Genomic DNA, 72,089 nt, shown 5'->3' with positions numbered 1-72,089 from the left:
CGGCGGCCATGACGTCGTGCGAACGGCACAACATGGACTGCCAAGATGTTGTCCTGGTAGTACTGGCCTGTAACACGCCCTGCAACAACATGTAAAGCCGTTCTTCCAGCAACAGTGATGCCTCCCCACACCATAACAGAACCACCCCCAAATCGATCATGTCTGATGACGTTAACGTCTTGGAAGCGCTCGTTTCGACGACGCCACACCCTCCTACGTCTGTCCAAAAAATCAACAGTGAACCTTGACTCATCTGAAAACATCACATTGCTCCAGCGTCGATTATCCCAGTGTTGACGATCCCTACACCAACGACGTCTTGCCTGAATGTGATGATCTCTCAAACAAGGGATCACGCGAGGACGTCGGGCGCGAAGGTGACCCCTATGCAGTCGATTCCGAATCGTCTGGCCACTCACTCTCACACCAGTGTCTGTTTGAAGACGAGCGCTGATCTGATTTGCTGTGATGACACGATTTCTCAAGGCCAAGGTACGGATAAATCGATCCTGGGCTTGAGTTGTCGCCCTTGGTCGACCTGAGCGTGGTCTGTCCTGTACAGATTGTGTATCACGGTATCTGGACCATAGCCTGCTTATGACAGACTGAGAAACATTCATCGTCCGCGCCACAACCGCCTGTGTTGTTCCGATCTGTAGCATGCCAAGGGCACGTAACCTTTCATTTTGGGTAAGCCGACGCATATCAAAATTTGTTTTCTGGTCACTAAAACAATTAAACTGATGTTTCCACCCTGGAATTCAATGCCACAATGACTGTAACATTCAAAGTCAGAGTCGTGCAAATCTTGGGTTGGACCCCCATGATGATCCGAAGCATCACCTGCATTCCATGCGGTAGCTATTGGTGCGTTTGGGCGTCACATGTAACTGGAAATGTTTCTTCTGTTAGGTTCTATAGTGACTTTTTTCGTAGTCATTTGCATATTTTAGTATTATGCCCCCAAAATCAAATATCCCCTACTTTTTTTGAATAGTATATAACGCCCTGCATCGCTTTAAGAAACTGCAGCATTTTATTACGTGAAGTTGATACATAACAGAAAGGCTTTCTTCCCCCACAGAAAACATCAAAGTTTGTCTTCAAAAGACTTCCAGTGATCATCTCAAAGCAGCGCAGAAAAAAGGGCGGAGACCTCAGCATCTAAAAAAGAACTTAAATGGTTTTTAATTAAATTCATTCCAGCTTTTGGCGCGAAAATCGCCAGATTCCCGCGTTTATTGCCTTTTGTCTTTTGAAGCGAGATGACCTTGACTGGGAGCACGCGAAGAGGTCAAAATGAAATAGTTATGCATAATTATTGTCAGATGGCGGCATGATATCTGTCTAGGTGAAGTTAGTTCAGTAATCTGTTAGACAGGTGGCACAAGACACTAGCTATGGAACTGATTACCACACAGTTATCTGCGGTGTAAATTTCATGTAAACGCCTTTCCTTTGATTCCGCTGTAAGAATTAGTTCGGTGTGTGAATTGTGTGCATGTATCAAAATTAAAACCGGTGCCATACATGTCTGTTAGAAATATATGAGAAATGTATCTTCTGGTACGCGGTTTAATGTTCTACTGCTGTCTAAACTGATTTAACAATACAAACCTGGAAATATTCACCAATACATAGGAGACAATGTAAGGGATAGAATTTGGTAAAAGAAAAACCGCAGATGCGGATTCGTTTCAGTTTTTTTATAATTCAGTAATTTTTGTAACGACAGTGGAGTTCAGTGCAAATGAAAGTTTGATCTGTATTTTAAATGGATTGGGGGTGTTTTAATTAAACGCATGTTATTAAACTAAATATTCCACGTTTCCTAAATTATGCGAGTAATTGCATGACTCTTTTTCATTTCATTATACTATACTATTTACCGAACTTAGTTAATGTATAGATTTAATGAACCAATAAACCATGTTTCACCACACTCGCTTAGTTATAATCAAAGTCATTGTATCGCAAAATATCGACATAGCAAATTGCCAGATAAACACCAAGTCTGAATACCCCAGTTGAACAGGTATGACAGACGGACCGACGGAGGAAACAATTTTAATAGTCCACTGGTTTCTTCGAAAGGCGGGAGACAAAAAAAAAACCAAACAAACAAACGAAGTTTTGTATTTTTAATAGATCGTGGAGATTCTAATTGATTTCATATTATAAGGAATAGTCTATGTTTCCTAAATTATGTGAATGATTTGTTGACTGGGTACTTATAAAGAAAAGATAACTCAGGTTATTGATACAGATCAATAATTATTGGAGGGGGCATTAAGGTAACAGCAGCAGATCCATCGGATGTTTTTCTATGGAAGATTCTGAGGTCCTTAACAACTTCTCGACGTTAGATACAGCCTAAAAATGACCATTTTATTTATATAATTATGAGATAAAAAGAAGTTGGGCAATATATGCAGATAAGTTGCATCAGGATACTGAAAAAATTATAATCCAGTTAAAATCATTCTCTAGAAATCATAACGGGTTGATATCGCGATAACCAATGGTGGACGCGCTTTTAAATAAGATATCTGTTTCATAAAACACACACACACACACACGTCTAATAATCACGACGCCTTTATCTTCTCCATATTGTAGAAATAATATTCCAAATGACCGGAGGGCTTATGTCGTCGAGATCTCTCAATAGTTGACCTGTAACTTCGGGGTAATCTCGCCAATTCTCGGGGGGTAAACGTACTGCTTCCCACTTCCTCTACACCGGGCATGACCGGCGGCCGCTATCCTAACGCATGCGCACAGTATGACTCATATGATGTGGAAAGCGGTATGTGAAAGAAAACGCCTGGTGGGCATTTAACATGTACTATAATTAGCGAAGAAAAGCGAGTTCTTTCCACTGATGCAGTCAGGTCAGTTGAATAGCCGGAGTCTTATGAATACAAGAAATTAACACCACGAACTGTTCCCGTATTTCATATAATAGAGTGCTGGTGGTTCAACACATGAGACCGATATAGCAATCGACGTAGTCAAGGTACTACACGTGCTGACATTGTCACAAAATAGTACTTGATATTGACGAATATATTAGTACGCAAACACTTCAAACAAGATGTCTGTCCTAGAAAACCAAAGAAAACTTAATCATAATGATATTTCAAGACTAATTCTTGAAATATAAAAAAATAACATTCGTTCCAATGTTATTTTTGGTTCCATTACAATAAAATCACAAACTTGTAAGAACTGAGAAATATTTACTTTTTAAAATATTGCAACCCTGTTACTATTTGGGAGGTAACCTGGAATTGTTAATGAACACTGGAGTGGAAACTTGAATTTTTAAGGTGTGGAGTGGACTGAATCCCTTGAAAGGGGCTGCCAAGCTGGCAGACACTTTCAATCAATCAGAAAATATTTACAGACACGCGTCTTGCAAGATATTGAATCTTGAAAGATCTTTTCAAATAAAACCACATTTTTAAACTGATAGGAAAAATAATATGAACTGTTGACAAAGACATTAGTTCAACATTTAGGTTTTCATTTGTTTTACCTGGGTCAATATGATGCCCTAGAAGAAACAACATATGACTAATAAGTGGACAGGATAGAAAAAGATTACAATAAAAGAACGAATAACAAGACGTAATTTGTATAAATTGATTTAGTATAAGAGTTATAGATATTCAATGAAGAGGTTCTATTGTATAGTCAATATCAATAATTGTACAATCTTAAAGGAGAAGTCCCAGCTTTTACCGGGTTTCTAAAAAACACTCCTTGTAGTACCCATAACAAAACACGGAAATGAAAAGAATAGTCGCTTTGCAGTGTCGGGAAATTCTAGCTTTAAATATTGTGCTGTTTGGAAATGATCGCCAAAAAGGTTTTTAGAGTGCTTTGCTCCAATATTTCATTGGGTGGCATGATAAACGCAGCAGTTGTTTTATCCAGGCACAAAATGGGGGATATTGAATAAGCTCTTTTATCCTACTCTGCCGAACAACTGGGCGTTGGCATTTCTGAGAACCTCACACCACCACATATATAATAAATCAGTTTTATTCACATAGATATTTCTGGGATTTATCCTTTAAAAACTCAAGCAAAAATTGATTGTGACAAAAAATGTTGTAAATGTACCACGGTGGATGCACTCAAGTGGGAAAGAAAAAAAACGATGCATTTGAAGATATCACCTGGGTACATTAATAAGTGGCAATCATTACGAGGAAACCGTGATAGAAGTCAGAAGTCATTTAGGTTTTCTTTATTAAATACGTGATGGAACGCAACTCTGTGTTGGGATTCAGTGATCAAATTGACCGACTGGATCAAAAATATAACTGTAGATTAGACTGCTTTTGGATCTATATTTTAGTTCAAATTGACTATCCGGAAAATTTGCAAGTGTTGTTCACTGCATCATGAAGAACCATTTCGAAATAAGTAATTTTCTATCGAAAATCGCTGTGTTACTCTCCTTTTATGGTCAAATTCGTCTTTGTTTGGTCCTCAAACTTAATTTTTAAATGCCAACTTCCGTTGTTCATAGTATCTGAACTATTTATATAGTTGTATAGCTGCTGTTATGTTTTAAATAGTTATTATTCCGTTTGGTACAGTTGTTGTTATTACATTTTATATATGTTGTTATTACCTTTTATATAGTTGTTATTGCTCGATCTCTGCATTGCGGTTTAACGTCCTACTGTTCTGCTCCGAACTGGGCTAATGAAGACGGGCATACGCCATACAGAGTGCTATGAGGGAAATTTTGCCCGGACAGCGGGACTAGGGCCTACTCTTATATCGAATTCCAACTGTCAAGGGATCTTTTACGTGCACGCCAATGTGTACACGGGACTTCGGTATTTCGTCCCATCCGAACGACTAGACAGCTGTCCTTGCCAGGCCCTCCTCCCTGCATCACTGACAAGGGGGAAACCACGCCGGAAAATCTGGATTTAAACCAATAAAGAAAGTGATTATAAGTAATATATATACATGTAGATGACTCGAGTCGTTTATTTCGTTTTACAACTATATAGTAATCTTTCAATTTTTAAAAATTAAATTAAACGCCATATTTTCCTGAGCGGAATCAAAACAACGAGCCCTGTAGTACAAACTACAATAATCTATGTATAATACGACAGTGCTTGGATTTTTGATTAATATGTTAGTCTTATGTTATTTTGAATATGATACATTTCGTTTCATATGGTCATAATGCCGCTTTAAATTTGGGATTCTCTTTATTTAAATGAAATTATAGAATCTGAATAAGAAAATGTTATCAGTAGAATATACCATTTAAATATAAGTTTTTCATTTATTAAACATCAAACAGGGGAATAATTAAAACCGGCGTAATGTAATAACGGAAAACTAACAATGAAATTAAAGTAAATGTTTGTTTTTTTAGCGGTTCGTATGGATTTAATGGTCAGATCTGATGATGAATAAAAAAGATATTGGAAAATGTGCTTATCAATTAGAGCTGTCAGGAACGACAGACGAGAAGTGCGTGGCTGCTCTGGGAATAAAAGAATAAAACAAAGGAAGTTTGCTGTCTCTGTGCTCGCTGGTCTCATCTGGCATCATAGCGGATTCTTGTGATGGCTATATTCACAAGTTACACTCCAGATTCTTGTTCTATTGTTTTCTCTAGCTTCAATTATCGATAGTGAGTTGATAGTTATAGCAGGGGACATTATCCTAATATACAGCACCTGTAGTAGAGTTGACCATCAACCAACTTCAAAGACACGCCGCTTATTGATTTATAACGTAACTAGAAAGATCAGCAATGATGACCTTTTGTGGCATTACAATAAGTGTGACATGCGACAATAATATATTATTATCTATATCACCATCTTACATATTATAATTGATTATCTATATGTCGGATTTAGGTTAAAATAAATAATTAAATTGGGTTGATTGGGTGTGTTGTTTCGATCATATTATTTAATATCTGTTTATACACATTACACAGAAATCGCCGTGTTTACTTATTTTTGACTGATTATGTCGACAATAATACCTCAACAATGGCTTTAACAGGGAGAGTAGACGGAAGTACCACTGTGCATTATTTCAGATGATGGTTGGATAGGAGGCAAATCTGAATTTTGGAATTTATGTATGGTGGATTACCATTACACTCCTTATATTCTCCTTGATTTTCAAAGATTTGTGAATCGGGCGGGGTTAGTTAGCTGTTCAATATTCGAAGAAGTAACATTTCTTAGCTTATGAAAAGTTGATCTGAGCCGGGCAGTAATATATACGTAAGCGTAAGAACCTTTAAGTCGTGTTATAAACCTGACATGTTTTTAATGTACAGCTTGTATTACAGTTGTTTCACGTTTGTTAACTGATATATACATCAAACTGTCGTCAAGCTTTACTTTTCTCACAAAACCTGTCAAGTGTCGAAATCTCGTCAAGTTTGTTCAGTGTTGAATTTGTCACTCACAGATGAAAATGTATAAACCAGGCATGGCTATAGAAGACTTCGCCAACGTTATTATCAAAAGAAACATCCAGATTTAGATTTGGAAGCTAAAACGCCTGTTGCAGAGAGTGTCGAAGGAAAATTTTCGCCTAACATTTTAACTTTGTCTTCTTAAACTGTCGCCCCTTGTATCTTGCTACACATCGGGTTAAACTCAAATAAAATAAATCATTTAAGCAGTCGGCATAAAAAATAAGTTTATGCAAGAGAATGACTGAATAAAATGGGACTTTGCGTTTCCGACCACTCTTCATTGACTTCCTATTGCCAAGGGTTCTTTTACGTGTGCACGGAGGGACCCCTGTTTTCGTCCTATCTGAAGGACTAGAAGTTTTTTGTCCTTTCCACACCTTCCATCCAACACTACTGACGAGTAAGTAGAAACCAGCTAGAAAATCCCGAGGTACTTTCTCGGCTAATATCGGGATCGAACCCGGGCCTTTTGTAAGCGAGTCAGTGCCTAACACACTGAGCCAACCTGACTCTCATAATGGCTAAGTGATACGTCCTTCCATACAATATTTTGTCGTCAGAATTCAAATCAAACCCTGAATGTATGCGTTCTAGTATCTGATATAGAGTGTTAAAGCTTGGGAAGAAAGAACATAAAATTGAGAAGAAATTGCCAATATTCTTATTCATTCGTTTAATCTTCACTTGTAACAGCACGTGAAATAACTTATAGAGTTTATACTGTAAACTGCATACAAAACATCTACAATCAAGATGTAGTTTTAGTTTAGAATATTAGCTCTATGACGTCATTGATGTTATTCTTCAGTTACACCAAACATGTTTCTGATACTATCACTAACATTACTTACAATATCAGAAATTATTTCTACGGGACTATAGGATGGAGATACCGTGTCTTTTACTGTTCGTGTGATCTGGTTCATACAAAAAGTCTTTTGTCAATTTCAGCTTCATTTCGAAAATAAACAGAAAATAATATATAGCTACATTTCAAAATTTTGAGGTGGATCAGGAGCGGGTTGTTGATCCATTACAACTTACAGAACTGGGGCCTGTTTCACGAAATCTTAACTAAGATACAATCCAAATTTTAGTAATTTGATTGGATAATATTAGGTTGATTTTAGTGCCTAGCCAATCAAAATTGAAGTATCTACTAAAATTTGGATTTTATCTTTAGTTAAGATTTCGAGAAACAGGGCCCAGGATTCTTCGCTACAATGTCACATAAAAGAACCTCTGACATTTAGAATTCGAAGAAGGGTAAACGGAATTGCATTCCGGGCCTATGTCATTATTACTACCGCTTCGACTACAACAAATATAGTTTTGGCAAAAAAGTGCCTTTTTCTACACGCTGTAAGGGTCATAATGAGATCTTGGTATGTAATGCGATTGGTTCAGACGAACAATGACCTTCACCTTGTATATGAGATATGGAGATTCCATTGTACACTGGTGGATCAAGACTACATTTCCCATAAGTGGGTGAATTTCATACGCGAATAATCAGAGAGGTTGCTATTTTGACTTCGTTGTGGTTGAAGCGGTGGCAATATAGACTGCATAAGTGAATTTACTATATGCAACCAAAAATATTAGCTATATGAATAGTGACATGTGAAATTTCAAAACTCTTAATATGAAGAGGGTGTTTTCAAAAAACTTTCTTTGATTACATAAGAAGGCATATTGTTTAAATCATTCGTCATGGCATTGCCATATACACGAAACTGACAGTTAGAAAGATGGAAGAAAATAATATCGTGGTGGAGAATTTGAGAGAAAGGAAGAAAACTGAAGAAGTGTCTAGAATGACAGATGACGAGTGGGTTTTCAGCGAGGAACAGGTTAACGTCTCACTGGGCGGTAACAAATCTTCACCGCCATTTCTCCACGCCAGCTGAGCCGTTTAGAATGGCTTGTGATGAGAAATGAATACGCGCACGTGCATTCTCGCAGACTTAAAAGCAGGAATTGGAGAAATAAAACATAAATAGTAGTAAAAAATATCACATTAGCTATGTCTGATTGTCTTTGTGTTATTTGATTATAATGATGATGATGATGAGATCACAGTTATCAAATGTCTTTTGCCGTGTCTCTTAATCAGAGTCTTATTCACCAGGTTGATTACCAAATAATAAATTCTGTTCAAACCAGCGACAATCTTTCAAAAATGTTCATCGTTCTAATTGTTCATCACTGAAATGAAAGTTTTGTTAAAAATTCCGAAGAGATAATTTTCAAAAATGATAGAAGTAAATCTAAAATTATGATATAAATATATTCTATATGCTGGTAAACAAAATTGTTTACTCTTCTTTGAATTCCATCTACGAGAATTACTTATTGTTACACCGGACCTCGTTTTTCGTACCATCCGAATAAATAGAAACATTTTCGTGTTAGCCCAGTTAGCACCACCCTGGTTTCGAAACCGGGACAGTGCCCTTAGCACACAACCACGGCAGCCCCCGATATTTTTGTATAAACACCCTGGTATTATGAGTGGCTGGAGAAGCTGTTGTAGAAACACGTTTATTAAATAATTATAACATCTCTCACTCGAAACAAAATTAATTATACACTTTGTCGATAAGAAACACAATAGAATTGTGTCGTTTTACTTATAAAGCAGCACTATTATTAAAAAACTGAAATAATAAATCCGATATTTCATGTATCTTCCATTCATAATAAGTATCGTTTATCTTTTAAAACAACTAAGTTGAATATATCTAACAGTAGCAATTAAAACTCGAGATAAACATACTAAAATATACAAAGAATCAAATATAGATCTATATTGTATTATAGTTAAGATCTTTCACACAATCAATTGAACTAATTAATAAATTATATTCACTGACAAAACATTAAGAATATAACAATACCGTATTGATCTAATTCATCAATAATATTCTAAAGTAAAATAATTACGGAAACCAGTACAATAAGGCCACCCTTTCCATTGATAATATTATGAAACTAATAACAGAGTGATTGGGTGGTTGGAATTCAGGTCGGCATGGAGTGGAATTTCGGTTACAAAACCGTTAGAGAACTTTAGGGTTGCTTAACTCAGGGGCGAGAGAAGCAGGTAAACGCATTTGCGGAAGTTAAATTTTCAAAACAATTTCCGGGAGAGCGAGGCCCCCATACCCCGAAACGATTGATTGGTTGTTGGGGATTCAGGTCAGCCACCAAAGTTTGTCTGTATCGGACCACATTGAAGTCGCTGTATTCACAGACTGAAACAGTAGGAAAACGCGTTTGCAGCAGTTAAATTTTCAAAATTGCCTCCCGACGGTCCCGTCACCGTGGACTGTAAACGATTGATTATTTGATTGGAATTCGAGTCAGCCATCTTAATTAGGCTATATTAGACCCTTAGACCATTTTGAAGGTGAAAATGCGTTTGCGGCCGTCAAATTTTCTTGGGGGGGGGGGGGGCCTACGGTAAAGATCCGCTTCTCCGCTCTCGCGGAAGACCGGCGCCGCCGTCTGTAACCCGAAATTTTTTCTGACATTTCGGATTCTGCCCCCCCCCCCCAACTGTCATCGAGCCCGTACGCCTATGCCCATCAGATTTATATATATTAGCTGCACTTAGAAGTGTTACCAGTTGTTTTAGAGGGATAAACATACACTGTCTTCTACCCGGCGCCAAACATTAATAGTTATAGCTAAAAGGGAGTGTATATTATATCTGATATAAAAGTTAAGTAGTTGATATAGTTAGAGGGTGGGTGGGTGGGTATCTGTTCATGTCATTACAGAGGTTACACCAGACATCAACCTGTTATTGTATTAAGTTCGGCAGGTTCACCATTTTGCATTTCTCATTCACGTTTCTCAAGTTTTGGGGAGTATTAAGTATGATATGTTGGGGGTCGATCGAATTTTGACCTGTTAACAAAAGTTTGTCCTTACATGCCCTGTCAAAAGTATATCCTAAGAGTTCGATTGGCGGTTGCACGTGCTGTGATGCGCGAGAAGTGGGCTCGGTTGGATGAAAATTCGCCAGTTGGTATCCAGGCATGTCGCCATTTTTGTTAATGGATGATTTCAGCTCATAAATTGAACTTGTTAGAAATTACTTTTGAAATCCGTTTTAATGGTATCATGATGGAGCATAAGGATTAGAACATTTGATAAGCATTTATATTACTTGTTCTTCTGTGTGCGTCAGTTCACTTTTTCCTAAAATATCATGCTTCACCCACGCTTAAATGTACTTAGATCGGTCTGTTGCATTGTAAATAGCTAAAACATATTGGCAGGAGCTTTTCTTAAAAGTGATTGTAAGTCTTGTACTTCAATTTTAAATCACTTAAATTCTCAATTAATAAGCACACAAGCATGCCATATCCAATTATCGCTGTGATAATCTTGGTCAATTAACAATGTTATATTCGACAGTGTCCATCTTTTTAAAGAGAATTGGGGTTTAACGTCCACTCGACAAAACTGGGTCATTTTGGCACTTACACATGGTTCAATCCTATTTTAATAATTCGCTTACGCGTAGGGGTCTTTAGCAGTGGGAGGAAACCGGAGGACCCGGAGAAAATCCACGAGGTTGGACAGGCGACCCTACTCCTTGTCACGTAGAACCGGAGAATCGAAACCACGCGAGGTGACTCAATGACCGACCTTACGATACAACGTACACGCGCTAATCATTCGGCGATTCCCCCCACCCTGCCAATAAAGAACGCGAGTATAAGTAATATACGTAGATGATACATACAATCCCCAACCCGAGTCGCCTATATCTGTATAACCAGTAATCTTTCAAATATTAGAAATGAAATTTAACGCCATATTTTCCTGAGCGGAATCACGGCATTTTATTTCAAAATAACTAGACCTGGTTCTTGATGGTTCAACTTGGGCTTATCACCCAGCGACTAATTACCAGAAATTTGACTCAACTCGGCTGCACCTAAAGTCAGAAAGCGTCTGTGTGAAGGCAGAAATTTTATCAGTTAGAACGGTTAGGCGGGGCTATCCTGCCAATGTCATAAATACCCTCTTGTTTTTCTTATACACGGGAAACATGCCAATCAAGAAGGGGTTGAATTGTTAAAAAATTGGTCTTTCGATCTCAAGGATATTTTTGTTTTGATGACATGGATACGTCAGAGTTATCTATAAAACATACATACATAACGTCGTCTTTTATTTGAAGGTAAAGAAACGGGTGGTCATATCTTTAACTGTTTTTAAGTGATGTGTTATAGCTAATATTGAGAGACAGATATAACTATTGATACGACTCATGGAATGTGGCCATTTATATACTTTGTATATTGATAGTTTCTATACTATTAAAGTTAATACAGAACTATCTATTACAAGTTTTTTGTTTCTTTCTAAATCTTTTATCTCACGGCAAGTCTATACTGGGCGATGTTTTAGTTTTGTTTTGAAGGAACTGTTTTGATTTCTTTTTTAAAATTTCATGTTTTCCATATTCGAAAACAATGCAGCACTATATTCGCAAATCCTTTGAAGGCTTGTAATGCTATTGTGTAATATGCTCAATGAATGTGTCAATGCATTGTAGTGCATAACATTCAAAGGTTGCTTTACTGGGACACGTTTCAATCTCTTTTTTTTTATCCCCATTGCTTTAAGTAGTAACGGTATGCTTGCGTTAGGTCCATGCAAAGGGGCCTCAGCGTTATCCCGAGGTAACCGCAGGCGCCTGTGCCGTGGAAAATATTTCAAAAATAAAATTAAGTATAATGTCTAAATTCTGATACGTCAATGTTCATAAGCGAGATTATTGAATAACTGGTTTAATTCCGATTTCTAACTCAGGGGGATATAACTCGTCTGAAACGGTTTCTCTTAAATCAGGTGGACAATTTTAAAAAGTCATCGTAGATTCGTTTGTCTACCTAGCGAAATTTAGTATTGCCAATGGTTGACGGAATCTAGAGTAGTGAACTTTGATCCCAATTATTTAATCCTAATCCGTTTCTCACTTTGGTATTATTGTATCTACTGAAAGAGAATCGGTTTCAGACGATAATCTCGCTTACGAACATGTACGTTTCTCACCTTGGTATTATTATATCTACTGAAAGAGAATCGGTTTCAGGCGAGTTATTTGTCCCTCAGTTATTTGATAATATCGCTTACGAACATTGACGTAACAGACTCTAGACATATACTTAGTCATAGTTTGGTGTTATTTTTGAAATATTTTCTACTTTACAGGCGCCTGTGGAGGTAACTGTCTTTGGCGAACAGCTTTGACTTATAAAAGAAAACTCTCAAAAACTCTGAGCGTGATAATAAGGTTTCGATGACAAGGACACTAACTCCCAAAAATATTAAATAGTTGACTCCCAATTTCGAAAATGTCCAATACAAATCTCCCAAACGAATTAAGTGGGAAAGTCCAGTCTTCAGGATAACATAGCCTGGAGCAGAGTGATGTTCCATGTGAATAAAAAGGATACAAATATCAACATATCGTGACTTTTAACAAGGTTATTGTTTTATCATTAGGGTCGGAGGTTATCACCATAGGTCGCGACCCTACTGTTTTATTATCCTCCTGGTATCATGTCATGAAATAACGAATGTCAGTGGTTCTACACTTACCATTTCAAAAACAATATAAAACAAGCTCTTATATCTTGTATTTGTAAAGAGATGAAAAGTAGACCTACCCTCCCAGGAGTCAGACGCGGGATGGGGCCTCCGAAGGGAGGTAAGCGGACCAAACTTGGGGTGGGGGTGCGGCTCGGGGAAATTTTTGATTCTATGACACATGCTAGAATAGATTTGACGTATCTGACTTGCATAGACGAGTCAGGGCGACAGGGGTAGGGGTGGGGGTGGGTAGTGGGGCTAATTTTCGGGCAATCTGACTTTTCGGGTAGCCGGGTAAAATGAGGCCCCCATACACCACGACGATTGATTGGTTGTTTGGGATTCAGGTCAGTCACCTGTAAGGTAGACCACACTAAAGTTGCTGGAATAGCAGTAAAACACGTTGGCGGCAGTTACATTTTCAAAATTTTCTCCCGACGACACCGTCTCCGTGGAGTGTAAACGATTGATCTATGAGTGAGGTGCAGGAATAGTGAATCAAACCATAGCTTCGTTTCCTCGTCATGTCACGTATTCTTCACAGTGATGGGGGTCCAACTAAACCAGTTGGTCTGAGGGCCCAGAGCTACCCAGAATTGTGATTATAAATAGTATCAAACTGTGAAATGTTTAAAATCGAAAAAGAAATCTCAGAAAATTTGATACTAGCCACAATCTTTCGATCACCAGCAGCGTTAACTGATTTCCTGCCCTACTGCGGTTGTGATTGATCAAGGGTACATGTACGTGCATAGGTTAGTTTTTAGTATCACCGTATCTGTTTGGAACAGGGGAAGGGTAGCGGGGAAAAGGACACTGGCAATATGATGACATTGACGCAGGCATTTCCGTAAGTACTTGAGGTAACCCTTTCGAAATTTGAGGACACTTTTTCAGTAATGATGGAACTTTCTCAGAAGAGAATGCACTTTTTCGGAAGGGAAGGCACACAGCTCGCAACGTCAACTAATATCTGGCAATATCCCTTTAATTCACCATTGTTGCAATACATTCTAGTTGTCTTTCACCTAGCATTGTCTCATTAAACGCTATATAGGTAGGTTGTAAAGACCATCGTGCACGAGGATGTGTGTGCTTACTGTTTCTGATACACATCTGATGCCTATTCCATCTGTTAAGATAGTGCCTTGTGTTAAGTTCACAAATCGAGCTATATACGGTTGAAATACTACAACGAACTTTCCATTCTCTAAATGTAAATTGCGATAATCTAACTTTGAGGTGGGCTAATTCAGAAACATTCTCACAAACTACTAAATGAAGATACGTTTATTTTGACATCATTAAACATTTGGTTTGTGTTTAGCCTCAATTATTACTTTACTTATTTAATCGTACTGAAAATGGATATTCTGATGACAAACTGACGTATTTTGGGGGCGAATTTATAAAGTATATTAATAAGTAATCTTTATGTAACACTTAATGAAATACCGAGACTGTTCGTTTGATATCGTACAGACCCTGTAATCACAAAGTAAAACTTTTGACCTCCCCAATTTACTTAATTTCAGAGATCATTATTTATTAACGTCGTTATTCTTTCACTCACTGTTTATTCTTTCATTTAATCGATCATTTATCCTTCTTTCTATCACCGCTATGTTTATTTATTTGTTTAGTAACAGACTTAGAGGGGGTGGATACGTGGATATAATTAGAGCCGAGTGCTGTGGTCGAATTCTTCCTGATTGTGTAAAATGTTTAGAACCGATAGACTGTACTAACTGGCCCGAGTTTATCAGACTATAAGAAAGTGAGAGTCGATAAGAAGGAGATCGGATGAAAACTGTAAACTTGTTAAACCTGAGATATACGACCAACCTTTAACATAGATTACAATAAACATATCAAACTGTCATCATAAAACCCCGCCCACTGATAATATATACACAAAGCAGTCCCATCTAACCCCGCCCACCATCTCTCTACAGATTGGGAGTGAATTAGATTTATATAAACAAACTAACTTGACCAAGTAGAAACAAAAATAAACTACATAGAAAGAATTCAACAAGTCAAATCAACATCGATATTATCTTTTATGTACATTTCATATCGTATTTGGATTATAGACACGTCAATCAACATACATTCTAACATGATCTTAACATTATTCTGTTCATTTGTAAACATTCTTTTTTCTGGGAATGGAATGAAATGAAATTCAAAGTCTATTCTACACAAGGGTTAGTCTTTTTTCGGCATATTTTCTATGATAACAACCATGTGTAAGGTAAAAGAGGTTTGGGTACGGGATTGTTTTATCCTGCTCAGCTCGGCGCTAAGTAAAGTAAATGTGCCTTTTCGGAGAGAAAAAGAGAGAAATAATTTGATATCTGTTTTTTTTTCTGACACTATTTATTTAATAAATATTATATAATATAATGATACACGGTGTTTAACGTCTATTCAACACAAATTTTGGTATTTCGGGACTAACATAATGGTTTAATTTTATGTAGATAACTTGCTTGTGCATATGTGTCTTTAGTAGTTTGGGCGGGGGGGGGGGGGGCGCAGGACCATGAGAAAACCAACCAGGTATGCGTTAGACCAATAAAATCTAGCTGAAATGAGCACATTAATAGGAACATATACAGTATCTAGCTTTACAAGTTAATAATAATAGGTCTGATTTATTTGAAATGATTGCCTTGAACTTTGAACAGTGAAAACAACTACATGTATATTTGAACAGGGACGCCAATATACCAATTTACCTTCCAGCTTGGACCAAGTTTATAGAAGAATGAACGATACTCAGTTTAATGTGGATTCTGTTACACGTTTGGATAAACCAGGTGTCACGTTCAGTTAGTTAAATTTCATGTGCCGCCAATTAACAATATTATCAAATATCTTTTGATGATTAATTTCTATTTCGAGCTTACTGTGAAAGCAAATTTGGGACCGTTAAGGTTTCGGTTACAGAGATTGAAACGCAGCATGTTATGTCGTAAATGTTGCGACCTTTCAACTCATTTCGTTTCATTTTATGGCAATAGTAGATTAGAAACAGTGTGAATCTTGAAGATGTTAATGATGAAATCTTTATGTGTTTCTATGTGGCAGGATAACAGCTATAATTTATTAACGTGGGGTCGAGCTTGAAATAACACTTCTCACTTCTTGGTATTTAAAAATCTTGCAAGAAATTTTATACACCCACATATTTCGCCGTTTGGGAACGAATGGACATCACTCAAGCCCGTCGTATGTTAAGTAAAGGAAATGAAATGGGGTTTAAGTTCCAACTGTTCGGCTGATTCGTTTGTTGACACTCTGTAACAATTAATTTATTAGACAATTAACTGATGAGTCCATATTTGTTTTTCGTGACTACTACAAATGGATACTGAAAGACAATGAGATCCAGGTATGTCAACGTGTAGGCCTACATTAGAAATGGTTCCACTACTGATGTCTTCCGTCTTGCTCCAGCCACAGTAGTGGACCGTCCTATAGGTTCGTTTGAGCAAGTTTTGTAGTCATTTGACTACAAAAAAGTTACTGGCCTATAACTCCCTTAATTTCCAATTACACTGACCCAAACTGTACTGTACATAGCTTAACATATAACAAACCAATTCCCATTGAAATAAAAGTGAAACCTTACCGTATAATTATATGATTTGATTAAACCCAACTGCTATGCGAAATCTCTGTTTGTTTTATAATGCCCGCGAACCAGGGTCATGTGATGTCATGTTACTCGAAAATGCAGAAAAAAACTGTTCGGTAAGACAAGATTATGATTTCAGTGGTCCACTCTTTACTATTTGTAACATCGTTACTTATTTCCATGCAAACTGTGATGGTATGTGTTGAAAATTTTGCAATTGAACCTAATTTCACTTGCTCAAAGCCTCGAATTGTGCATCAATTGCAGCTGTAGATAAGAATTATCACGGCTATAAATTGCAGCTACGTGTACATGAGATCCAGGTTTTTCGTCCCACCCTAACAACCAAACGCTGTTCCTTGTATGACCTTCCATCCTGCGCCAATGAAATGGTTGGAAAATCACGATGAACTTTTTCGGACAACACGGAGATCGAACGCGGGACCTCTCGGTTAGTGAGTCAGCGCCTTGCGCATTGTGCCACCGTGATGACCTAATCAAAAGAACATATCTTGGAAAGTATTTGTTAGACTTGCAGCTGTTCTTGCTATAGTTATTTTGTAACTAATCATACTTCGTTAGACTGTTTTGTTAGTAGAAAATATCGTTTTGTAACATTGCCTCCATTAAAATTTTCTCGATTAAATTTATATTTGAATTATAACCAACTTAAATGGGGAACGTTTTTCGTAACGGTTATTATAACATAAAATTTGAACACAGAAATTTGTTAAATCAAAATATTTTAAACCGAGTTCGTAATAACAGCATTTTACTATAGAACATTTTCAACATAATTATTCTGAATGGCAGCATTTTATAACGTATGCTTTAAGCTATATTGATCATTGTATTGAACAGGATCTCGTATAGTGGATATATAGTCAAGTATAGCAATTGAAGTTGAATGGATGATTTTATAACGTAAATTGTGTAGTACTACTATTACACTTGGAACATAAGAATAAATTGAATCTGGAAGTATAAAACCCCGAAGGCTAAACGTAACAGTTATATAGCATAAATATGAATCAGCTGTTTCTAATTGAATATTTTTGTAAAATATACAATGCAGTCACGTTGAATAGCGAGAACGTTCTGGGGTGTGTAGATCCAACAGTCTCTGCAATCTACATGAAATGAAATGAAATGAAATGGGGTTTAACGCCCTACTGTTCTGCTCCTATGCTGGGCTAATGAAGACGGGCATACGCCATACAGTGTGCTATGAGGGAAATTTTGCCCGGGCAGCAGCACTATCGCCTACTCTTATATCGAATTCCAACTGCCAAGGGATCTTTTACGTGCATTCCAATGTATACACGAGACCTTGGTTTTTCGTCTCATCCGAAGGGCCCTCCGTCCTGCATCACTGACAAGGGGGAACCACGTCGGAAAATCTGGATGAACTTTCTCGGCCAATGCAGGGATCGAACACCCGACCTCCAGGCTAACGAGCCAGCGTCTTACCCACTTAACCATGTGATCCCCTGCAATCTACATAACGTTACGTTTTCACAAACTACAGGCGACGTCAAACGGAAATATATTTGATTTATTGATTTATGACAGATATTACCTACATTATGTTATTGTGTTTATTAAGTCAAAAATATACTACCTAGGATTATTGTTATTATGTGATGAAGAATAGTCTGGCATGTACGTAAAACGAATCAACCAATGTTATCATTTCGATCTAATCTGGGTGGTAACCTACTACTACGCAAACGGTACAGTTCAATCTCTGTCATGCTTACTTACTAGGCGACCTTCGGTTATCGTGATTTCTTGACTATGGTCGAACTAACTGAATCCGAATTTCATTTAGTCCGGACCATAGTCCGAAAATACTGAACCATGCTATTGTGGCATGGTCGGAGTAGTTCCAAGATGGCGGTGTCGATGAAACGAAAGAGTAAAATATGTAGAAGTATATGATTTCAAGAAAGCGTGAAGAATTTTAAATGGTTGCTACTTCTATGAGCAGATATTTTTTGTCTCGTATGCTATGTCTGAATCTATGTAAGTCTAAAAATTACACATTATTTCAATATTTGCGCTATGCAAAAAGTAAAGTCAAGTTACAAGGAATTTTGTCGTCTCTAAAATTAATTTGAGTCGCGCAAATTTAACTTCATGAAAGTATTATTTGTTTATTAAACTATATAACACAGCGATCCATTATCCTCCATGGAGAGATGTATAGACCTTCCTTGGGGTTAAGGTTTTTTTTCAGGGTTATGGTCAAGGTCTAAAGCAGAGTAAAATGACATCACCATGTCCCTGGGGGCAACCGTCTTTGAACAGACGATGGTCCGGACCATTCGCGTTCGGTTTCTAGTTCCGACCACTAGTCGTAAAAAAATTATAACCGAAGGTCGCCCTATAAGCAGTGGAGTCTGCGCTGTAGCCGTAGCGGAGTGAAACCTTGGGGATTCTTTAGGATGGAATGGTTAAGCGAGAAATTAAAACAAAAAGAAGTGAAATTAAAACGAAACGAATGAAGTGGCGTGTCAGCATAATACATAGGTCATTTTGGGGCAAACATGTGGTAATATTTATTTCTTTGGTCCAAAGCGTTCTAGCTATGTACGTTAAGGGTTATATCACAGGTTTGTGCGTGACGATGAGTGGGCTAGCCTGCCAAACCTCGTTGGTTTTCTCCTGGTACTCCGGTTTCCACCCACTCTTAAACAATTTTAACATATAATTAAAATGGTGTTGAGAGTAGAAGATCTTCGGAATAACTAATTTATTAAAATAAATATCACATTTTGAAACTAAGTTTATAAAAACAACAATTCGCATAATGTAATGAATTATCTGGATGTCTTTCCGTTTATTTTCTGTTAATTGAGAATGTTACACTAATCAACTCTCTCGGGCTTTTACATAATACTACTATATTTTATTTACTAATGAGGAGAGTAATTAAGAGTGTAAGGCTAATGGCAAGGTTTAATATCACCAAGGGCTTTGGGTTAGAAGCCTCAAACCAGTCCACCGGTGCCTTCTGTGCTATGTTAGTACATAACTCATAATCTAAATACATGTTTAGCTTGTCCGTTATTTTTTATTATTATTTTTTCAAGGCAATGTCCTTCCGTGTCACTTTCACACCAGGGGAACTTTGAATCCAAAACAGAAACATGCTTAATTATTTACTTATTGTTCTAGAAGTTTCCAAAATTTGCCGAAGCTTTGCCTCCAGATAACAGCAACGGACATGAATCACAATTATGAATATGTCAGCATCTTTATGAAGAAATGTTTATTTATCAAAGTCAAATATCAATGTCCCTTTTGATATATTTAAAGGTTATATGGTACATGAACATAACAATATGTTTGCGTACTAACATCCGTACCAGTCATTGTTACGACAGGATCCCGCTTAGTCATGATAGTCATGATAGTCATGGGAGTAGGACTCTGGGCAAAACAAAACTCTTCATAGTTCTAGTTCTACAAGCCTGTGGCGCAGACATCGATGTCCCTGGTCAATCTTAATTTGTACACACATACAAAAAAGTGCGTTAGCTATGCGAACTCCTCCTCAGTGGTATCATGTGTTACTGACAGAGTTAGCTTACCCTAGCTCGTGTGCGACGATCGTCTCAACTGTCAGGTAAATAAGGCGGCTGTTTGGACCCGATCACAAAAATTGAAGTTACTGAGTTTAAAATTAGATCCGGGTCAAAGGTCGCGAGTGGACACTCATCCACTGGGCAAATTAAACTCCCTCAGATAAAACATAGACAATGAACACCAAAAGTTAGTGACCGTTTCTCCCCGGCCGCTTTACCGTGGTGATTTTGATTGACCTATTGATTTAGTATCGAAGGAAGGTGTTTGAACTTTCTTCCAGGTTTTTGATGAATCTTCATGATTTTGTCACGGACGGATGACAGAGTTACAAGGTAGGTTGGTTACACGGAAATGTCCGGTGGATTGGCACATGTTTACTACTGCTGTGCTTATACTACTTATCATAAGGTCTGTCATTGAGTCAACTGGCGTGGTTTCGATTACCCAGTGACATGACAAGAAGTGGGTCGCCTGTCCAACCTCGTGGGTTTTCTCTGGGTCCTCCGGTTTCTTCAAATTACTAAAAATCCTTACGCGCAAGCGAATTATTGAAATAGAATTGAACCGTATGTTAGTCCTGAAATAACCTAGTTTGTGTCGAGTGGACGTTAAACCCCATTTCTCTCTCTCTCTCTCTCTCATAATCGTCTGAACGGCATATTAGAACTAGTCTTGCTTCCAGAAGTAGCAGAAAGATACGAGGAATTTTACGAGGTATGTTATTGTGTGCTACGTGACGGTAAATGATATTTACCAGAAGATGTTGTAGGAATGCAGGAAACATCTGACCAAATCTAAATTAAACATTCAACATTTATGTCTTTAATCACCCTCGTATGTCTACATTAGTTTCGCAACTTTCTTCACGTAATAAAATCTCTTAAGTTTAAAAACTGCGATAAGATAAAGTTGGTGCTATATTATTACACTCTTAACTCACTGTCGTACAATTCTCATTTCATTTAACATCACATCTCTTTTAATCGTCTGTTTTAATCGTCTGTCATCCTTCTTTTGGCGGGAAAATATGTCATGTCTGCCAAAGAGAGTTGGCAGGAAAAGAGGCAGGCGAGAAAATGGTTGTTAAATTAGGTGTGATGTTAGAACATAGAAGTAAACTTTGACTGACTTTATCTATAGAGTCTGATCTCATCTTGTGCTAGACTCCCAGTACATTATAGGTGTTGCATGCTGATATTTTTCAGTGCTGTCATCGTAGCCTATGGTCTACTTCCTCAGAGATTCATCTTTGTACAAAGAATTTAACACTTTGAAGGTTAATGTCCATGTGAATGTTAACAATTGCTAAGCGATTTAAAGATACGTTTCCTGGGGCATAACAAGTTCATCCCTTCGACCTCCGAAATTTTTTTTTATCTGAAAGTCTTATATTTGTAATGACCACCAAAAATAAAATTCATCTCAAATTGCCCAAAAGTCTATAATAAATGAAATGGGTTAATTATTATCTTACGTTTATATTAGATTACACTATTTTGCCTTATTACACTATTTTGCCTATACCGTTTTTGTTTTTTAGGACTTCGAATTTTGTCTAATGGTTTGGATTGTTCGTACTTGGTTTTATTTTATTTATATCTACATTACTTATATTATCGGCAGATAATCTTAATTTTATATCTGGATCAAAATAAAATTTGATATCAGAATAAAACTAAACTCAACACAATCAGGACGGTGGAAAAAATAACTCGAACCTGTCCCAAGGCCCTCTCACATAAATAAGCCCGATAATATTTTTGATCAGGTGTTCTCGAAAGAGTAAGCATATCCTACCAAGTGTGAGATGCCAATCACAACTTACACATGCCAGTCAGCGTTTATGGAGACACGGTGTCCAAATAAAATTTAGAATTCATAAGTATATAAAATGATATAAATAGTAAGTGCAGGAGGACCGCACTACACACAAAACAAAACCAACAAGACAAACCTGCGAACAAGACAAACTACATAGACATTGCAAGAAATAAACAACGAATATCAAATCAAGTGAATGGATCCGGGGGCCAACCGTAAGCGTCCACTGTGCTGTACAGTCCCGGGTATGTATAGATACAGGCTTCACTCAAAATGAAAAATATATATATATTTACAAGAAAGACGTAACAGAAATAATGCGACCTATATTGACGGTGGTCGTCTTTTGAATGGTGATAATCTGCGATTTGACGCCATAAGTTAGAAAGTCAAACAATTTTAACAACAAGGGGGATAATCCGGATAAAACGCCAAAAAAGAAAAAAACAAATACACGCAAAACAAAATCTACAAGACAAGACAAAGTGCATACACATACTATACATTCAACCGTGAGTTATACCACATTATCGTATTTAGGGGAAATGCTGTCTAGTCCTTCGACTGGAATGGAAAACCATGATCTATTCGAGCACAGAGGTGGTGGGGGTTTAACGTCTACTCAACATTAAGTTATTTCGGGCTGGGTCGGGGAGAGAACCCAAGAAGGAAAAACCAATAGCTTCGGCAGGCGTCCCTTGACATCGTAAGACTGGGGTTGTTACCACGACATCTGACTCAATATAGTAAGTGCAGGTGGACCGCACTACACGTAAAACTAAACCGATAAGACAAACCACCGGAGAGGACAAACTACAAGACATTGCAAGAAATAAACCACAAATATCAAATCGAGTGAATGGACCCTGGCTGGGACCAGCCGTAAGCGTCCACTGATCGAAAGCGGACACGTTAGACCCCTCTGCCCCCGCACTTTTAACTATTCATTTAAGTAATACCGGTATTTAAAATTTTGTGACCCCACCCACCCTTTCCGAAATCCAAAAAAGGTCACTTCATAGAATGGCCGCAAGTATAGATAAAGTAGTGTTAAATACATTCACGATAATGTACCAGTTAATAATATTTACGCCGATGTTATGGAATTAAAACAAAACGCAATAAGAAAAGGCGTAAAACTAGCTAACCTATTGCCTGTATAAACCAGCACTTTATGGTGCTTTTGCCTTTACTGAAATAGATGCAGAGAAAAAAAAATATTGCGAAATTTGTAAATATATTGTCATCCATGTTTTTTTGTTTTTTGTTTTTTTTTCTCTTTTGTTGATTGTTTATGTTTACACTAATGTTATTATTATTGTCATTCGTATGACCTTATGACCTTAGATTTCGTCATGGGACACTATCGTCTTTTTTGACTTGAGGGGTTCCGCAGAAAATATCCTGCAGCAGAACTGTTTGACGCAACACAAATAAATGAATTGTGCAATCTCCTGTATACAGTTTGTTAGGATGCCTGGAGATGAACCCTGGAGATGCCCAGAGGAGGAAATCTATTGATTTCAACAGGTGTAAGTTTTATACACTGTAAGAAATAAACTGTTATTTGTAACATATTCCCGAAGCTAAAATTACATACTCAATTTTATATTAGATATAGGTATATAAATTTTAGTCACTGTAGAAAATATTCTATTAAAGATGCACATGTAATGGCTAAATCGTCTGCCTATAGCAGGTCTTTTGTCTGGCTTCGGATATTGAGTGGATTAGATTAAAGTAATTTGACCTAAATTTTCAATATTCATTTTTCATTATCTATTTTTAAACTATTATATAAGAACGGTCAGCTCTTTATCTGAATCTTACATAATTAATATTTATATATGCATGTCTCAATGTAACATACATACTTTCTTCTCAGCGTATACACTCTGTAATAAATGTCTAATGTTAAATATAACATGATTACGGTTCCAAAATGTCATCCACTGTTTGACTTGCCCGGATATAGTATACAGTATCTATAGCTCTTAATGATATTATATGAACTATTAGTACACATTTTTAATCTTTGATCAGTTTTCAGAAAAGATAATATTTACAATATAGTATTATAACCCTTTTCATCTGTACATTCTGAAAAAAGTAAAGTAACTTAAAATCACGTAATTCGACTATATTCTAATGTCCATCAGATACACACCACGTCCACAACCCCTTCTCAACACCCGCTGCTTTTTGGTCGCACGCCTAAAACCTTCAAAATATCTTTTATATCACTACGATCGCCATTAAGCATTTAAATTTCCGTTTCCCCATTCCCATTCATCCCACCCAACCCAACCCAACCCAACCCCACCCCAAAACTGAAACTCGTCCCCGCCGCTGAATGTGAAGGTGTTCAATGCATTGATGTCCCAGTTTGGTATATGGGCAGGCCGCCTAGATGCGCTGTTCTTGCCATACTGCAACCCCGGTCTGTCTCTCACAACTAGAATCCTTGTTCAAATGGTAGACTATAGAATGATGTAGAAAGGCTGTTCTTGCCATACCCCATGTGCAGTTACAAGTAGTCTGCGGGTGAAATATCCAAATGTTTCCCCTCTACCCACAATGAAAATGAGATTAGCCCTCTTCACCAGATCCAGTGTCGAAACAACACAAACCTAGGGCTGTGTGTTCCTATTCAAAGTCTATCGCAATATATTGCACTACAACCATGTATATTGCGATAGGCCCTACGCATCGCACTATTGCAAAATCTTTTTTTTCATCGTCGGAAGATTCATGGACCTTTACGTAATTCAATTTTAGAAAAAGACAAAAATACTCAAAAATAAAATTCAGTACAGCAAATAAATGCTTGAATATTTTACACAAATCTTGTTATGCTATATGGTTGCATGATTAAATATTAGAAAGTGTGTTTTCATATATCGTTGAAATAAAGAGTGCCATGGCATTAGATTGTCTATTTGAACACAAAATGATAAAAGAGGGAAAATATCGAAGACCATGTCTTTTGAGGAGCCACGGCGGCTCAGTGAGTAAGACGTTTGCATGCATGGAGGTCATGTATATCGACTAGTTATATCTCGGTGTTGGCCGAGAAAATTCCCCCGGATTTTCCAGCGTGTTTTTCTTTGTTAGTGGTGCATGACGGTGGGTCTGGCAGGGACATAGTCTAGTCATTCGTATGGAACGAAAAATCGAGGTCCCGCGCAGGCCTGCACGTTGGCGTGCACGTAAAATAGACAGCTGGAATTCCATTGCTGTCCGGGCAAAATTTCCCTTATAAATAGAACATTGTATGGCGTATGTTCGACTTTATGGTGCAGAAAAGTAAGACGTTAAACCCTATTTCATTTCACTGACTTATGGCAACCGCTGATAATACAGTAGCCTAAATAGTCCAGTGTAGCGGGTGGTTAATTTAAATTAGGAATAGACAGCAATGTCTTCAATAGGCAAAGCCTCTGTCTACGTTGATAAACGGTGATACGAAACAGGTCTGAAGAAACCAGGTAAGATAGATAATATGTCACATTGATCAAAACTGAAATATCAGTGATTTATCATAGGCCTACGGGGGTTGGGGGCGACCCCTGTAATGCATTATCAATAAAAGTTAAACGTTGTCAAAGATCAAGGAATGCCTTTACGAACAACACATTCGTTTTACAACGAAATGGTCATGGGTCTGTCTATCCAAGTAGGCTATAGAAAATGAAGTACGGTCGACATGAAACTTGGCATGATTGTGCCTTGGACAATTGCGTATCGATTGACGGACTTCAATTTATGATATTTCGTCACCAATCCAAGATGGCAGCGCGGCGATGCCTTCATGTTTGGTTCCTGGTCCATATTAATACTCCCGTGTTTGTCTTACACAGGGGTTAAACATGCATTATGCAAGAGCAAAATCTGCTTATTACAAGTCTTTCTTTAGGCCTAAAATGTTATCTAAATTATCAATTAGACATTAATTAACTGATCCAGACCATAATAAACTCTCGATGTCAAGGCTAGCCTTCGATGTTGGCTGGATTAGATTCCTATATGCCGCTAACGGCCATTGATAATTAAATCAGAAAAAAGTGGATAACCGAGACTATGCTGTTTATATTAATGATTTTAGTAATGATGACCGAGACTATGCAAAAATTTCACCCGCTTCTTTCTCGGCTCATTTGACTGAAATTTTCAGCAAATTACCTTTACACTATCTAGTTTTTAACTATTATAGCGAGAACTGCCATCTCTTTATCTTATCTCCCATAATGTATCTTTAAATTATGTCACAAATTTGTAAACCAAGGAGGGGGCAAGTTGCGTGAATTTGAATATAAATATATCCAAATGCTACCAAACAAAACATAAACTAAACAACCCAAAAAAAACCCCAATAGGCTGCATTGTCAAATTTACAGTATGTAGACCTACATTATAATATAACGCCAAAACATACAATTTAATGAAATGACGTAGAAAGTTTGGCGGTGACGTCATAACGAAAAACGTGACGTAATAATGTAGATAAACATGGCGGCATAAACAAATAATGTTATTCACATTTTTTAGATCGTTTTACACAGGACCAAACACTGTGTGTCATGTTAGTCTTTTATTTATTGGTATGTATTTATTCATTGTCTCTTTATCACGGGGGTGTTGGATGGCCGAATGGTTAGCAAGTGCGCGCTGTATCATAAGGTCTGTCACTGACTATCTATTGAGTTACTGGCGTAGTTTCGATTCACCGGTTGTACGTGATAAGGAGTAGCCAGTAGGGTCGCCTGTCCAACCTCGTGAGTTTTCTCCCACTGCTAAAGACCCCTACGCGCAAGCGAATTATTGAAATAAAGAATTGAACCATGTGTTAGTCCCGAAATGACATAGTATTAGTAATAGTTTGTGTCGAGTGGATGTTAAACCTCATCTCTTTCGGTTTTTGTCCCTTCAGTTCCGATGGACTAGACGCTGTTCCTCCGTTTTGGTTAGTGAGCCAGTGCCTTACTCACTAAGCCACCTTGGCTCTATATCATTTCACTAAAAAATAGGTAAATGACGGTCTGCATATATCATGTAATTTAAGACAACAGGGTAGGCCTGTTTTAAACTTCAAAATTTAAAGCCCCGAAGCCATCAGGCCAGATTCAATAAAAAAAAAAGAGCAACTAATCTGGCGAGTAGTACTTGTTTGTATGCTATCTTTATAAAGAAACATTAATATTAATTGTGGCTGGAACCTTGTCTTAGTTCTATAACATTCCAAGGGTTTGTGAATCGTAATCTTAATGATCTTACCACTTTTTCTATTTTAATAGTGTTATCTTTAGTTGCTGGATATCATCAACATGATCATGATGATACTCATCATCCAGTAGATTCTAAACAGCACCCAAACCAAGCACCTTCAAATACAGACAAAACCAAACCTGAAAATAAATGGTTTTCTGTTGAAAAAAAGGGTACTGGTAAAGCAAACGAAGCCGATTCTATAGCTAATCTAGTACATCAGCTCGAAGAACAAAAGCGGAATGGGAGGGAGGATGATTTAAACCCAGATCCTAGAAAGGGTCGCGATTACTCGCATTACCCACCTGATATACGGAAGTCGATGAAAAGAATTAATGACCTTTTCCGAAAAAGGAGCAGGATAGCCTTGAAACTTTACGAAGCTAGAAGAATCGACAAGAACAAACCTACAGAAGATGAAGGAGTTGTTCAAATAGCTAGTTTTGAATCCAGTATACCCAAATATAAACATAATGCATTTATTAAATTATCCGAACCAGTGACAGATACAGCTACCACTCCACCAGAGGAATCAAATGTTCTACCTATAACTAATCCTCCGCCTACTTACCCTGATACCAAACCTGTAAAGCAAGGTAGGGCTAAAAATTGTTAACTAATAGAAAAGGGCGTGATCGTTATCTATCAGCGTTACCATGTCGGGTGGAAGTATTACAGTTTCTATTTAAAACCATACATGAGACGATATTGTGTACCTTTGTATTTCATTGGTTAGTCTCTGAATGTCTCAGTTTTTAAAATAATTTTTTATAATAGAATAAATGAACTTGCTAATAGTAATAATCATATTGACGTACACTGCACCCAACACTAATTTTAACTAAGGCCTTACCAATTTGATTTTTCGTTTTTCGGGAACACATAATATTTGGTAGAGAACTTGGTGATCCATATGACATTATCAGATTACCATATTATTTCTTCAGATTCATCTTTGTGGGAAGGTTTTGGTATTGGTGTTGGATGTTCTGTTGGTATATTTGGGATAGCTGGGGGTGTAATATTTTTTATCAGAAAACGGTAGGTATATTTAGCATGATTATGTTTTGTTCGGTTCGGCTTGGTAAATTTGGTTGAGTTGGATGAAAAATGAAAGAGGCGGGTGCAATGCTAAATATATTTTGGTGTAGTTAGACTACTTTTCTATGTACAAAATTTCCTTCACCGCACGCACCTGCACTCCTCATTTAGGCATAGCCAGAGAATAGAAAATGTTTTGGGTTTTTTGGTATTTTTTCTTGTTGATTTTTTTACAGCGTAGCCATCTAAGATTTTCATGAATATATTCATATTTAGTTGATCGAGGTCGTAATTTAATTCAGAAAGCAACGTCATAGAATGCAACTGGGGAAAATGATTAAAGGGAGATAACTCTATTTATAGACTTCGACTTTTTTTTTATTTTACAGGGCTAGTGAACAGGAGCCTAATTGAAGAAATAATCTTTTAAGACCATACAATCCAAATATTACTGTAAAAAAAATTTGAAATAAACTCTCTTTAAATCACATTTTTTCAAGATTTTGTATTTTTTTAGTACAAATCTAACAAATATTCGACTAGAGGGAGTGTGTGTTTAATTCTTTTTAACATTGATTTGGTTATAATAGAGCAAATCTGTGCAGGAAGCAGGATATTTCTATGGTTAGATTTATTGAAATTTATGACGAATTTGTGAAAAGTCTATAGAAAGAGTCAACTCTCTTTAGTTATTCTATGAACGATTAATTATTATTTACTGTGGCCAAGGAGGGCAAGGGAAAATGTTCCTTTATCTTCAAACCAATGTGCACACATGTGAACCACGGGTTTTTGCACATATGCGCTGCCCTTGATAAATGAAAACCGCGTTTGTAAAGACCCCGAAGCTCTGCTCGACCCAAGTTAGGGAGCGAACCCAATGATTCTAGTCGAGATAATTTTTGCTTCGACTATAATTCAGAGCTTATACTCTTTTGAGTTGGTATCTTAGGTTCAAGATAAGTGACGATACAAAGAAATGGGGTTTATAACGTCCTGCATCAACCCGGTTAATGAAGACGGAATCTATCTTATACTTATAGTATATATATATATATATATATATATAAATAATTGATGTAAACGCTAACATCAACGTCAGGAGATGATCTAACTAGAAAAGACGAGCGGATAGGAATTTCCCTGCAGAATCAGACACAAATTGAAAAATCACACAGAATATAAGAGTGATTATGAGATATATATTGTTTTTAAATAAATATTATTATACAGGTACGGGCGGTTTCATGAAATAAAACTAAAAGAATTAAGTTTTTGTAATTTAACGCCAGATGAACCAAACTATGTCAAATTATCCAATCTGCATAAAGCCAAATCATCTTCACGGTATATTGTTACAGTGTAAGTAAAGTTTTTATTTTCTTGTGTAATTCTAGCAATACATGCTAGATTAACATAATATTTCTTTTAAATATGCATAATTCCAGGTCATATGCATTATTATTTAGATATTTATTCACAAGAAAGGCCCACAATTAACTCTGTAGACCATCGGATAGCTGAGATATAAAATGGATTAGATCTCTCACGCCATTTAACCGGTAAACGTTAAAACGGACAACTGAGACCTGTTACTTGCCAGTCTTGTCAAAACTTCAAACATTCCTAAATTCGTCCAGAATAAAGTAATTTGAGTGAAATTTTCGATATATTTATTTTTTTATTATCAGTTTTTAAACTATTATAGCAAGAACGGTCAGCTCTTTATCTAAATCTTACCAGGGGGGGGGGGGGTCCAGGAATTTTTGCAGGAGGGGGTTTGCCAGGTTCCCGAGACAATGTATCTCCCCCACCCCTCCCGCATTTCCTCTATCATTATTTTGGCGTATATACATCCACATTATTGAGCTTTTTAAACAGAGAAATTCAACATCTCGTTTGACGTCAATTTTTATTATGAATTAATACAATGACATCCGCCCCTGCTTACATGATGTATCTTAGTTTAATGAGTAAAAATCGTACATCATCATATTCAGTTATGAGTTTAGCTAGATTGTCAGTCTCACAGTATCAATTTATAAAGTCTAACATTTTGTACGTTGAACAATAGTCTAAAGTGATTTGAATTATTAATGTATGTAGTGGAAATTATAATTATTATTAACAATAACGGTTTTTAAACGATTTTTTACTAGTTGATTAATCTCTAATTTTTAATTAAAAAAAAGTTTAGATGAATCTAAGGTGTCGGATGGATCGGATAGTATGTGGAGTTCTGACGAAGAAGAAATATTCGACGCATCAACTTTGAAGTCTAACAGTCCTATTGTGGCCATTGGGTAGGCTAATATTCATGCTACATGTATTTGGAATAAAGAGCGTGTAAGCGTCGAGTTCAAACCTGGGGCTAAGTAAAGGGAGCGCAATGACGTGCTCTACGTCAAGGGTCTAGAATTTTTACTTGGCTAAGTGGGTAAGACGCTGGTTCGCTAGCCTGGAGGTCGGGTGTTCGATCCCTGCATTGGCCGAGAAAGTTCATCCAGATTTTCCGGCGTGGTTTCCCCTTGTTAGTGATGCAGGACGGAGGGCCTGACAAGGACAGCTGTCTAGTCGTTCGGATGGGACGAAAAACCGAGGTCCCGTGTACACATTGGCGTGCACGTAAAAGATCCCTTGGCAGTTGGAATTCGATATAAGAGTAGACCGTAGTGCCGCTGCCCGGGCAAAATTTCCCTCATAGCACACTGTATGGCGTATGCCCGTCTTCATTAGCCCAGGTTAGGAGCAGAACAGTAGGACGTTAAACCCCATTTCATTCATAGAATCTTTACGCCCCTTGTGTTTTTGTGCCCCCTCTCAAATGGAAGAAATCACTGCCAACGCAGTTTCCATTTTACAATGCTATTTGCAGATTCTAATCTTATTTACTTCGTCAAAAATGATAATGATCAACCAGTGTCAAACATATAATACCTATAGCCTACCAAAGGCTGGCTCAGATATGCTACAAACGCGTATTATTCTCAGGACAAATACGTAAAATATGATAGGTAAAAATAACACTAATGACAACTAAGAGTCTTGTGTGTTAATAATATGTTCGGGGAAGGAGAGGAGGGGGGGGGGTATTTATTTTGAGGCCCCTTTTTGTGGATCTTGGTTTAACTGTACGATTTTCACCGTGCTAAATCAGGCTCGGGGGAAGAAAATGGTGAATGGTAAACCCCGGGCTGATGTGCATTCATTGTAACTTTATCGTGTTCTCTTTGTTTTTAGAGTTACCAGCTTGACGTCAACTCCAAAGAAGAAGAATAGAAGTAATGTATCTAATTCCAACAATTACACATATTGAAGAATGCAGCATAATTAAAAGTTTCAAGAAATCATTATAATATTCTTTTTTTTAAAAAAAAAAAAGGATTATATTAGTATAATACTTAATACTTTTATTTAAATAAAGCGTTATAATTATTCGTGTTTTATTTAATAAAGCATTATATGGAGAGAGATAAATCACCATAACTCCATTGTGTAGTTTATCGGGATTTTCAATTTCGGTTAAAATTCACCATTGTAAATTGTTCATAGTAAAATGTTGATTTCAACCAAAATCCCATTCAAAACAAAATGCGTTGAATTTAGGGTGATGCTCGATTGTATGCTTACAATCCCTCAAATGGTGTCAAAGAATTTCGAGCGACAATGGGGTCTCGCTTTTCCGTCCGGGTTTCGAATCCCCGGTTGTACGTGACAAGGAGTAGGGTCGCCTGTCCAACCTCGTGGGTTTTCTCCGGGTCCTCCGGTTTCCTCCCACTGCTAAAGACCCCTATGCGCAAGCGAATTATTGAAATAAAATTAAACCATATGTTAGTCCCGAAATGACCTAGTTTGTGTCGAGTGGACGTTAAATCCCATTTCTCTCTCTCTCTCTCTCTCTCTCTCTCTTTTCTCTCTCTCTTCTCTCTCTCTTTTCCGTCCGATCCGAACGACAAGACTGTTCTTTGTCAGGCCGGAGAACGTGATCGGCCAATACAGGGACCGAACCCGGGACCTTCTAGTTAGCTAACAAGCACCTAACTTGCTGAGCCATCGAGCCTCCCCTCCTGGAGATTTGGATAAAGGGTTGGTCGTTCTTGCTATACTTTAAAAATAGATAATGCAAAATGAATATATTGAAAATTACTTTATTCTGAACGAAGCTATATAGCAATGTTTGTAGTTTTGACAAGATGTGTGCATTGATTCTTTATTATTGTAACCACCGTACTGGTTGTTCGAGACTTAACCTCACTTCTCCATTTTTATACGTCCACATTCATAATGTGAACGTATTATGCCGTCGCCCCTGTCTGTGTGTGTGTGTGTGTGTATGTATGTATGTGTGTGTGTGTGTGTGTGTGTGTGTGTGTGTGTGTCTGTGGTTCGCCTACAGGGCGCAATTCTTCATGGATTTTCTTCAAACTTGGTATACTTATTCCTTATACCCCAAGGAAGATCCCTATTGTTTTTGGTGCATGCCCGACCCCCCGGGGCAGAGCCACGCCCATTTCTAGTATTTGTTTGTTTGTCGTCTACAGGCCACATTTCTTAACTAATAATCTTGAAACTTTGCATACACATTCTTTGTACCCTAAGGAACATCCCTATCGTTTGGGGTGCATGCCCAACCCCCAGGGGCAGAGCCACGCCCATTTTCTTTTCGTGTGTCTTTGTGTTGCCTACAGGGCGCAATTCTTACTGGATTTTCTTCAAACTTGGTATACTTATTCCTTATACCCCAAGGAAGATCCCTATTGTTTTTGGTGCATGCCCGACCCCCAGGGGCAGAGCCACGCCCATTTCTAGTATTTGTTTGTTTGTCGTCTACAGGCCACATTTCTTAACTTATAATCTTGCATACACATTCTTTGTACCCTAAGGAACATCCCTATCGTTTGGGGTACATGCCCAACCCCCAGGGGCAGAGCCACGCCCATTTCCCATTTTCTTTTCGTGTGTCTTTGTGTCGCCTACAGGGCGCAATTCTTACTGGATTTTCTTCAAACTTGGTATACTTATTCCTTATACCCCAAGGAAGATCCCTATTGTTTTTGGTGCATGCCCGACCCCCAGGGGCAGAGCCACGCCCATTTCTAGTATTTGTTTGTTTGTCGTCTACAGGCCACATTTCTTAACTTATAATCTTGCATACACATTCTTTGTACCCTAAGGAACATCCCTATCGTTTGGGGTACATGCCCAACCCCCAGGGGCAGAGCCACACTTTATATACTTATTCTTTGTACCCTAAGGAACATTCCTATCATTTGGAACATCCTTATCATTTGGAGTAGGCCCTACATGCCCAACCCCCAGGGGCAGAGCCATGCCAATTTTCTTTTTGTGTGTCGCCTACAGGCCACAATTCTAAATCGATCATCTTGAAACTTAAAATACATATTCCTTATACCCTGAGGTTGGTCCCTTTTCTTTTGGGTGCATGCCCGATTTTGGGGAGATAACTCCATTTAACAATGTCAAACTCCATTTAACAATGTCAAACTGACGTGATATGCTTTAAATAGTTGTCACCCATGTAACATTCGGGTTTTTGTGAGTGGTTTCTGAGAGCCTTTGTTCAACTTATTTTTCAGAACGCTTTGTAAGTGTTAGAAGTATTTATACCGGTTATTTGTTGACGTTTCAAACCACCGTTTTCTCCCCCTTTCCTCCCACTGCTAAAGACCTTTTGGTACTGCAATGACAATGTCTCTCTCTCTCTCTCTCTCTCTCTCTCACACTAAATAAATTATAAATTCATGTAACTGCAAGTACATGTGCGTTTTCAGGATGTACATTTTTAAAAAGTCTTATGTTTGGGTGTCATTCGTTATTATAATTTAGTACCAAATTTATTATTAATAATTTGTCTTTTAAGAATATTAAGTACTTTTGTCAGATTGGGATTTAATTTCAGACTTCGGTTTCACTTGGTTCGGAGGAGATAACTCCGTCTAACAATGTCAAACTGGCGTGATATGCTTTAAAGAGTTGTCTCCCATGTAAAATTCGGCGTGATATGCTTTAAAGAGTTGTCTCCCATGTAAAATTCGGGTTTTTGTGAGTGTTAAAGTACCTTGTCAATCAAAGCAGAATTGGAATGTGGACGTATATTGTAGCGTTAGCGTTATGTTTAAATTAAATCATCAAATGGCCGAACCGTCCTAATCCGGTGGACTAGAAGGTTGATTATGGTCTTGTCATGTTAATAAATGTCTAAGTAATTGTTTATAATAGCATTTAAGGCGTAAAGAAAGACCCGCAATAGTAAGGCAGATTTAGCTCTTGAATAATGCCTCTTTAATCGTCTCCTTCGTCTTAAAGATGAAATGGGGTTTAACGGCCATTCGAGGTCATTTCGGGACTAACACTTGGAGAACGGTGAAAACCCACGAGGTTGGATAGGAAAATGAAATGAAATGGGGTTTAACGTCCTACTGTTCTGCTTCTATGCTGGGCTAATGAAGACGGGCATACGCCATACAGTGTGCTATGAGGGAAATTTTGCCCGGGCAGCGGTACTATCGCCTACTCTTATATCGAATTCCAACTGCCAAGGGATCTTTTACGTGCATTCCAATGTATACACGGGACCTCGGTTTTTCGTCTCATTCGAAGGACTAGACAGCTGTCCTTGTCAGGCCAGGTTGGATAGGCAACCCTATCTCCTGGTTGGATAGGCAACCCTATCTCCTTGTTACGTACAACCCGGGAATCGAAACCACGCCCATTGACTCAATGACAGACTTTATGATACAGCGCGCACGCGCTAACCATTCGGCTGTCAACCCCCACCCCTTCTGTTAACATGTTTAAAAGACAAAAAGAGTAATGTTCTTATTTATTTTTAAAATACTTAAAATCTTTTCTTTTAAAGATTTATTATTAACATCCGTATTAACAAATAGTTTCTTCCGGCGGCACTTATTAATACAGGTGACTTACTATTTAATTCTTAAACCTTTAACGACATTGCCAACTATGATTTTTTTATTATTACTGTACAAACAATCTTTTAAACACACTCTTGATCAAGGTCTATACACGATCCATGCACGTGCATTAACCTCGATTTTAGATTGGTCGGCATTTTTAAAAGCGTTCAAGTCACGTGTGTTAGTGCTTACACCAACGTATTCAGTTAATTGAGGTTTTAAAAAGTTATCATTTCGTGGTCACGAGCGGCCATGACAACAATAAACTTGTGCTGGGACAGGAAAAAATCCTGGTGATCGTTAATTTGAATATTAGTCAGAAGTGGTAAATACTGTTATATAGATATAGTTGTATATAAAAAGATGTCAAATAAAGAACTAATGTTAGCCGATGTTGACGACGATGAAGAAGATGATGACAAAGAAGTCGATGATGACACTAAGGACATACACTTACCCTGTTTATTGGATACAGTTGGTCAAGAGAGTGAAGAGTCGTCGAGTCTCTGTACTGATGGTATATTTCTAGATGATACCTATTATAATGCTAATACAAGTCACTCTCTTAGTCCCGATACTTGGGTAAGTGAGACTGTGAGTTTGAACTTAAGGTGCGTTTAGCTATCAATAACGGGTGTTGTGCACGGTATACCGTGTGCTTAAACTTGTCTGGAGTATAAATGATGCTGCTTTATTTGTTTGGAAAGTGTCATAGCTAATATTTTTTACTGTCCAGGCTAGCGCGTGCTGTGCTGACAAATAAGATTGTGTTCTCTAGAGAGGTGTTCAAGTTAGCGTGCACGCAAAACATCCATTGAAAAGTTGGCACTGAATACGTGATATTATAAAAACAAATAAGCGTATGTTGGTCTCAAAAGACATTTTACTTTGTTAAAGTATTTAAGTCTCTTATCTAATATCATCCAAAGTCTTCGACATTGAAAACCTGAATTATTTGTCAATTTAAATCGACATGATGTTGTGATCTTACCGGGAAAAGATGGGCTTCTGATATCCAATATTTAAGACAAAATAAACATTTTACCATTGGTAAGAGGCTATTAAAACTGGAAATGATTGAATGTAAATCAGTTTATAGATACTTTCATATTACATTATTATATGCGCTGCGACCCATTCGTGGCAATTTCTAGGTCCCAAATATTAGCGATTAGCTCCGTTAAACTCCATTCCCTTCTCTCTGTCAATTGTACACCATTTGATATAAGCTGAATTATATACTGCTTTTGGAACGATTTTAGAAGCTTTCCACTGTTTTGTTTTCTAATAACTAAAGGTAACCCTAAACATAATCCTTGCATCAATTGCAACACAGATAATGCAAGCGGTGGACTGATTCTGGTATTTAGTTCTACAGTGATTTATTGAAGCTAAAAAAAGAAACTGAAAACATTTTTTTTTCATTACCTTTGCAATGCCGAATAAACAATGTCATAGTATTTTGACATAACGTTTGTAGTAACACATATCACCTTTACATTGTAAAAGGACTAAAAACCGAGTTCCCATGTTCACGTTGCCGTGAACGTAAAAGAACCCTTGACGGTTCGAATTCGACGAACAGTAGGTGGAAACGCCGCTGTCAGGGCAAGATTTCTCAAATGCCCATCTTCATTATCCCGATTGGTGCAGAAAAGAAGGACGTTAAACCGCATTTCATTTCCTGTAGCGTATAATGTTTCAAAAGATATAATATTTGAAATTCACGCAAACAATAGCCAGTCATTAAATCCATTTCCAGCATAATGAAAGGTCGCATCATACAAATTACGGTTTCCGGCCATTTTAATGTTTATTTTGTTCGTATATACTGGATTTTATTCCTGCATCATCTCCGTTAATTTATCGGCTTATCACATACATCCCACGGTAACAATTTTTTGTTAGAATTATTGTCGGATTGGGAATGATAATCGCCAAGTATTTACATGACATCATCTATCTTGCTTTGTCGCCAAATGACAGTAAACGGTGGGATTATTGCAGAACGAATGAACACGCCTTGCAGGGGCAGATCCAGAAATTTTTGCAGGAGGGGGTTTGCCAGGTTCCTGTTAAGGAAATTTGACAATGCATGATGCCATCATCGTCCCTAATTACGTAGGCATACATACACACTGAGCTTTTTAAAGAGAGAAATCCAATATCCCGTTTGGCGTCAATTTTTATCGTGAATTAACAGCATTTCATTGATGCAAAGTACATAATTAATTGTGATATCACATGTGTCTATATCATTATCTCGCGCTTTGAATTCCCATCTCATCCCACCATCTGATGATAAAGAATAGACCGTGACACTTTTGTCACAAAAAGTGTTGTCTTACACCTTTTTTTATGTAGCTGAGCGCCCCCCCCCCCTCCTCCCACCGGATCCACCCCAGCCTAAGCTTAATAACACGTAGTTATTTCCCATCTTTCCGCGAAAAACATCAATTCCTGTTCAATATTTCATTAGTTAACTAAGATTGTTGGGAATTGAACACCGGTAACTGTGATTGGCATAGGACTCGCTTGCGTGTCTCGAAAATTCCATTCACCTGCTAAGCAAGATGATCACGTGCTTGATGCCCTACGTTCCAAGTAACGGTGCCAAATCTGGGTTTACTCAGGTGAGCTGTGGCCATTTGTAATTTTGGTTATTAAATTGATTGTATAAAGACAATTATATACAGGTTTCTTACTTGAATGTTGTGCCGTGTATCCGGAAATTAAACCCACTGGACATTTTTAATGAAACTTAGACAGGTAAATCATATGAAGCGTTCAAATCTGGTTTGTAAAAAGTTTTAATTTTCGATTTAACGTGGTCTGAATATAAAGAGTTAGATTGAGTATGTTTAGATTTGATTGTAAAATTGAATGTAAATTTGTAAACAAACTAAGCCAACTTCTGGAAATCTTCTAAAACAAAAACAAGTAATAATAGTACAGAGCTTGTCCCATCACCAATCGTCAAAATACCACATCAATCCTCCCCACCAATTTACCACCTCCCCATTTATTATCATGTTCCAAACGAAATTAGAAATTTCTCATCTGAATAATTTTGTGTTCTCACAACTTTGACTATCCCTGTACCTTGTGAAACATGTCTGATGGTATCCAGACAAATTGACGAAAGACCATTAGAGGTCCACTGGACCAATAGAAGTCCACTCGGACCAAGATTAGAAGAAAACTTGGACCAACAAATAAATTTATAACTGTATTTGATTTAATACATTTGTTTTCTTTGAAGACCACTCGGACCAATCTGATTTTGAAATAAAAAACCTGTTGTTTTAATAAATTGATAGTTATGTTTCTTTTAATACATTTGTTTTCTTTAAAATACTAAGGTGTTATGTACTCAGTCCCAGTGGTCTTCTATCTTGGCCCATGTATTAAAACAAACACAACTATCATTATTGAGTAGTATTTTAATTTGGTCCGAGCGGTCTTCTGTCTCGGACTATGTATTAAAGCAAACACAACTATCGTGGTCCGAGTGGTCTTCTAATCTTGGTCCAAGTAGTCTTCTGTCTTGGTCCGAGGGGTCTTTGGTACAAGTTGTCGTGCATTAATCTCCATCTAATGGATTCATTACCTTAATGTTAACATATCTGATCCAATCTTATTTGTTCACAGATCTCCTCCCAGACTTTGCATATAGAAATACACAATTTCCACATCATGTTAGTCTCAGATTGACTGAAACAAAGACACAAAACCCAATTTCATAATATATTTCAGTCTAATGAACCAGTCACTAACATGTCGTTAGTTGTAGCAGATGAAGTGAATGGTATACGTCTACAACAGATTATCTCCCCCTGTCTTCTGGATCATGAAATACACACCTGTGATTATGACCAAGCATATGATATGTGTAGTAAGAAGGCCTATTTAATTATATGGTTGTATTTGGGTAATCCAGCCAGTCAGGAGGTGCTTGGTTTTACTACATCTATCAGGTAAGCCCAAAGAATTATACTATGAAAGGGAGACGACTTTATATTTCAATTTTCATGCCCACTTTCAAAACAATAAATGGTTAGCATTTCAGTATGACTGTGGTTGTTTACAGCATTTATATATATTTACTCAAATTCATAGGTGTCATTTTTTTGTTCTGTTAATTTGTATGGGCACTCTGTTAACATCTCCAGACATGTTAAAGAAAAGTGTGTTTTGGTATAATATGGGTAATAATACGGGTAATACCCTTGTGCTTGATTAGACAGTTAATTAAATTTCTCAGTAAACAAAGCCTTTTAAAAGATATTGCGAAAATGTCTGAATCATGGGTTTTGATTGGTAGGTTGAACTATAAACAACCAATTACCATCTGCAGGAAATATTTAAAGAAATGTCTTCAAACCAATATGAAGTGATATAAACAACTGAAAAAAAAACCCCAACTAATTATTTTTAATTTGTTTTAATTTATTTCTGTTTAATTTCTCATTAAATTACATTATCATAAGGAGTCGATGATATTCAAATTGATATATTTTATTTACTGTGTAATTTAGATATTTTAATTGTTATTTACTGTGTAATTTAGATATATTAATTGTTATAGATATGCTAGTAAGACCAATCATAATACTGTTATATTAGGTGTAACACCTACCAGTCTTGATGGTAAGTTAAGTGCAACAATGATGTATTAAAGTAAGGGTTCCCAAACTTTTCATTTGGTTTAAGCCCTCACATGGGTAAGACGCAGGCTCGCTAGCCTGGCGGTCGGGTGTTCGATCCCTGCTTCGGCCGAGAAAGTTCATCCAGATTTTCCGACGTGGTTCCCCCCATGTCAGTGATTCAGGACGGAGGGCCTGACAAGGACAGCTGTCTAGTCGTTCGGACGGTACGAAAAACCGAGGTCCCGTGTACACATTGGCGTGCACCTAAAAGATCCCTTGGCAGTTGGAATTCGATATAAGAGTAGGCCGTAATGTCGCTGTCCGGGCAAAATTTCCCTCATTTCCCTGGGTGTAAATTTATCCCAGGTTGGGAATCTTGGTATTAAATAGATACTGTTATACGATAAACAATAGTACTGGTTTTCCCCATTTGTTAGTATATCCATATTGGTAACATTAAAAAGTTGCAATTTTCTAATTAATGACAAATGAAATATCTGCAAATAACAATTCGGTACACAAGTTAAGGGATATCCTCCTTTGACCGCTTCTTAGTTAACAAATGAAATAGAACAATTCACTCAAAGGACATTGATCGTGCGTGACAGAGAACTTCATGCAGCAATGTCCCATGATGTGAGAAAGACTGGAGTAAATCATGAGATCAGTGTACTTAGTATATTCAGGAAGTGTCAGATTATTGATGTCTTCAGTGTCTGTTCCCTCTTTCAGTGGATCTTGGTCTACATGGAATAGCTGAAGTTGTAGTAGAACCAATCAAAAAGTCTTTTATAATTTCCAAATATAAAGACTGGACAACCATTAATATTGAAGGTAAGCATAAACTTAATCCCTTTTGTCTTTTTTCATTTAAGAATTTCATCTCTGAAAGAGTTCTTATTGAATATACACTAGGGTGTTTCACTTTTCACTTTTTTGGGAAGTTCTAAGGTTTCTACCCGTCACCGAAATCCACTTGGGGACAAACTTACACCGTAATATTTTCAGAATTTTCTTGCCAAAAATGGCTGCCGACGGCCATTATTTCCAAAATTGCGACTTTTTTCTGGATTTTTGGACGTTTTGAGCCTGACAGATCACTTAGAAAGGTCAGGTATGGCTTGTAATGTATCTATTTTATGCTTTTTAGGTATGCAGAGTCCATTCCCACTATCTTAAATGAGATAGTCAGAATCCAAGATGGTGGAAATCCAAGATGGTGCCCCAAATTCCCTATTTTCGTGACATGGAAAAGCATTTTTCATAAAATTCATTATCAGGGCCAAAATGATGTTCAGAATGACACTGATCCACCTTTGGTTGAAAATGGCGGAAGGTAATGACTGAAGGTGAAGTTCCGATGGAGTATATTCACAACACTATTAATCTGGCAGAACTATGACTGAACCTGGAAATTGTTTACAAAGTTTTTTTATGATTTATTTAAGTAGCCTAAGGTGTCCTCTTTCAGAATGTGCCGGGTGAACCTCGGTAACGCTTGAGCGTTTTGAGAAATTCAAAATGGCATCCAAGACGGCCGGCATTTCTCTAAATACACTAAAATCGTTCATTGTGTTGTGGGGTGATTAGATGATAGTAAAATCCAAAATACCAGATAATATGGCCCTTTAACTCGTTAGCGACGGTTGGGGGCGATTATTTCACCAAACCAAATGATATCTAGAGACAAACTATATTTCTGGACATAGGAGCATATGAGTAATATGATAACACCACATACATGCCTATCAGGAGCTCCAGGGCCACATGACAGACTCTGGAGCATGTTGGCCGGTTGTAATGTTCTCACTGTAGTAACCTTCACCCAGCAAAACAGTTCTGGATCAAGTTCCCTGCAAATGCATCATTCGTTGAGCAAGACTACATGGTTTGGGTGGGGGGGGGATGCTGACCATACATTTCAGTTTTGGATGTCCAATTGTGCATACCCTCCAGCGTGTTTCGGACATCGATTTGCTAGAACTTTGTCCATAACCAGCTGACATGTACAGTGGCCTGTACAAGCACAGATTCTATTAGAGCGTCTGGAGAGAGAATACAATCAAGCTCTCACCACTTTCAAAGCTATTCCTTTCCCCAAGACGTAACAGCAAGTAACTGTGTCACATCCAGTAAGAACGTGAGCTGACAGGATTTCAATGGTACTGGACATGTTTCTCAGAAGTTGAACCAATGTCAACGGTTGTTCTTTCCTCGATTGGTGATTCCATTGTAAGAAGCTTGTTATAGACAGAGCTATTGCAAATCGCTGTCTGAAACACGTTGGAGGGTATAGGCATCCAAAACGGGAAATCTGTCGTCATCATCCCCACCTAAACCATGTAGTCTTGCTCCAAAGAATGATGCATGTGTAGGGAATGTAAAAACATGTCATCACCAAGCTATTGTGTGGCCTTGACTGAAAGATCGTAGTCCGCAGGAACTATATTGCTTGGTTAAGGACACTAAATTGAGAACATTACAACCGGTCAACGTGCTCCGGAGTCTGTTACGTGGTTCATCAGATGTGGATGCAAGAGTGACATGTAGTACGCGTGCTTGTAGCTACACTAGGGATGGCTTAGATTATACAGTATTTTGCAGGTTGCAGCCAGAAACATGACTAGACGATTAAACTGAATATTACCTAGTTATTTTCGTGTTTTACGGGTAGAATTTGTTGGGTTTTTTTAAATATTCAAAAAACAGCTTGTGCCCCCCCCCTTTCCAGGGCCGATCCATGTGGTCCTGGTGTTCCTGATGGGCATGTATGTAGTGTTATTGTATCACTCATTTGCTACTATATCAAGAAATATATAATTTGTCTCTAGATATAGTTTGGTTTGGTGAAATAATCGCCACAACATAATGAACGAGCTCAGTGTATTTAGTGAAATGCCGGCCGTCTTGGATGCCATCTTGAATTTCTCAGAACGCTCAAGGGTTACCGAGGTTCACCCGGCACATTCTGAAAGAGGACACCTTAGGCTACTAAAATCAATCATGAAAAAAAACTTTATAAACAATTTCCAGGTTCAGTCATAGTTCTGCCAGATTAATAGTGTTGTGAATATACTCCATCGGAACTTCACCTTCAGTCATTACCTTGCGCCATTTTCAACCAAAGGTAGATCAGTGTCATTCTGAACATCATTTTGGCCCTGATAATGAATTTTATGAGTGCAAAATTTATTATCAGGGCCAAAATGATGTTCAGAATGACATAGTCTTTGAAAACTGCTTTTCCATGTCACGAAAATAGAAGATTTGGGGCGCCATCTTGGATTTCCACCATCTTGGATTCTGACAATCTTATTTAAGATAGTGGGAATGGACTCTACATACCTGAAAAGCATAAAATAGACACATTACAAGCCATACCTGGCATTTCTAAGTGATCTGTCAAGCTCAAAACGTCCGAAAATCCAGAAAATAGTCGCAATTTTGGAAAAAATGGCCGTCGGCAGCCATTTTCGGCAAGAAAATTCTGAAAATATTACGGTGTAAGTTTGACCCTGAGTGGACTTCGGTGACGGTTAGAAACCTTAGAAATTCCAAAAAAAGTGAAAAGTGAAACACCCTAATATACACAGGCGTAAATCCCCCCTCCCCCCAACAATTTTAGGAATATTATGAATGAAATGACACAAGTAATCATCCATCATGCATTGATCTAAAGAGCGAAATTAAGAATCCTATCAAATTACAATTAATTACTCTTGATTAATGGCTAATCTTGTCAACTCTCAAATGATAAAATCGTTGTGTTATATTTAGTTCAAGAATCACAATAAGACGGCCTTTGTGAACTGCTCGAACAAATTCGCTGCTCTTGGTGTATGTTTAATTTATCGTTTTATTAATTCTCTATATTATGTTACAGAAGAAAAAGAAGTATCATCATCACAGACTATCACAACTACTAATACATCATCTACATCATTATCTACTGATATACTTAATTTAAACACATCATCAACGTAAGACAATATGTGACCTGTGCTGACAAAATGAGTTAGAATGCGCAAAGTCTAATAATGACCTACAGACAAAACAAGTGAAAATATTGATTTTGATCAAAATTGAGATTTTCACAAAAATGCGTCTATAAGTATAAATATACTTAGTAATCTATCGACCCAAAAGATAAAAATAGCAATAAAACATTTTAAAACACCTTTATTTGGATGTTTTGTAAGAGTATCGTATTCTTACTAGTCTTTGAAATGAAATTGAATCATTCTGTTAGAGGTTCAGATTCTTATACCACATTATGGTACCTGAAAATAACAGTAGCCCTATAATTGTACACATAAAACCTTATTTTAATTCATTTGTGTGGCGGCTTCTTTGATATTCAAGAAACTAAACCTCATTACCCAATCAACAATCTTAATCTCCTGAGCACTAACACTAAGGTGCTAATTAATTGATGAGATTAACAGAAGTTATTCCCATAAAAGTTGTAATATACAAAACCTAGGTTACTAATGTATGGTCTATTCTCTTTTGTTCTAAATTATAACAAATATTATGGCGTGGTTGCTATGTGATTTTGTTTTGGATGTGATTTTGTTTTGGAACATACCGACATCTTTAACTTGCTTTTTTTTCAAAACTACCATTTCTGACTTGAGCAACTTCAAACGCATATAGCTCAGTCAAGGTTTGCATGATTCATACCAACTATACATAATTTTGAAGGTATTGAGACTGAGACTGTGAAAATAGCAATAACTCAATTTCAAAATTTCCTCATTGCGTCTCAGTTTGCCAGCACGGGTCACATATAACAATTAGAAGCTGTATTTACACCTATTTGCTGCAGTATTTGTTTAGTGTTGTATATTGGCCAATACATCATGTGTTCGGTAGAGAACAGGATCAACATTTTATATTCCACTCTTTGGTACCTTGACTGCTTGAGACCCACAAAAGGAGGCAATACATTGAGATAAAAATGTGTGAATCCTCAAATGTGGACATTAAATATCTCTCTCTTCCTCTTCTTCTCTTGCTATTGCATAAAGATTCTCCTGAAATGAAATGAAATATGGGGTTTAACATCCTACTGTTCTGCTCCGAACTGTGCTAATGAAGACGGGCATACATCATACAGTGTGCTATGAGAGAAATTTGCCCGGACAGCTGCACTACAGCCTACTCTTATATCGAATTCCAACTGTCATTTTACGTGCACGCCAATGTGTACATGGCACCTCTGTTTTCGTCCCATCCGAACGACTAGACAGCTGTCCTTATCAGGCCCTCCGACCCTGCATCACTGACAAGTGAGGAAACCATGCCGGAAAATCTGGATGAACTTTCTCGGCCAATACAGGGATCGAACACCTGACCTCCAGGCTAGCGAGTCAGCGTCTTACCCACTTGGCCACCGTGACCCCCAAAGATCCTTCTATATTTGATATGAAACGTGTATAATTTCAGTGCTCCAATTCCATGGGTGCCTAATGCTGGAACATCAAAGAATACTGTTGAGTCTAATACAGTTGTAACAACAACAGAAGGGGTTCCAGTACCTGTTCAACCCATTCCTTCAAATAAGCGTGGTTCATATTCAGGGAGTAACTCACAGCGTTTATCTCGACAAGCGATGGCCGCTGATCATACAACTAAAGAAAAACTCCGGAGGTAAATATTTTAAAATTTGTGTTTGGGCAAGGCCAAATTGTCTATGTACTTGTGGTGGATGTCATGCATAAGGGAAGGTATGCTTACTCTTAAATAAAACCCAAAATGAACACTGTACAAATGATCCCAAATGTCATAATTAATTGATGTGTTAGCTATGTGAACACGCCACAACATTCATTACTGTGTGAGCCAATTTGCAAATGGCATCCGTTTATACTAGAGTAACCATCATTAATGTACCAACGTATCTAATTTGTATAATTTCTAATTGCAGAGAAAGAATAAAAGATAGTTGTGATCAGTTACGAGTTTTATTACCTTATATTCGTGGACGTAAAACTGATATGGCATCTATTTTAGAGATGACTGTTGATTATTTAAAACTTATTACCACATCACTTCCAGCAGACTTTCAAAACCAAGTAAGATGAACTTTAGGAAGACTTTCTGATATTTAACAAATGGCATAAGATCAAAACCTCATATAATAACAAATAACAACTTGATGAGCTGGCATTAAAAACCCAAGAAATTGATAGCCAAAGCACACCCAAACATTTGAAAATATTTATATTTTTAATTAGAGGGCATCAACAGTCATTAGTTATCACAACCATTTAAAGATACATTATGGGAGATAAGATAAAGAGATGGCAGTTCTCGCTATAATAGTTAAAAACTAGATAGTGTAAAGGTAATTTGCTGAAAATTTGAGTCAAATTGATCCACTATGAGCCGAGAACGAAGCGGGTGAAATTTTTGCTAGTCTCGGTCATCATTACTAAAATTATTAATATAAACAGCATAGTCTCGATTATCAACTTTTTTTGATTTAATTATCAATGGCCGTTAGCGGCATATAGGAATCTAATCCAGCCAACATTGAAGGCTAGCCTTGACATCGAGAGTTTATTATTGTCTGGATAAGTTAATTAATGTCTAATTGATAATTTAGATAACATTTCAGGCCTAAAGAAAGACTTGTAATAAGCAGATTTTGCTCTTGCATAATGCATGTTTAACTACCATATTTTGATAGTCTATCCCACTCATTTGTTTACAAGAATATTAACTTTGTGACCATATCAAAGCTATTCTGATAATGGTGTGGGACTGTGTGTTATATAAGGTTGGGTTGACAGCAATCTCAATACGTTTACAGCAAGAAATCTACTCGATTAACTGTTTTTGGAGTGTGAGTATTTGGCGTATTGTATCTGGTTTACCACTATAATTTTTGGACCAATATACGTTTTGTCCCCCCCCTTTCGAAGAAAGCAGGGTCCCATTAAAATGCGTCTGTCCGTCTGTCTGTCTGTCTGTCCATCACACATTTTGGGACACAATAACACTCCTTCTAATTAAACTAGAATATTCAAACTAGCTGGGGAGAGGGGGGGGGGGCATTGATATTCCAAGAAGTTGTTTTTATACGCCAAGATTTTCATATGGACGTATATTGTCGTCGCCCCCGTCCGTCCACAATTTGTTTGTGGACACTCTACAGGTCACAATTTTTATTCGATTTTGACGAAACTTAAAATATAGATCTATCTCCCAAAGATCTCTATTCTTTTCGATATTGCCATATATCGGACCATGACTTCATGGATTATGGCCCCTGATTGTACGAAAAATCACGTTTTTAGCTTGAGGGCACTCTAGAGGTTACAATTTTCATCTGATTTTGATGAAACGTGAAAAGCATGTTTATAAGTCCTTTCGATATTTGCACATATCGGATTGTAATTTATGAATTATGGCCCCTGATTGTACGAAAAATCGCGTATATCAGGGTTGTGGAACCTCTAGAGGTCATAATTTTGATCCAATTTTGATGAAACTTGAAATACAAATCTATTACCTAAAGATCTTGGTTCCTTTCCATATTCACACATATCGAATCATAACTTCTTGAATTATGGCCCTTGGTTGTACGTAAAATCGCGTTATTTTGCTTGGTGTCCCTCTAGAGGTCACAATTTTTATCTTGGTTCCTTTTAAAATTCGCACATATAGGATCATAACTTCCTGAATTATTGCCCTTGATTGTATAAAAAAAAATCACGTTTTTAACTTGTGGTCACTCTAGAGGTAACAATTTTTATCCGTTTTAAAAAACTGTTTGAATATATCACTTTTACACCCTAATAATGGCTGAGTTCGAATCTCGTGAAAATCAGACCAAAATTGCCGCCCCTCGTAATCAAATAACATAAATATATGGTATACCAAGGTTGTGGACCCTCTAGAGGCCACAATTTTGATCCAATTTTGATGAAACTTGAAATACAAATTTATTACCTAAAGATCTTGGTTCCTTTTAATATTCACACATATAGAATCATAACTTCTTGAATTATGGCCCTTGGTTGTACGTAAAATCGCGTTTCTTAGCTTGGTGTCCCTCTAGAGGTCACATTTTTTATCCGATTTAAAACAAACATTTGAATATATCACTGCTACACCCTAATAATGGTTGAGTTTGAATTTTGTGTAAATCTGACCAAAACTGCCGGACAAAATGGCCACCCCTCGTACACAAATAGTGTATATATCAAGGTTGTGGATGTGAACCCTCTTAGAGGCCACAATTTTGATCCGATTTTGATGAAACTTGAAATACATGTTTATAACCCAAAGATCTTGGTTCCTTTTGATATTCGCGCATTTCGAATCATAACTGCTTGAATTATGGCCCTTGATTGTACGTAAAATCATGTTTTTTTAGCTTGTGGTCCCTCTAGAGGTCACAATTTTTATCCGATTTAAAAAAAGAATTTGAATATATCACCGTTACACCCTGAATTATGGCCTTTGATTGTACGAAAAATCCCATATTATGGCTTGTGCCAACACTTTTCACATAAATCTTTGATAAACCTGAACCCTAGCCTGATTTCTGTCCCAAGGATGGTAGAGAGCTCCTACAGTTTATTCTTTTTTTTTTTTTAAATTATTTATACTTACATATTTTTAGATAATTTTGTTGATGGGTAAAGCTACACCATGTGAGGAAGTGAGAAACAAATCTGATACAAACCGTACCCAAACAACCAGAAAAAACACAAGACGTAGCATGGCAACTCCCCCATCTCCAACTCTGGGTAAAGTTTCCTCAACAAGTGAATTAAGGTAAATAGAAAAATAAAATGTATATTGAACTAAATTATACATATCTTATTTGTATTTCAATGTGGGTTTATTGTCCCCCAAGCCTTTCGAAGAATAGGGTACTAGTAAAGTGGATCTATCCATCTGTCTGTCTGTTTTCAATATGGGTTTATTGTCCCCCAAGCCTTTCGAAGAAAGTAGGGTAAGGATCTGTCTGTCTGTCTGTCTGTCCGTCACACTTTTTGGGACACAATAACTCTCATTCTAATGGAGCTAGAATGTTCAAACTTGGTGTAGGTGTTTATTAGGTCAATGCCTTGATGGAGCTTGAAGATGAGCATTTTCTGCTTAGGCTAAGCAGAGATAAGCAATTTGATTGGTTGATGGTTTGGGACACGATAACTTTGGTTCTAATTAAGTGACAGTGATGAAACTTGGTGTATAGTTTCATTATATCAATACCTTGACTAAGTTCCATAATGGAGGGGTTGGATCATAAAGCCTGTCATTGAGTCAACTGGGTGGTTTCAAATCCCCGGTTCGTATGTGACAAGGAGTAGGGTCACCTGCCCAACCTCGTGGGTTTTCTCTGGGTCCTTCGGTTTCCTCCCACTGCTAAAGACCCCTACGCATAAGCGAGCTATTGAAATAAAAAATTAAAACCATATATTAGTCCCGAAATGACCTAGTTTGTGTCGAGTGGACGTTAAACCCCATTTCTCTCTCTCTCTAAGTTCCATAATGAGCATTTTCTGCTCAAGGTAAGCAGAGCGATAAGCAATTTGATTGGTCAAGACTTTGGAGCTTGATAACTTTTATTCTAATTGAGTGAGAGTGGTTTCATTACATCAATACCTTGACTATGTTTGTGATGAGCCTTTTCAGCTTAGGCTAAGTAGAGACTTCAATCTGATTGGTCGAGACTTTAGAACACAACAACTCTCCTCTTAGCTGATGAAGAATGTTCAATTTTGGTGTAGGTATTTATTGGGTGAATGCCTTGATAGTGTTTGATCATGCATATTTTCCACTAAAGCTAAGCAGAGATAAGCAATGTGATTGGTTGAGAATTTGGAACACAATGACTTTGGTTCTCATTGGGTGAGAGTGATGAAACGTAAAGTATAGATTCATTATATCATTACCTTGACTAAGTTTGATGATGAAAATGTTCTGCTTAGACTAAGTAAGAATAAGCAATTTGATTGGTTAAGACTTTGGAACATAACAACTCTGCTTTTAATTGAGGTAGAATGTTTAAACTGGGTTTAGATGGTCATTAGGTGAATGTCTTGATTAACATCGATGCTTTGTTACAAGATAACTTTCATTCTAACTTTTGGAGCTGACGTGCCATAAAACCCTATTTCATTCATTCATTCATTCTAACTGATGGATAGTAACGAAACTTAGTATATAGTTCACTACAAGGTACTTCAAACCTTAACGGAGTTTGATCGTAAATATTTTCTGCTTAGACTAAGTATAGATAATCAGTTTGATTGCTGGTTACTTTTGAAAAAGATAAATGTGCAATTAATTAATATGTGTCGTCTATTTATTTTGGGATTGCGTGGGGAAGACATCAGCATGACTGTAGGCTTGTTTGTATCGGTCACAAAAGCAGATAGTTTGAATAAAATTCTTAATGATAGTTGTTACTTTTAAGTGGTTTAAATCTGGTTCCCACCCCTGATCTTATAAAATATCATAGCCTTTACTGGCATAAAAAAACATCATAGAAGATGAAGTTTAGTTGTTGTACTTGTAATATTCTGTCCCGCAGTGCCCTAGAAAATACAGATTCAAAAATATCTATGTAAATTGTAATGATACAGTGGACTCTGTCACATCCGACATTGTACGGGATCGTTACAATATTTCGGATCACACAGCATTTCGGAATACCGAGCTTTCTCCAAAACCGGAAATACTGTAACTTCGAAAACCGGAAGTATATATTGTAGCTTCAAATCACCAGAATGCTATTCCCTTTAAAAATGATAAACCTTTCTGTACTTTCAAAATTTTATAACATTAAATGATAAACAAACCACTCATGTGTCATTTTGTTGACGTCTTCAAATTTTGAGTTGATGTAAAATCGTTTCTTACTGCAGTTTAAATTATCGGCAAACTTCTGTTTAAATTCATCTTTACGCTTTAATATGTCTGACACTGTAGCTCGGCCAATTGAATACTTAACGGCTAATTCCTTCTGCGCAGGTCGTGGAACTTTCTCGAAATCTGCTATAAGTTGCCGCTTTACATCTAATGTCAAATCTGTTCGGGAACGCTTTGCAGGACGTTCAGACATTTTGAATATAATAATGTATAATGATTCTTCAATCGCGGCAATTTTTATATAATGTCACGGTATTTGACATGAGTAACTAAAATCAAATACCAAGCGCACTCTTACAAGAGATTATAAATTGTAAAATAATCAACAAAGAATTTATAACATTATCAAAGTAATCAACAAAGACCGGCGCTTGCGAGTTTTAATCTCACCGATAATTGATTGGTGATTGCTTGTTAATCTTTTCTGGCTTCACACCTATTGAGTTTTAATCTCACCGATAATTGGATGCTTCACACCCAACGTTTGAAGTACGGATTATACGGTGTCGATTCAATGGAAATTATGTGACGAGACGGCTGATTAATGTCGGAATCTGGAACATACAGAATCCGGATTTACCAGCGATTTTTTGGCTGAAGTAATAAGGAAATAAATCGGGACATGAAAATCATGTCGAATGTCACAGCAATCCGGAGTGATCAGACATCGGATGTGACAGAGTCCACTTTAATTTTTATACGTCCACATTCATAATGTGAACGTATTATGCCGTCGCCCCTGTCTGTGTGTGTGTGTGTGTGTGTGTATGTATGTATGTGTGTGTGTGTGTCTGTGGTTCGCCTACAGGGCGCAATTCTTCATGGATTTTCTTCAAACTTGGTATACTTATTCCTTATACCCCAAGGAAGATCCCTATTGTTTTTGGTGCATGCCCGACCCCCCGGGGCAGAGCCACGCCCATTTCTAGTATTTGTTTGTTTGTCGTCTACAGGCCACATTTCTTAACTAATAATCTTGAAACTTTGCATACACATTCTTTGTACCCTAAGGAACATCCCTATCGTTTGGGGTGCATGCCCAACCCCCAGGGGCAGAGCCACGCCCATTTTCTTTTCGTGTGTCTTTGTGTCGCCTACAGGGCGCAATTCTTACTGGATTTTCTTCAAACTTGGTATACTTATTCCTTATACCCCAAGGAAGATCCCTATTGTTTTTGGTGCATGCCCGACCCCCAGGGGCAGAGCCACGCCCATTTCTAGTATTTGTTTGTTTGTCGTCTACAGGCCACATTTCTTAACTTATAATCTTGCATACACATTCTTTGTACCCTAAGGAACATCCCTATCGTTTGGGGTACATGCCCAACCCCCAGGGGCAGAGCCACGCCCATTTCCCATTTTCTTTTCGTGTGTCTTTGTGTCGCCTACAGGGCGCAATTCTTACTGGATTTTCTTCAAACTTGGTATACTTATTCCTTATACCCCAAGGAAGATCCCTATTGTTTTTGGTGCATGCCCGACCCCCAGGGGCAGAGCCACGCCCATTCCTTATATTTATTTATTTGTTTGTCATCTACAGACCGCATTTCTTAACGTATCAACTTTACATATTTATTCCTTATACCCTAAGGATGATCCCTATTGTTTTTAGTGCATGCTCGCCTCCCCGGGGCAGAGCCACGCCCATTTTTGTATTTGTTTGTTTGTCGTCTACAGGCCGCATTTCTTAACGTATCATCTTGAAACTTTGCATACTTATTCTTTGTACCCTCAGGAACATCCCTATCGTTTTGGGTGCATGCCCACCCCCCAGGGGCAAAGCCACGCCCATTTTCTTTTTCTATGTGTGTGTGTCGCCTACAGACCACAATTCTTAATCAATTGTCTTGAAATTTTTTCATATGAATTGCTTATACCCTAACGATGACCCCTATTGTTTTTTTACCCCCAGGGGCAGAGCCACGCCCATTTTCTTTTCTTTTTATGTCTGTGTGTCACCTACAGGCCACAATTCTTAATCAATCGTCTTGAAAATTTTTCATATGAATTGCTTATACCCTAAGTATGATCCCTATTGTTTTTGGTGCATGCCCGACCACCAGGGGTAGAGCCACGCCCATCCCTTATATTTATTTATTTGTTTGTCATCTACAGATCGCATTTCTTATCGTATCACCTTGAAACTTAGCATACATATTCCTTCTATCCTAAGGAACATCCCTATTAGTTGTGGTGAATACCCAACCCCCAGGGGCAGAGCTACGCCCATTTTCTTTTTTTATGTCTGTGTGTCACTTGCAGACCGCATTTCTTAATCGATCATCTTGAAATTTTTTTTAGACTTATTCCTTATAGCCTAAGGCTACGTTTTTACACTTATTCCTTAATCCTAAGGCTGGCCTCTATTATTATTTTTGGTGCATGCTCAACCCCTTGGGACAGAGTCACGCCTAATGTTTGTGTGTCTTGTGTTTTGCCTACAGGCCGCAATTCTTAACCGATCCTTTTGAAATGGGGATACCTATTCTAAACGTCATGCTTTTAGAATAAAGACATCGATTGTTTTAAAATAAAAATTGTGTTCTGTTAATGTGAACGAAACGTTAAACTGATAGCAGTCCTACAACCCAGTTTTATTTCACAGACCCTCAATGCAAACTGGACCATATCAAACAAAACAGGAATGTGGACGTATATTGCTGCGTTAGCGATGCTCTTGTTTAGTATTGATAACAGTATCTATATATATTTCAGTAATGATAACAGTATCTATGTAATGATATATATTTCAGTAGTGACAACAGTGCAGTATCTCTGTAATGATGTATATTTGTCCCCCACCTTTCGAAGAAAGCAGGGGACTATTAAAATGGGTTTGTCTGTCTGTCTGTCTGTCTGTCTGTCTGTCCGTCAGTCTGTCTGTATGTCACACTTTTTGGGACATAATAACTTTCTTTTTAATTGAGCTACAATGTGCAAACATAGTGTAGGTGTTTATTAGGTCAATACTTTAATGGAGTTCGATTATGAGCATGTTCGACTTACTAGGGTAAGCAGAGATAAATAATTTGATTGGTTGATGCTTTGGGACACAATAACTTTAGTTCTAATTAAGTGAGAGTGATGAAACTTGGTGTATATAGAGAATCTCCTACCAGTCTTTTTTGATATAAAAAAATATCAACACAAGTTGATAATGTAACAAAAAATGAGGCTCAGCCGAGTTTTTTTTACTTTATCAACGAGTGTTGATATTTTTTGATATCAAAAAAGACGAGTAGGAGATTGTATTTATCACCCAATCCCTTCTTATATGCACAAATAGATAAATATAATTCTTTGCTGTAGATTTCACTTTTACTGAACATTCTGGCGTAGTGATACATCAAGTCCTTTATATTGACCCAGTGTTTCCATCAAGGTCAATTGAATAACAATGGTTAATTTTTATACGCCCACATTTTCATGTGGACGTATATTGTCGTCGCCCCTGTCCATCCGTCTGTCCGTCCACAATTGTTTGTGAACAGTCTACAGGTCACAATTTTTATCCGATTTCAATGAAACTTGAAATATAGGTTTATCACCCTAAGATCTCGGTTCCTTTTCGATATTGGCATCTATTGGACCGTAACTTCATGTATTATGGCCCCTGATTGCACGAAAAATCACGTTTTTGGTCACAATTTTTATCCGATTTTGTTGAAACTTGAAATATAAGTTTATAACCCAAAGATCTCAGTTCCTTTCGATATTCGTGCATATCGGACTGTAACTTTTTGAATTATAGCCCCTGATTGTACGTAAAAACCCGTTTTTTGGCTTGTGGACCCTATAGAGGTCATAATTATAATCTGATTTAAAAAAACGTATTATTATATCACCGTTAAACCCTAAGGACGGTCGAGTTCGAATTTGGTAAAAATCGGCCCAAAACTGACAGACAAAATGGCCGCCGTTCGTTCTCTAATAGCGTAAAAATATGGTATATCAAGGTTGTGGACCCTACAGAGGTCACAATTTTTATCCGATTTTGTTGAAACTTGAAATGTAAGTTTATAACACAAAGATCTCAGTTCCTTTCGATATTTGGCATATCGGACCATAACTTCATGAATTATGGCCCCTGATTGTACGCAAAAACATGTTTTTTGGCTTGTGGACCTTATAGAGGTCATAATTTTTATCCGATTTAAAAAAATGTGTTAAAATATCACCATTACACCCTGAGGACGGCCGATTTCGAATTTCGTGAAAATCAGCCCAAAACTGACAGACAAAATGGCCGCCGTTCGTTCTCAAATAGCGTAAAAATATGGTATATCAAGGTTGTGGACCCTATAGAGATCACAATTTTTATCCGATTTTGTTGAAACTTGAAATGTTAGTTTATAACACAAAGATCTCAGTTAGGCTGACCTTAAAAATATCTTTGTTTCGCCAAACCCGACCCACAATCGAGGAGAAGGGTCGGTAGGTCGGGTTTTTTTTTCAGATTTTTTTTTAAACAGCTAATTTGACAGCTTGATAATTTTCTGGGGGGGGGGGGGGGAAACATTCGTCTTTTTTTATTGTCAAACAAATCAATGAGTATGACATCGGGATTTTTCGTGATGCACGACTCCGAGACTCGCACACGATTTGCCACGAACTCTAAGTGTGAAACCCCTTCAACACGTTTTTAACGATCGTGCTGGTTGTGGCTTCATTTTTCTCGAAAACGGATATTGAAAATATCTTCGTCATGTTTAAAACGACGCCCCACAGACATAGAGGCAGAATCATTTCGTGGGAATGGACGTGCTTTCGTCTGCAACCATTTTGTTGAGAAGCGACACCTATGACGCTTACGTCTTGAAAAACCAGTTTCATAGTAAAGGGAAATAACTCTCGTGATATATTTCAGGTTGACACACAAAATAAAATAAAAAGATCGCGGAAAAGTGCAATAAAATAATTTAAGTCGGGGGTGGTTTTAGTTAGTCGGTCGCGTTAGGCGAAACAAAGATATTTTTAAGGTCAGCCTTACTTTCGATATTCGGGCACATCGGACCGTAACTTCATGAATTATGGCCCCTTTGTATGACAAATCGCGTTTTTAGCTTGTGGACCATATAGAGGTCATAATTTTTATCCGATTTAAAAAAACGTTTTATTATATCACCATTAAACCCTAATGACGGTTGAGTTCGAATTTCATGAAAATCGGCCCAAAAGTGACTGACAAAATGGTCGCCGTTCGTTCTCAAATAGCGTAAAAATATGGGATATCAAGGTTGTGGACCCTACAGAGGTCACAATTTTTATCCGATTTTGTTGAAACTTGAAATGTAAGTTTATAACACAAAGATCTCGGTTCCTTTCGATATTCGCGCACATCGGACCGTAACTTCATGAATTATGGCCCCTTTGTATGACAAATCGCGTTTTTAGCTTGTGGAATATATAGAGGTCATAATTTTTATCCGAATTAAAAAAAAGTTTTATTATATCACCATTAAACCCTAATGACGGTTGAGTTCGAATTTCATGAAAATCGGCCCAAAAGTGACTGACAAAATGGCCGCCGTTCGTTCTCAAATAGCGTAAAAATATGGTATATCAAGGTTGTGGACCCTATAGAGGTCACAATTTTTATCCGATTTTGTTGAAACTTGAAATGTAAGTTTATAACCCAAAGATCTCGGTTCCTTTCGATATCGGACCGTAACTTCCTGAATTATAGCCCCTGATTGTACAAAAAATCACGTTTTTTAGCTTGTGGACCCTATGGAGGTCATAATTTTTATCCGATTTAAAAAACCGTATTATTATATCACCGTTACACCCTAAGGACGACTGAGTTCGAATTTCGTGAAAATTTGTCCAAAACTGACTGACAAAATGGCCGCCCCTTGTTCTCAAATAGCGTAAAAATATGGTATATCAAGGTTGTGGACCCTATAGAGGTCACAATTTTTATCCAATTTTGTTGAAACTTGAAATGTAAGTTTATAACTCAAAGATCTTGGTTCCTTTTGATATTTGCGCATATCGAGCTGTAATTTCCTGAATTATGACCCTTGATTGTAGGAAAAATCACTTTCGTTTAGCTGGTTTTCTATCAATCTCTCAAATGTGGGCGTATACTGCCTGGCAGCCGCTGGTTAATAAAAAAAAAAATTACTTTTAATAAGAAATGAACTGTTCTTTGAAAATAAAAAAAAGTAGTTCCTTTTCAACTGACCAATCAAATTCATGTAAAGCGATATCTCCTAAGTAGATTATGAAATATATCACACAAGAGATATCTACTGTAGAAGGTATTATTGGGTGATAAAGTTTCATTACATCAGTACCTTGACTAAGTTCGATAATCAGCATTTTCTGTTCAGGGTAAGCAGAACGATAAGCAATTTAATTGGTCGAGACCTTGGAACACAATAACTCTCCTTCTAATTGAGCTAGAATCTTCAAACTTGGTGTGGGTGTTTATTAGGTCAATGCCTTGATGGAGTTCGAAGATGAGCATTTTCTGCTTAGGGTAAGCAGAGATAAATAATTTGATTGGTTGATGCTTTTGGACACGATGACTTTAGTTCTAATTAAGTGAGAGTGATGAAACTTGGTGTATAATTTCATTACATCAGTACCTTGACTAAGTTTGATAATGAGCATTTTCTGCTCAGGGTAAGCAGAGTGATAAGCAATTTGATTGGTCGAGACTTTGGAACACAATAACTCTCCTTCTAATTGAGGTAGAATGTTTAAACATGATAATTTTTGGCTTTGGGTAAGCAGAGATAAGCAATTTGATTGGTTGATATACATGAGACACAATAACTTTAGTTCTAATTAAGTGAGAGTGAGGACACTTGGAGTATAGCTTTATTACATCAATACCTTGACTAAGTTTGATTATGAATATTTTCTGCTGAGGGTAAGCAGAGCGATAAGCAATTTGATTGGTCGAGACTTTGGAACACAATAACTCTCCTTCTAATTGAGGAAGAATGTTTAAAATTGATGGAGTTCTATGATGAACATTGTCTGCCTACGGTAAGCAGAAATTAAATGAAATGAAGTTTAACGTCCTACTGTTCTGCTCCTAACCTGGGCTAATGAAGACGGGCATACACCATACAGTGTGCTATGAGGGAAATTTTGCCCGATCAGCGGCACTATGGCCTACTCTTATATCGAATTCCAACTGCCAAGGGATCTTTTACGTGCACGCCAATGTGTACACGGGACTTCGGTTTTTCGTCCCATCCGAACGACTAGACAGCTTTCCTTGTCAGCCCCTCCGTCCTGCATCACTGACAAGGGAGAACCACGCCGGAAAATCTGGGTGAACTTTCTCGGCCAATGCAGGGATCGAACACCCGACCTCCAGGCTAGCGAGCTAGCGTCTCGGTAAGCAGAAATAAGCAATCTGATTGGTTGATGCTTTGACACACGATAAGTTTGGTTATAATGAAGTGAGAGCGATGGAACTCCAAATATAGATTCATTATATCATTTACCTTGACTAATTTCGATGGTGAGAATTTTCTGCATAGGCTAATGAGCGATAAGCAATTTGATTGGTCAAGACTTTGGATCATAACAACTCTGCTTTTAATTGACGTAGAATGTTTAGACTTGATGTCTTGACTGAGTTCAATGATTAACATTTCGAGCTGAAGCTAAGCAGAGCTAATCAATTTCATCGGTCAATGCTTTGGGACAAGATAATCTTGATTCTATCTGATAGAGAGTGTATAGTTTTATTGCTTGATACTTTTGAAAAAAAAAATAAATGTTCGATTAATTAATATGTGTCATCTATTTATTTGGGGATTTCAGCGGGGAAGATCAGCTTCACTGTTGGCTTGTTTAACAATGATAACAGTATATATTTTAGTAATAATAATAGTATATATTTTATGCAAGGTTTCCACTGTCCTATGATGCGTTACAATTGGATTGTCCAATTGAGTCCACGATCCGATACGTGCAGATATGTTTGGATATGTTTCAATACAATCAACACGATTGCTATGACTGACCTCAATATATATATGATAGTCTCACCACGATTAAAACCACGATTTCAATCGTAGCACAAATGGTGATAGTGGGATTAGTAATTAGTAATAATAACAGTCCAGTATCTCTGTTGTGATACTTCAGTAATGATAACAGCATCTCTGTAATGATACATATATTTCTGTAATGATAACAGTATCTATGTAATGATACATATATTTCAGTAATGATAACAGTCCAGTATCTATTAATAGTGTTATGGATATAAATGGTAATATAACAACAACTCCTGGTCGAAAAACATCCAAATGTAGTTCCCCCACATCTTGCCCTAATCTTAAACGAGGTAAGACACACCTACACCGATTACCATCAGAATTTTGATTTTCTAATGTGAAACACCGGATTGCTTTAATATATTTTGAAATTTAACATATGAATTTGGTTTTTAATCCTCCATTTAAAATAAATAAATAAATAAACCACACTGTTAATGTTATCCAACCAAGTGGAATAGCCTGATGAAAGCCTGAGAAGCCTAGTAGAAACTTAACTCAGATAATGTCATGAAACGTTTCTATGTGGGTAAGACGTTGGCTCGCTAGCCTGGAGGTCGGGTGTTCGATCCCTGCAATGGCCGAGAAAGTTCATTCAGATTTTCCAGCGTGGTTTCCCCTTGTCAGTGATGCAGGATGGAGGGCCTGACAAGGACAGCTGTATAGTCGTTTGGATGGGACGAAAAACCGAGGTCCTGTGTACACATTGGCGTGCACATAAAAGATCCCTTGGCAGTTGGAATTCAATATAAGAGTAGGCCGTAGCACCGCTGCCCGGGCTAAATTTCCCTCATAGCACACTGTATGGCGTATGCCCGTCTTCATTAGGCCAGTTTATGAGCAGAACAGTAGGACGTTAAACCCATTTCATTTCATTTCATTTCATTTCTTTATTTGAATTTAATTAGTCTTACATTACTTTACAGATCCTGCAGAAAGTACGGATGTTAAACCTGCTAAAAGAATGTTGATGACATCATCCAGTGTACCATCTGCTTCATCAAATATGTTATATTTAACAACAGATCAGAATGAAAGAAAAGAATGCCTAGGTAACAAAAATCCTTATGCTTTGATTGGAGTCTATATATTTTATAGGGAACTTCATTTCTGCCATGCTTCACAACTAGCAAGTGTTACGAAAACTTTACATAATCTCCATCTTTTAGACTATTTGGCAAACCCCTACAACTGATGCTTTCATAAAAGATAAAACATACCTTAAGTCTACAAATATGCGTCAGCATATTATATATAAGGACTGTGAAATGTCCTAGGTTGGAATTTATGTGTTGGTCATAACAACATGAGCATGTCTCCTGTCCGGTTCCTACATTTCAGTGGTAGTGTCTTTGGGCCTGACACGTTGCCTAGTCAATTGACTCATATGACCATGTGTAGTGATGCCGTCATCGATTGTTAATTTTTTTGTTTTTTTTATTAGTTTCAGATAGTTGCCATGAAGATCCATTTACCGGCCACCTACAGCCTATTCACTTACCACAATCTCACCTGTATGGTGAGATGGATCGCCTTTATTCTATGTCAGGATATCCACAGCTATCTAATTCTACCAACCCACGTTTAGCTTTAGATCGTGATGGCTACGGCATGTTCATGGATACATATTATCATTATTATACTGGTCAGCAGCCACATAACACTGGTTATGCATCTAGTGGTTTATCTGATTATGTTAACCCAAATGCTGTTCTTCCTGTAACTTATTCCAGCAGATTGACGGATTCTTCGAGAAGTTATGATGATAACGATCGTTTCACAGTGCCAAGTTCGGTAGATGATGTCTATATTTCAGTCACATCCAACTCGAACCAAACATAAAAGAACACTTATTACCAATTATTTATTTTTTTAAATTGTACACAGTTATTTCATATTTTCGATGACTTGGTGAAATTATTCCTATAAGGACAATGATTTGGTGAAATAATTAGTCGTCTAAAGAATCCATTATTTTACAAACTTTGAATGTCTATTTGAAAGATAGAACATAAAAATGTTTGTTAAATTAAATATTCATAAAGCAATATAAAAAAAATGTTGGTTCTCAGATATCGTTCATTAGCTGATGATTGGCTGATTATGCACAGAACATAAGAATTATTTTTAAATAACCACCCAGCTAGGATAAGCACCTATGTGCCGATTTTTTGTAGATCATCTGTAATAAGCCCCCCCCCCCCCCTCATATTATAAGCTTACCTAACTTATAAAATTATGTACCATAACCATACACATTCCATGAAAGTAATCTTGCATTATACCATACAACTGGATTCAGTTCCATCGTAATAAGTGCCCCTCTTTTAAATATTTTTTTATTATGGTTATTTATATATTGATGATAGTATGTGAAATGTTTAGTATTTGATTTCCAATCTTCAAATTGAACATCTGGAAGCTTTGTTATTGTTTTATTTTATATATATATATATGTTATGGCTTTGTCAGCCTTCTTCTGTTTAAGTTACAGTTTCTTGAATGAATATTTCAGTTTATGATGATTCTTGGGAGAATGAAAAATTTGAATTTTTGTTTAAAAAATAACTGACGTTTTTCTAATCTACTGGTACCCTAATTAGGGAGCAGGAATAGAAGCTTCTTCCCAATTCTTCAAATTTTCTTTTACTCCTTTCAAGTTCTGAATTACTTGTTATTTTCAGAATGACAATGTTGATTAGGGTTGCATGATATAAATATCAATTGTCTACTTTAGTTCTTTAATATATCAATTTGTGCAACTCCCAAATCATGCATTTGTTATTTTAAAACAAAATGTGTTTTCACATCTAATATTTTAAAAACTAATATGGATATTAGACTATTCAGTGTTCAATACCAGTTATTTCATTTTTCATAAGTACTTTCTAGAATTTGTTTAGGCATATACCGATTGAAGACTGAAAAGGGGGATGAGAAGACATTCAAATTCTATTCATTGCTTTTACTCCCTTTATTGTTGCCCTTAATGTTGACATTTTTCTCATCAAAGTGGAATAGATTCCTAATTAGTAAATCACTCTGGTCACAAGTTTTGACAAGATAATTACCTTTTGTTGTTACCCTAATTACCTTCTCTTGGTTACATTGTTTAAATTTATTCAATCATTGAAATGACATTGCATCCCCAATTAACAGGACCATGTAAGCAACATACTAGGCAACCTTTAGTTATTTGGTATTGATTATTTATTACATGTTTGCAATGATTCTATTTGTATCAAAGTTTATGCTAATTGTATCAACGTCATCAAGCAATTTGTCATGATTTTTGCCTTTTTACTATTTGCTTCATGAACAATTCGTATTAATTTGTATTATATATACTACTGATAGCCAAAGGAATTTTGTATTATATATACTATTGATATCCTGGACACATTTGTATTATATATACTACTGATGTATTATATAATATATACTACTGATTTTATATACTGCCAGAGATATCCATGCACACTTAAATAATGGTTGTAAGGCAAAATCACAATTTAAAACCTGTACCAATTATATATCATTAAGGAATACACACCTTTAATGCATGTTAGGCTAATGTGGTTTATTCATGAAAGTCTAGTTTATGTTTATTGGACCAGGGGAATGCATACTAGAATATGGATGTATGTTGACATTCACAAAAAAAAAACATTTTGATTTGTTCTTGTCTTTATTTAAAAGTGAATCCTACATCTAATTTCAAAGTTTGAAGTTCTACACACATGCATGCCTTAATGCTTTCACTTTTGGCTTCAGAAGCTCAGAGCCCCTACTTTACATAGGCTTGTTTGTGGCGAGATGGGCTAGGCTAAGCTGTGAACAAATTTAAGGCTAGTGTTAGAGGCAGGTGATTCCACCAACCTGTAAATGACAAGAAGGTATTTTACACTCCCACAGCCAACCCTATTACAAACCCATCTAGTGGGTCCTATTTTACCTTGTTTTCAGCTGTCTTTGTTTTTTATACCATATGCAATAACTTTCATTTCTAATATTATTTTTTTTCTCTGTCTCGAAATTCTGGATTTATTTATACATTTGTTTATTTGTTCTTTATTTGATTAGTAAATTCTTTAATTGGTGCTGTCATGTGTGTTGTAAATCTATATTGGCCATTTAATACAGACCCCACCAGTCAAACTGTTATATATCACTAGTTGATACTGTAGATAGGATGATAGAATCAATTTTTTTAGCCCCAACCTTAGAATATATTTCTTATACATTGGGTCATTCCATGTCAAGTGGGCCAGGGGTGGGAAATCGACCCCTTCGAAAAAAATCGGGGAAAAAAATAAGTTATTGGACATGTAAAAACGGGCATCTCAGTCAATTTTCAAGCTACAAACCACAAATTTTGCAGTTTCTAGTTTTTACATGTCCAATAACATATTTTTGCCAAATTTTTTCGGAGGGGGTGGGGGGGACGATTTCCCAATTTTCTGAAAATTGATCCACATGGAATGACTCCATTGCAATCCTTGGAGTAGCTTTTAGCTATTGGACACAAAAATACCCCTGCAGTTGGGACACAATTTTTCTTCATTATCTGGTTGGTGCAGAAAATTAAAAACTTTATTTCATTGTATCCATTCTATAATTTATGCAATACATTATAAGGTAACATTATAAGCAAGGTCCCGGAGTGGGTTTCTTGCCACCAGAAAATGGACATCCAGTTCACAGGCTCTTGAAGGGATTAAAATAAAACATCTTACTGTAATATAGTCAAGCAGTAGTAATAAGTTTTATTCAAGTGCCTGTGATTCAGTTGTATCTTAATACATTTAAATGTATGCTGACCATGCAATGTCGGAAGACAAAATATAGATGTGGTAACATTGCAGTTACGTATGTTTCGTTCCTGTTTTCAAATGAAACCTATTTCAAAATAGCCAAGAATTAGTTATTCGTAGAGCTCTTTCAAAAAAAAAAAATACATTATTTTCCCCACTTATGATTTGGAAGATGGACATTGAATACAGTGGCAGCGCTTGAGAAATGAAGATGCATGGGGAATCTACCATAACATTTTACTAAATTAACTGCGAAATACGCGATTTGGAGTATGTTCTGGGAACACATCAATAGAAATAACTGCATCTTGGGATTGGCATCAACCAGAAAGTGGAAAAAAAACACCTTGGTTTTTGAAAGTTTTATTTCAGTCGGATAGTGGGCGCTCCACACCACCATTAGTTAAGGCGCGCACAATTTTTGTCAAGGTCGCTGAGATGTAAAAAAGGTTGGGGCACGTGATTGTTGGGGAGACTTTGGGTTAGGGTAAGCATTGGCTAGGTCCAGGGTTACCGTTAGGGTTGGGATTGGCCCTAGCCATCTCGTGCGTGACTATGACGAAACATTGAGCTGGCCTTATCATTTAGCACTAACAACACCACAATGAATGTTACGTATACCTCCCAATGTACGTGCAGAAATGGCGCAGCTACGGTCATTTGTATTTATACTAAACTAAGGCACCAAATCTCACACTGATCAGCAGTGAATTTTCGCTAGGCCGCTACAATATTAGAAGATCTCTGTGAAACAAATTGACCAAATCTGACGAAACCGCTTCGAAATGGTTACCCTGTACTCTAGTGCCACGAAAATGATTCATTAATAATAACAAAAGGCAATTAGACTATGCATATCCCATAACTTCTACATCACGACTTATTTAAGATCCGGAGTAGAGTTTCCGAGGTAGTTTCGTAAATCTGTAACTGTTGATTTAAAAAGTTTACAGGGAATGGTGGGTAAATTCAACCGTTTATACGCATTGTAGCGATGACAACCACCGAATGAATAATAATAATCGCCTCCTTCACTTCCCGTTATCCACATCACATCTATTGGTGGTACTTGGTCTCTTGTTTCTGGATTCTACAAAACAATAACCAAATATTTAAACAACCAGAATGAAAGCACCTCTGTCATTGATAATCAAACACATGTTCTGTTACTTATAAAGACCCCGAGTACGCAAACGAATTATTGAAATGTACCATATTCACGAAATGTCCTGGTTAGTGATACCTGATGGTGTCACCACCAGAATAGATTTGGGAAGTATAAATTTATTTATTTTTTGCACCAAACAAAAATAGCGGAAAACATTTTCTTTTTCAAAACCATGTCGGTATGCAATGAAGTAGACTCATACTACTTAATAAGCTACATGTCGTCAGTCAACGAAACATATCGCCCACAGCAGCTAAATCATCAAATCAGTCGACAAGTTTTGTCGCATATTTATCCTTTTGTAGGTAATGGGTGTATTTACAATAAAAGACGCTGATATCAATTTAGTACAGATAAGATGATATCAATTTAGTACAGATAAGATGATAACATTTTGTCAACAGAGGCTTCACAATATTCAACAAGGGCCATAACTTTAGAAGTTATATACAAAAATTGTTTGAAATTTTATAGGCTTCTTCGTTTTACTAATCTAAATAATGCATATGAATTTAATACAAATCCGATGATAACAAGGGGTTCAACAAAGTGAAACAAGGGCCATAACTCTAGAAGTAACGAAAATTGATGAAATTCAATACATTTCTTGCTTCAACAATGTGAAACAAGGGCCATACCTCCCGAAGTTATTGACGGACATTGTTGACATTCAATAGGTTTCTTCGTTTTATTTATTTAAATAACGCATGCTAATTTAATACTTTTGTCATTAAGGTTCAACAAAGTGAAGCAAGGGTCATAACTCTAGAAGTTATAAACAGAAATTACTAAAATTCAATAGACTTCTTCGCTTTACTAATTCAAACAATGCAAGTGAATTTAATACAGATCGGGCGATAACTTAATTGTCGTTTACGCGTTCACAATCAAGGTTCAACAAAGTAAAACAGGGGCCATAATACAGATCGGATAATAACATTTGTCGTTAGAGCGTTCACAAGGTTCAACAAAGTGAAACAAGGGCTATAACTCTGGAGGTTATATACTGAAATTGCTGAAATTTAATAGGATTCTTCATTTTACTAATTTAAATAATGCATATAAACTTAATACAGATCGGATGATGGCATTCGTCGTTAGGGCGTTCACAAGGTTCTACAAAGTTAAACAAGGGTCATAACTCAGAAGTACTTAACGGAAATTGTTGACATTAACAACATACATTAATTTCAAAAGGAAATCGTGGACGACGGACTGACGGGCCTACGGACCGAGGGACGCGACGGCACTATACGATCATATTTCCATTGAGCGTATAAAAAAAACCCTGTAAACCGTTTTACTGTTCTGTTGGTCATATTTCTTTGGGATGATGTTTTTTTATATATATATTATCTAACCAGCGTAGGGCCAGCAAGGCGCTAGAGGTCTTCCTATTTAACTTGAAACTAGTGTTCAAATCACTCAAACCCCGAAAGTTATTTCCACACTCGAGATGAGATAAGCAAGAACAAGACAGCCTTATTCAAGGACTTTGTTCAAATCGGAAACTCGTTATAACCGTAAATACATGACCGGAACGTAGCATGAAAAGATAGTGCAGCGCTACAAGGAATACCTGGATGGTTTTCATCAAACTTTTTACTTTCTTTTCATCAAGTCCCTCTGTAGTTAATGGGCGGATTAAAACTCGCATTGGAACATTGTGTACAGCTTCGATATGAGCAGCATGAATAGTTTCGTCCCTTCTTTTCATTTTAAACCCAGACAATCAGTGGATGAAGGAACTGTTTCTAAAAAAACGACAAAACAGACATAATAAATCCTGTGACAATTAATTGTAACAAGTTATCTCGGTCATCAATATATCCCACACCCTTTCTCGGGTTTTGGAAGGTATACACTGATTATAGACAATAATATTAAGCAAATGACGCCATGCAACTGGTTATAGTGGCCATAACTTGAGTTTAATTTACAAGCAACCAACACCGTTTCGAATACTGTCTGGGATAATGATCGTATATATGCCTATGTCACAAAACAATTTTCGAATTCGCAAAAGTAGTATTGACAAAAGGCACATCTACAATATATGTTTCGTAACTACATTATATCCCTATAGAAATGGTTCCACTACTAATGTCTTCCGTCTTGCTCCAGCCACACAGTATTTATATCCCGAGTGCAGCGATAACAAAACCGGAGCGGGCGGGCGGGGCTATTTCAATATACCCCCTCCCCCCGTTAAAGTTAAAGTGGTTTTGAAGAACAAAATAATAATCAAATAAGACACTTGGCTACTTCTCATTTATTTTAAATATTTAAAGTAACTACGTTGTTACTTATTGATAATAGGGTGTGAGCAATTTAGATATATTACTGACAGATGTGTGTGGGCCTTATGTTCCTGTTAACACCTCTGACATCTGTCAAAATAACATAGCTACAACAAGCAGTGTCACAGGTACAGTTCTATGCATATTATAAGAATATGTTCCATTCAGAAGATCCACGAATCAAGACTGTCGCCGTTTCTTATTGTAATATATACTACTACTAGGGGTTGGTAGTGGTACGCGGCGACATCAAAAGAGTCACTGAACTATGGTCCAGTAACTAATTACATAAAGTCTCACAAATCAATAATGTACGCTATAAGGGAATAATATATGTTGTAACTTACAAAATGGCGAGAATTAATAAATAACCACACACGTATTACACATCTCCACTAAAAAAAACTTCACATTATCCATAGATTGTCACTATATCAAACGGTATCAAAAACTGTTACATCCCGTTATTACTATATTACTGAAAATCGCTATATCACGATTCTTACTTATAACTCACAGTGTCGTAGCTAGTCTAGATTAACCAGTTGTAACCCATAACAGATACATACACAAAGCCAGTTGTTGTGGAGAGAACAAATATTATGCCAATAATGCTTTCAAAGCTATGTCCTTTTGAGAAGTAGCATTGTAAGACAAGAAATATAGGCTATGGAATCTATATTATAACATATGTATGTACCTGAAAAAAAAAACCTACAAAAAACAATAAAAAAGTAAAGATATAAATAGTCTTTAATATAAGTTTACATCAATATTTACATTATATCTGGGTCACTGACACTACATCATATCTTGTTTATTCCTGTTCCATGCAGACAAAATGAGGCACATCAAAGATACATTCATAGTTGGAATTCAAAGAGAGTACATGTAGCCTGAAAAATTCACCCATCAGAAAAAACAATAAACTTAAAATGACCAACAAATTATTAAAACCATTTTGTCACCTATATAGGTGACCAACATAGGCCTATTTGTTATATTATTTGCTGATTGTTCATATCAAAATATCCTGGCCATTGTATTATTCTATATCTACAGACAGAAAACAAAATGACAAAGAGAGAGAGAGAGAAATGGGGTTTAACGTCCACTCGACACAAACTAGGTTATTTCGGGACCAACATATGGTTCAATTTTATTTCAATAATTCGCTTGCGCATAGGGGTCTTTAGCAGTGGGAGGAAACCGGAGGACCCGGAGAAACCTAAAAGACAGGTACCAGAGAGACTGCCTGACAAAGCCTTGATTTGTGCATGACAATATCTGTGAGAGGTGCCTTATTTCCAGGCATGTAGATGACATACAAACGTCTATATTTACTTACCAATGTGTGATGATTAAGTGTAATTAAATGCATTACAATACAATATAATTATAAAGGCCAATACATATATATATATTCTATAAGCTTAGATGCCCCAAATAAAACATTCAATAATAATAACAAAATCAAAGACATGTATAATTCATCCAAGAAGTTGTAAAAATACCAAATCTAATGGACAAAGTGGGCAAAATCAAGCCATAAGTGAACACTGTGGCTTATATCACCCATATAAATATAACATGTGAAAAATATACATGGTCTACTGTATGTGTATTATCCAATAACCCACCTGGAAATATACATATAACCCATGATTTATAATACACAAAGCTTAACAATGTGTAAGAAAGGCCAAAAAACTGTGTATCCCAACAAATGTATTTTCTATCAACTCCCAGTAATTCACACATTATAAATCACATATCTATATTGAGTATTACAAAATGTTTTAACAGCATTGAGTAATTGAACTGGAAATACACAGGACACAATTCTATGGAACACATTTACTGTTTATTATTGAGCGATGTTTCTAGTCTTTATCAAGCAAATGATTATAGAAGACAATCCTAGTCAAAATGTCGCTCTCAGTAATATTATAACCAAGCATTTGAACATAATGCTTGGAAGATATAGTTGATTTGAATGTAGTTGCTGGTTGAATAAATTCATATCCAGTCAGTGAGAGAGAAATGGGGTTTAACGTCCACCCAACACAAACCAGGTCATTTTAGGACTAAAAAATGGTTCATTTTTAATTCGCTTGCGCATAGGGGTCTTCAGCAGTGGGAGGAAACCGGAGGACCCGGAGAAAACCCACGAGGTTGGACAGGCGACCCTACTCCTTGTCACATACGAACCAGGGATTTGAAACCACCCAGTTGACTCAATGACAGGCTTTATGATACAGTGCGCACGTGCTAACCATTCGGCCACCCAACCTCCCATATCCAGTCAGATTATACAGTTGTTTTTTTTTTTTTTATGGAAGTAGCCCACACAGTTACAATATAGTGTAGTTGTATTCCATAGAATTGTGTATTGTCTGTATTATCCATTAACTTAAAGTGAATACACACTCTGTTTAATAATGCACAAAGTGCCACAAAGTAATATAACAATTTGTAAGTAAGGCCAAAATAAATCATTGCTTATAAATGTCTGTGTTCCATCAATTTCTTTACAAATTGTAACTATTCTCTTACTCCTATATTCCAAATCACACCTTTTATTTAAAATCCAAAGTTGTATTTTATCCACTGCCTGCTCTTCCAACAAATTAACAGTTCTTTCAAATCATGTATCCACAGACAAAATTATCACAATTTCAATTTAAAGGAGTAAGATCTTTGTTGAAATATTTTAAAGTAAAGCCTTGAAATCAGGGTGATCAGTAGCTCGATATATCGAAATTATCATTTTATTAGAGTAAGCGGTGGTCGCAAAGTTTACATATATTTTAGCTTTGTTTATAATTAATTAAAAATGTTGACAGAATAATTAGTTATAAATTAACATCAGCTAAGTCATTTCACAAAAATAATTTCGGAAACAAACAACTCGCAGAAAAAAGAAAAAAAAAAATCAATACCCCCAAAATATAATTAAATCCACACTTTCTTTATCCACTGAAATTGATGAGGTCCAGTTCTGTCAATACGAACAAATATTATTGCATTATTACAATGTTTTTCTTGTCATGTACATCAAATTTAATGTCATTAAATTGTTATTAACAACAGAAATAAAGATGAATCACCAAATATAAAAAGCAATGGAATATTTAATGAGGATCTCCTTCTGGTGTTTTTGTAACTGACTTATTAGGTTGAACTTTAGTATCCGGAAGTTTTAATTCGAAGCCTGAACCTTTTTGTCCTAAATTTTTTAAATCTGTGACTTCATGTTTTAATCGGAGGCGCAAAATATGTTGCATCATTTCTCTGCGGTGTGACACATCATTAATGCCTATCTTTTCTAGTTTTATTTCATTAATCCTAATCAAAGTTCTTCCAGTGACATCATTCTGTGTTAAAAGTTCACCATAGAGTTCGTAACACACCCCTCCATGTTTTCTTAACCACTTATTTACATCTGCACATGTCCAAAAATATAAGGGTTTCGGTTTTCCTTTTAAATTTTTCTTCCCATTTATGCTGGAAATGCTTTCTTTATTAGATTTAGTTTTAACACCATCTGAATCCTTAGAAGTATCTGGTACCGAAACTTTGTCATGATGTTTCACAGCATCTTTCAGGGGCTCACTCTCTTCCATGTTGATTAGGGCACACCCTTACAATATCTTACACAAATATGTTACATATATTTTATGTGATCTGCAATTAAAGAAATATCGTATAATAGATACCACAGCATTTTAATTAAAGACAGAGGCATTATATATTTCTTCCAAACTAATAGTGCATGTAGAAAATAAAGGAAAACTGTACAACGAAATGTAGACAGTATCAACTGGAAATACTGAATATAATAAACAGACGGAATGGGACAAGCCAATCTAAACCTTCCTTATCCGCAGGCACAGACTTTGACAGAGAAGATGTTACCGTCTTACGCGGATAGTCTATAAAAAAATCATCTGTCCTCTAGCTTAAATAATCTTGATATTTTCAGTATATTCTGTGGAACTGGGGAGGTATTTCGGAACAAAAATACTCATAAGTCATACATTGTTGTGAAACATTCGCTTATTCCGGGGCCCAGATCAACGTCCTGAATTTTCTAAATCGGAGTTCTTCATTAATTTCCGTTTCCGAGAAATCTTTACCGTTTAGTTAGAAAATCGGCATCGTGATCTCTTTTATTTAGTCTAGTCTTGAAGTGAAATTCTGTTCTGTGCAATCTAAATATACGTGTTAACTAAAGGTTTCTTATTTTCGTCATATCATAATCTTGAATGGTATTAAAAATGTTAATACTGAAGGTATAAAGCGGGATGGGTACGGAATGACTTAATTTTATAATTTACTATTCGTACACTATTTCTATTTATTCCCTAGCTCAGAACCGATAATATTACACAAGATTTAAATATAAAAACGCCCCCACTGTGTATCCTTTATGATCAAAAAGTCGAATGTATTTTATTTCTAGATAATAATTGGGTCTAATTTAATTAAATTTAATGACAAGCATGGACATTATAACTCTTAATGCAAGTCTGTCGCACGCATAGTCAAATGAATCCTGGGATATAGTGACATCATTGTACCTCATTTACATATCGCCATTGATCGCCATTTTGTTTGTTCTCGAATCTGGACTGTATACTGTGTAGAATCTGAGTGAAATCCAGGGCCATCCGTCCGTTTTACACACAAATTAATCTGTCAGTTTGTTCTGAAACTTAACCCATAGGAACGGGCCGGCGTAAGTAATCATTTAAATTATATTTCGTTGTGCATTATGCAATTGACCGACTGCGGTACTATAATTTTCCCATACACCAGACAAAGTAGT

The 72,089-nt window shown here is 36.9% G+C and overlaps 2 protein-coding genes and 1 long non-coding RNA gene across 3 annotated transcripts in view; all 3 read left to right on the top strand.

Annotated features, from left to right (window-relative positions):
* Window positions 1–35,656: 35,656 nt before the first annotated feature.
* Window positions 35,657–40,057, top strand: LOC130013988 (uncharacterized). Its single transcript, XR_008788962.1, has 3 exons — window positions 35,657–35,989; window positions 39,164–39,384; window positions 39,996–40,057. It is a non-coding gene; the product is annotated as an uncharacterized LOC130013988 (long non-coding RNA).
* A 737-nt stretch (window positions 40,058–40,794) lies between these two features.
* Window positions 40,795–61,293, top strand: LOC126826443 (uncharacterized). Its single transcript, XM_050555579.2, has 8 exons — window positions 40,795–40,890; window positions 43,940–44,036; window positions 45,505–45,708; window positions 45,986–46,133; window positions 48,692–48,846; window positions 59,145–59,266; window positions 59,903–60,028; window positions 60,421–61,293. Exons 3-8 carry the CDS (start codon window positions 45,671–45,673, stop codon window positions 60,816–60,818), a joined length of 987 nt encoding a protein of 328 aa, XP_050411536.2. The 5' UTR covers window positions 40,795–40,890; window positions 43,940–44,036; window positions 45,505–45,670; the 3' UTR covers window positions 60,819–61,293.
* Window positions 61,294–71,847: 10,554 nt separating this feature from the next.
* LOC126811594 (protein PRRC2C) overlaps window positions 71,848–72,089 on the top strand; it is a 16,858-nt gene continuing 16,616 nt past the window's right edge. Inside the window, exon 1 of the mRNA XM_050537304.1 lies at window positions 71,848–71,999. The gene's annotated coding sequence lies outside the window, so the exon portion shown is untranslated. The remainder of the gene's footprint in view (window positions 72,000–72,089) is intronic.

The sequence above is a fragment of the Patella vulgata genome, chromosome 1 (genome assembly GCF_932274485.2).
Source record: "Patella vulgata chromosome 1, xgPatVulg1.2, whole genome shotgun sequence".
NCBI classification, from domain to species: Eukaryota; Metazoa; Mollusca; class Gastropoda; family Patellidae; genus Patella; species Patella vulgata.
This window is presented reverse-complemented; position numbering and strand designations above follow the sequence as displayed.

Excerpts from the sequence above, each read along its gene's own strand:
- LOC126826443 (XM_050555579.2), top strand. The coding sequence starts at position 45,671 with ATGGCCGCTGATCATACAACTAAAGAAAAACTCCGGAG. Across the intron at positions 46,134-48,691 it reads CAGCAGACTTTCAAAACCAA|ATAATTTTGTTGATGGGTAA; the intron begins GTAAGATGAACT and ends ACATATTTTTAG. Across the intron at positions 60,029-60,420 it reads TGAAAGAAAAGAATGCCTAG|TTTCAGATAGTTGCCATGAA; the intron begins GTAACAAAAATC and ends TTTTTTTATTAG.